The sequence below is a fragment of the Sorghum bicolor genome, chromosome 6, assembly GCF_000003195.3.
Source record: "Sorghum bicolor cultivar BTx623 chromosome 6, Sorghum_bicolor_NCBIv3, whole genome shotgun sequence".
In the NCBI taxonomy this organism is placed as follows: Eukaryota; Viridiplantae; Streptophyta; class Magnoliopsida; order Poales; family Poaceae; genus Sorghum; species Sorghum bicolor.
This window is the reverse complement of record NC_012875.2, coordinates 27,700,512-27,772,600: the sequence shown is the minus strand read 5'-3', so window position 1 is coordinate 27,772,600 and position 72,089 is coordinate 27,700,512. Positions and strand designations below refer to the sequence as shown.

Below are 72,089 nucleotides of genomic sequence, written 5' to 3'. Positions count from 1 at the left end.
GTCATCGGCATAGATCAACCATTATCCCTGGACTTGGTCATATCCTGCTGCTTTATCATCAGCATCATAACCCATCGGCAACTCCTTTGTCAACCGGTCATCACTTTTTCGCCTGCCGATCCAAGTTCTATTAACTTTCCAGATACGTGTCAAAAAATGGTGTAAACACATCCCATCAGGAGGTAAGGAAGGAAATAGTGTGCTGGGGTTAAGCATCCTCTATGGTGTCTCTTTTCCTTAGGTGCCCCCCTTAGAACAATAACATAGCTTACCATAGGTTAGAGGAAGACTAACGGAGTAATTCTCTCTATATCGCTCATATCTCACTATCTTGTCTGTAGCCTAGGGGTTAAGTATATATTTGGGTTAGTTAGATGCACGCTTTCTCCTAGTGGATAAATAAATAACGATACTCCGGAATTATCTCCTAGGTGAAGTGCTCACTGATATCCGTGCGCTTGCGGATTATTTCTCTATGTGCGTATCTAATATCAACACATACTCCTAGATCATTGGTTCACATATGTATCTTGCGAGTGCAACAAGGCCTGACATCTCATATGTTGTGTGCAAGTTGAGTCGAATTGTTTCAAAACCAAGGGATGATCACTGGCATGCTCTTGAGAGAGTGTGTTGCGCTATCTGAAAGGTACTATGACATATGGTATTCATTATACTAGGAACCCAATAGTGCTAGAAGGCTATTATGATGCCAACTAGATTTCTGATGCTAATGAGCTATATGCCATGAGCGGATATGTGTTCTTGGTTGGAGGTGGCGTTATTTCCAAGAAGTCTTGCAAGCAGACTATCATAATAAAGTCTACAATGGAAGCATAACTTGCAGCATTAGACACTGCTAGGGCTGGGCCGAGTGGCTTCATGAACTCCTGATGGATTTACTGGTGGTTGAAAAACTAATATTGGCTATCTCCATGAACTATGACAACCAGGCTATGATTACAAAGGTTAATAGTTCTAGAAATAACATGAAGTCTACAAGGCATGTGAAAAGAAGATTAAAATCTATCAGAAAGTTGAAAACCTCTGGAGTTATAACAGTAACCTGCTCTATGTGATGTCTACACGTTGAATAATCTGGTAGATTCAATTTGCTAAGGGTCTGTCACGTAATATGATAGAAAGTGCATTGAGAGAAATGGGTATGAGACCCACGTGAAATCTACTATAGTGGTAACCTACTCTATGTGATCGGAGATCCCGTGAAGTAGAGTGGTGAAACAAGCTAGGAGTAGATTGAGAGGAAAGATCCCTTTCTTGGCTCATTTCTGATGCATATCTTTCCTATCTACAAGGCAGGATGGTATTTACCTTAATGTATTCCAAGAGTCTTATAAAGGTGAGATGTTGTCCTACAGAACATCTTTTGAGGAGTACACCTATATGAGTCATATTGCTGGTCATAGTCTATGGGACTTGGGTAATCCCTACATACTCATGAAAGGCACTGAAGTGTGACTTATATGCTTCAAACAGCAGGGATGCCATGTGCGGCCTAGTATCAACTAAGTACTTGGCGGATCTCATCTCACATAAAACTGTCAATTTAAGGCTTAGTTCATTGTTTAGTTGTGAATGGGTGAAACTCCTATTCTAGATGGATGTTCAACTTAACAGTCTCCATCGAAACACGAGTATTTCAAAGAACTGTGGTTTTGATGCTTCATCATTACAAACCCTAGAGTTTGGTGGGGATTGTTGAATTTATTATGGGATAGGCTCATTTAGATTTAATAAATTAATAAACTCTATGGTGTGTAATTGTGGACAATATGAGTTGTACCGGATTGGAATTCTTAGAGTCCTAGACTTGACTTATATGGTGGGACTTATTCCACTTAAATTGATAAGTTAATAAAAGGACAAAGGTGTGGCGTGGTGTCGTAGGCAGGCAGGTAGTGAGCGGGCAAAGCGTGGTGTGGTTGTGTTAATTCTACCACCCACTAACTGCTAGAGTTTCAACTCACTTCTACAAGAGTTTCAACTCACTATCTATAGGCGTTTCAACTCACTATTGAGGGAGTTTCAACTCCAAGTTAAACCTCTTTAGATACCCATCTCCTCAACTGCCAACTAGGAGTCCCTTCCCCTCCTCTTTTCCACTCTAGTCGCAAGGATAAATATGAGACGGTAATCTCTTTGGTACAATGAGAGAGAACAACTTAGAACACAGTTTTGCAGCAAAGAAGAAATCCCATCTTGTAACTCCGCACGCATAGAGGAGCGAGGGGGTAGGTGCCTCCGAAGCCCTTGCCGTTCGAGACCTTGCATGGGGGATCGATAATTAGGTTTTTGGAAAGCATCATCACGATCACTCAAACGGGCGCTGCTGTTCGTGGTCATCTTCGAGCGCTGTCACCATCTTCCTCATGCGGAGGTGGGTAGATTTCTCCTTCCTAGTGGAGAGATCATCTACATCATGGAAGTTGGACAAGGATCAGGATCCTCAGAGCATAAAGGAGGGTATGAGTTGTTCTTCTTCCTGCTGTGTTTTGTCTTCAAGATCGTACATGTTTTAGTAGTTCATCCATGTTGTTTCATGTTTTGTCCTGAGTATGTTTAATATGTTCTATCATGTAGTTTATGTTTATATCCTATGTCTGTTACTGCTATAAGATATATACTCTATCTGCTTGTTTTGTTGGGTCAGTCATGTCGTTTCGTATACTAGTGCCTATCTGTTTCAGTAGTTTTGTTTCATCATTTCACATGTTGTCTCATGTTTCTAGCTATTATGAGATATATGTCTTGCCTTGTTGTTATGTTTCATATATTATGCTTTCATGCTTTTAATAATGACATGCTTCACATGTTAATTGATCACATGTTCCATATTGCTATGAACATGTTTGATATCATCATTTCTATGATTAATAATCTTTTTTATGTCATCATCATAATGTTAATTTGTGGAACTAAAATGACATGGAAATTGCCTATTTATCTAACACTTTCACCCTTCCTCTTCACAAATATTCTCTATCATAAATATTCATTTGAAACCACACATGCACATCTTGATCTTAGGGTATGGTATCCCTCCGAGGATCCTAGTTTGACTAGGCAAAATATGGAAGGTAAGTATGTTGTATCCTTGAATTACCTTTAGCTACACATAAGCCTTCGTTATAGGGAGAGAAGAGGGAAGGTACAATGATCAGTACCTTAGAAAGAAATCCACAAATACCACAAATGAGAAATTTGAAAGGATCATACAAAGGAATCTCTGAGCTTTATTTTGAAAACTTTGCAAAACTCCAGAGAAGGTTGATCAAAGAATTCAGTATAGTTCTTGACTATACTGGTCTGTATTCCAATTACCCAAGACCCATGTAACAGCAATACGCTCTATAGTTGAAGGAAACATGGGTAAGTTTGAAGATTGAACAGTTTATCCCTCGTTTGGTAGAAGAATTCCTTTTTGAATATTTGTGTACCTTTAAGATGTGAAAGCATTGCAGCAACTCCTGATACATCATGGTAATTTGCTAAGGACTAGCAAAAGGCAAGCTTGGGGAGCTTGTTGACGGTCCTTAATGTCAACATTATACTTTCAATTAATGCACAACATAATGGCAAAAGAGTTATTAATGCATAGTTATAGGGATTATTCTAACAAGTTCCACGAGTTGTGTTGCTCTTACCTATTTTGCAGGATTATTGACACTTCACCACATAAAAATGTTATAAATGATGAAATAGAGCACACCATTGTAAAGAGCTCATCGAGATGATCAAAATGAATATATCACTTGCTATATTTGGAGTCCGAACAAGAGAGTTCCCAATGGATATGACCAAGAATTCTCTAGAATATTCTGGAAGAATCACCAAACAAGAGTTTTACGAACTAACATGACAATTTCCACAGCTTTCGTGATTTGTGAATTTTCAGGGATAAAAACATAATAATCCAAGGAAGAGTAGGAGCCAAGGAACCAAACTAAATCACGTCGAAATTCCACAAGAATTGACAGGGAGGTTCTAGAGGACGCTAGAAGACACAGGAACAAAACGAGAGCATAGCGGCATACAAGTGGGGCTGGCTGGCTCCACCAGCCAGGCCGACCGGCCTCGGCCCCTCTAGAAGTGACTTGCGCATCACATGATGCCTTCCAACCGACCTCTACAACGCATCTCGACCCTTGTTCTATGTCGGTTTGATCCAAGGTCTACGGTTCATCCCACTGGGCTATATAAGCAAGGGTAGACCCCTGAAGAGGAAAATTAGATATCTTATTAGTAGATCTCTCATTCAGAAGGCTAGAGAGAAAAGCTAGGGTTTCCAATTAGAAGATTAGACCTCCATTTCAAGTTTAGGGTTATATCTAGTTATATACAAGTAGAGTTGAGCGCGGCTCAGGATTCTGAATCGACGTCTAGAGATTTGGTAATATTCATCATTATATCTTGTAATTATGACTTTATGCTACTTCAATATCATTATGTTCTTGTTTATTCTGTTCTTAGCTTATTCTAGTTCTATCTTTGATATAGTCTTGATTGATAATAAGTTTAGACATATGTTCATAGAGCGCTTAGTTCAACTCTAGATTGGATTAGGTGGTAGAGGTAATGTAGATGTGGTGTCTAGAATATATTTACCTGTGAATGCACCCTATTTTTTGAGCCATGTGGTAGATCGCGAAGGTGACAACTTCATTGAGTCCTATGTAGTCCACTCCCCGAATCTAGGACAAGTAGAACCTGGTTACTTGAGGAAGGATTGCTATGTTCTTGATTCTCTGAAGTAATGTTCCTTATGTTTAGATGGAAGATTGATTTTTGTTATAAATGATAAATAGTAGAATAGAAGCCCTAAGACTTACTAGATAGGATATAAACCTAGGAATTAAAATCTTTAACCGTATCACTTTATTCTACCCTACTTGATCCTATGAGTCATCTCTCATTATGGATTCCCTATCATTATCTCATTATCATTATTATTATCACCATTATCTGCCATACCCCTATTTAGATAGAAGTGGTTAATTGATTTGAATCTGGAGTATGTATTTGTAATTCTTTTAGCCATATCAATTTTCTCTTCTAGATCCCTTCTAGATCCCCTAGTGGTAAAATTATAAATAACCATATCTGGAACTTTCTTGGGTGAAATGCTACAGTAGGAGTATTTTATCTATGCACCTGTGGATAAGTTTGGTTTCATATTTTATAAGTTCCATGATTATATGTACCACCACATTTCTTACATCGTGTTACGGATGACAACCTAGTGGGTGTGGCGTAAGAGATGCTAACAATAGCCAGGAGTTCTTTCTCAATTGTGGCATAATTAAGCTGGGGTTCTGATAGAGTTTTACTAGCATAAGCAATTGCACGATGTTTCTTATCTTTACTTTGCCCTAGCACAGCACCTACTATATAATCACTTGTATCACACATGATCTCAAAAGGCAAAGACCAATTAGGGGGATGAATGATTGGTGTAGAAATGAGTGCTTTTTTCAAAGTTTCAAAAGCTTTAAGACAAACATCATCAAAATTAAAGGGAACATCCTTGGCTAACAGATTAGTAAGCGGTCTAGCAATATGTGACAAATCTTTTACAAATCAGCGAGAAAAAACCAGCATGATCAAGAAAACTGTGTATCCCTTTAATATTTATAGGTGAAGGTAGCTGTTCAACAACCTCTATCTTAGCTCTGTCCACCTTGATTCCACATTAATTAGATGCCCTAACACTATACCTTCCCTAACCATAAAATAGTATTTTTCCCAATTAAGGACTAAGTCCTTTTCCTCACATCTTTGCAAAACCTTGTCCCAATTTTCAAGACAATCATCAAAAGTTTTTCCATAGACGGTAAAATCATCAATGAAAACTTCCATGATTTCCTCAATCATGTCCAAAAATATAGACAGCATGCATCTTTGAAAAGAAGCAGGGGCATTACATAATCCAAAAGACATCCTGTGATAAGCATATGTCCCATATGGACATGTAAACATGGTTTTGTTTTGATCATTCGGATGGATTGGAATTTCATGATATCCAGAATATCCATTGAGAAAAGAAAAGGAGTGGTTTGCTAGCCGCTCTAATATCTTATCAATGAAAGACAGCGAGAAGTGATCTTTCTTTGTTGTCATGTTAAGTATTTTGTAATCAATACACATCGGTCATCCAGTGACAGTTCTTTGTGGAATACACATCCGCCATCCTAACAACTGTCATGCCTCCCTTCTTAGGCACAACTTGCACAGGGCTTACCCACTCACTGTGTGGCACAAGATAAATAATCCCGGCATGCAATAGTTTCAAAATCCTTTCTTAACCACTTCCCTCATCGCATTATTTAGCCTACGTTGGGGCTCCCTAGAAGGTAAAACATCAGGATCTTAGGAATGTGATGGGTGCAAAGGGTAGGGTTAATTCCTTTGAGATCTTGGAGTGAATAGCCAAAAGCTAACATGTGTTTCTCTAAGAAAGTGATTAAGCAAAATGTTTCTTCTGGGAAAGTTTATCGCTTATGATCACGGGAGTGTTTGGATCATCGTTAAGGAAAACATAATGAAGACCAGAAGGTAACGGCTTCAACTCAATGGGAGGTTTAGGAGGTTCTTCAAAAGGATTTAAAGGTTGTAAAAGTTGATCATTTTCTTCCTTCATGAAAAACTAGGCATCATGTAACACCCTAAAATTTGCTCATTTTGAAATAGGTGAAAAATAATTTAATTTTATATTTTTGTGCTCATGAAACATAGAGAAATAATATTTTTCATTTGAATAAAATTTATTATAGGATTTAGCAACTTGTTTGTGCATTCATTTTGGAGCATTTATTTTCATTGTATTGTGTGAATTTGACCACAGTTCAAATATATTTTAAACAGATTTTTTTAAATGGATTTGAATAGATTTTGAATTAAAATAAAAAGAAAATGAAAAGAAAAAAAAGAAACTTCTTCCACCCCCTAGATTCTGGCCTGAAGGCTTGGCTTCTTCCCCTCGGCCTAGTGGCCAGCCCAGTGCAGCGAGCCCGCGCCATCCCCCTCCCCCTCTCTATTTCAGCCCGAGTGGCCATCTCTCTCTCGGGCCCAAGTTCCCCTTCTCCTTTCTCCCCCCCCCCGCACGGCCAACCCTTTCCCTTCCCTCTCCATCGGCCCAGAACCAGCTCCCGGCCTAGTTCGCTCGCCCGCTGCCCACCCATTTCCTCCCCACCTTTTCTCTCTGCTTGGGCCAAGACACCTCATCGCCCGTAGACACGGAGGCCGGTTGGGCAGCCAGCCCCGCGCCTCCCCCATTCCCCTGGTCCTTGCAGACATGTCGGCCCCACTAGTTCTCTCACCGCCAACCGGGCCCCGTTCGCCAGTGCCCCTTTCTCCTTCCTCACGCCGTGGCCGACCTGGAGTCTCTGTTCGTGGAAACCGTGCGGTAAATCCCGGATTCCATGGGATTTGGGTTAATCCATGTAACCTATAAAGGTCTAGGACTCGTCTACGCTTTTGTTTTCCCTCCTAAGCATCGCTCGAGCCCTAGCAATTGTTGCCGCCAGGTTTGGAGCCCGCCGTCGAACTACATCACGTCGCCACCGCTGTCCACGCTCGGTGTCGTCCTGTGGTCGTCGAAATTCCTTGGCCGAACCCCTCGATGAGGTATTGAACCCACCCACACCATCTCCTTCCAACTTAACATCCATGGTGTTGCTAACTGCCTTGTCGGACTTGGACAGGATCTTGTTAACGCCATTCTGTGCCGTCGGCCATCTCCAAGTCTTCCACGACCCCAAAAATTGCCTAGGTGAGTTCGCCTTGATGTTCCCTTGCTCCCTATGCTCTCGGATTCGAGTTTGGTGCATTGTGGTGCATTTTCCATCAACTCCGGCGACCTCCGGCCATGGCTCCACCGTATTCGCCCTGTTCCGACCGCCGGTAGTCGTCTTCGCTCCGGCCAGCCAGCGGTCATCCTCCCTCCGATCTGATCTGGTCCATCCAGAGAAGATCCAACGGCCACTGTTGACTAATACCCCTTCGCCGGGACATTATGTTAAAGAGTCCCTAGGATTCCTGGGATTCAAAACCACGATCCAAAGCAGATTCCAAGATTACGCTTTCTCCTTTTAAAACGTAAAAGCTCCCGGGTTAAATACAAAATATGTTTTCAGTATTTACAAGTTTGCCACTGAGTTTGTTTTAGCCATAAAATATTCATTTTAATTCCATTTTGACCCATTCAAGTTGCACTAGATTTGTTTTTGAAAGATCTACGTGTTAGTAAACTTGGTTCACCAATTTGGAACTATTTAATTTCGTGACCCTATTTAATTAATTATTCTTCTATAGGAAATCTTAGAAAATTCATATATTCTGTGTTTTAGCTTTGATTTTCGTGATCATTACGTCTGTGAGATCGTAGCGTAGCGTAGAATCATTTTATAAAATTTTCATATTGTTTTTATGTGATTGGTGTAATGTTCTAATTGTAGCCTTGTTTGCTTCGTGTATGTTGTCTCCGATTGTTTATGTGTTGATGATCGATTATCGAGTTTAGACGGAGAGCAGTTTTTGGTGATCAAGATCAGAGCATTGGCAACAAGTAAGTCCAGCAGAACCAAAAGGATAAGCAAGAGAAATTGGATCAAGGCAAGTATAGCATTTGGGTTTTCTTTCTATAACCATGATCCTGTGACTAGATTAATGTTAAGTAATAAATGATAAAAATAACTTTTTAGCAAATTGATGATTTATCAGTAAGTGATAACCGGGACAACAGTGCAACCATGAGAGCTATAATGGCTCTAGCTTTAGTTAAGTATAAGTAATTTTTCAAGCTCGTTAGCGGTTACCCGTGTGGCGTAATTGGAGAATAGCAGACTGTGGATTCCTACGGGTGGATCACACGGACTGACTAATGAAACCAAGCGGCCCTAACTTTTTAGACGAACCTTTGAAAGACTTCATAGTGATCCCTGCCGACCTCCCTTGGTACTAGGTTAAGAGGCTGATCACCTCGGGCGAAAGGGTAAATCATGACTCATGGGTAAAGATGTACAACCTCTGCAGAGTGTTAAAAATTGGTATACTAGCAGAGCTCACGGTCAGGAGTGGACTTAGGGATTCTTGCATTAAGGGTGATGGTTCTTGTTGTGTTAATATTCTCATTATTTATTGTTTAATGCTCTACATTATTTATGTCACATTGATCATGAGATTGTGAGAACTATACAATCTAGTTGCTATACTTGTGGAGTTCGACATGGACTCACTCTTGCTATTTCCACTACAAGAAATGTGTCATCTTATGACGATTATGGCATGACATGTGATCAAAATGTCACTAAATCAATCAATTTATGACATTCTTTCGAAAGCCATCTCAATTTAGTGACATATATAATTTCATGTCACAAAAAATGTCTTCAATGTAGTTAAACTCCATATCTGACAATGTTTTCCATGATAGGGGTTGTTTAGTTCCCAAAAAATTACAATTTTTTAAGATTTTTTGTCACATAGAATCTTGCGGCACATGCATAGAGCATTAAATATAGATTAAAAATAACTAATTGTGTAGTTTGTTTGTAATTTGCTAGACGAATCTTTTGAGCCTAGTTAGTCTATGATTGAACAATAATATCAAATATAAAGAAAAGTGCTACATTAGCCATTTTACAAAAATTTCTACAACTAAACAGGACCTTAATTAACCCCTACAATCTTGAGTTATTCTCCCGTAGGAGAAGGTGAACATGTCAATTTTTTTGATAATTTAATTTTCATCTTGTGACTGTCACTACCACAGACCACTTCTCTCCTTACGGTTAAGAGCAATCCCGTCGGTCCGCAACATCCGTCGTAGGAGGTGGAGCATCCCCCGCATGTGAGGCAATACCGTTCAGGATTGTCTCTCCCGTCGGTTGGCCACCGTCAGCGGTGCGCCGTGGCCCAGGCAACTGAGAGAGACATAGGCCTTGTTTAGTTCTGAAAAGATTTCGGATTTCGGTACTGTAGCATTTTCGTTTTTATTTGACAAATATTATCCAATCATAGACTAAGTAGGCTCAAAAGATTCATCTCGTGATTTACAGATAAACTGTGCAATTAATTTTTATTTTCGTCTACATCTAATGCTTTATGCATGTGCTCCAAGATTTGATGTGACGGGGAATCTTGAAATTTTTTTGATTTTTGGGTGAACTAAGGCCTTGTTTAGTTGCCAAATATTTTTGGAAAATACTACTGTACCACTTTCGTTTATATGTGACAAACATTGTCTAATTATGAAGTAATTAAGCTGTGCAATTAGTTTTTGTTTTCATCTATATTTAATGCTTCATACATGTGCTACAAAATTCGATGTGACGGAGAATTTTGAAATTTTTTGGAAACTAAACAAGGCGCCATAGGAGGAAAGCGTGGATTCTAAAAAAAAATTCAGCCACATGCGCCATCCCATCTCTCCCCCGTGACCTCTCTCCCCTTCCCCAAATCCAATCATTTGAGTCGAGCCTTCTGCCCCTCCTCCGCCGCCAGGCACAACCAGCAGAGTTGCCGGACGTCCCCAGCCACCACAGTCCTGCCGCCACCTGCCATCACCACCGTCTCTCAGCCATTAGCCTCCGCTCCTACCCACCAGACCCGTCGTCCCTGCTGCCAGCACGAGATCCAGCGCTCGCTGCCCCCAGGCCTCGGCCACCAAAAAGGTCGCCCCAAGATCCCAAGCGCGACGTCCGCATTCTCCAGGTTCGGATTTCCAGTTTCCTCTCCCTGTGAACTCATCCCCTAAAGAATTTCTTCAGATCTGGACATCCATGATTGTGTAGGGTATTGTTGCCTAGGCTTTTGGGGTGACCACGGGAAATTTGTTGCTGCTGCCGTACATGGCTCCACAACATTGACAGCTCGAGGAAATTTATTCTTTTCTTATGTTGAAATTTTATTTTTCATTTTATTTTTGCTCTGAATCAAATTGGATTATTTAATCTACACCAGTTGGGAGAGGATTCGTTACATAAATAGAGTGCTGCAAGACAATTAAGGGAGATCACAATTCATTGCATCATTTTCAGTATATTATAGAAATTTATCATGTACATACGTCATTCAGAGAATGTGTATTATACAACTAAAATTAACAAAAAAATTACATCATAAACATTTAGCCAGGTATAAACATAATTTCTCAATTCTAAATACTGCTAAAACAGTGTGATGTATCAGCATAGAAAATTAAAAAGGATTTAGTTTTTGTGTGTGAGGCTATCTAAATTGATTTATGTGATCAGATATAAGAAATATATAGATAAACAAAAAAATGGGTATTATACAACTAAATTTAAACAAAATAATACATCAGAAACATTTAGCCAGTTTTAAAATATAAATTCTCAAACTGCCGTGTTCTCTTTTCCTTGAGCTGGTAAATCCTAGGCAATAAAAATAAAAATTTCTTACTTCTAAATTGGTATTAACATATTGGCAAATAACTTCCTTTTTGCTTTCTCTGGATCTATCATAAGATTTTAAAGTTTAATTCATAAGTGCAGAACAACTGTTAGAATCATAGTTATCAGGTTGGCTTTGTCCATTTTGTTTGCTAACACTGCTGTAGCAACAGGAGCAGCTGCAACAAGCTCTGGCAATTAGAATGTCAAAATGTAGCCAGGTAGCAAAGTCCATAGTTTCTGATGTAATTGATATATGTTCATAATAAGCATATAACCTGCTCTGGCAATTTTTGTTCTGAATACTAGAACTATAATGGACTGGACAGTTAATGCATATAACCTGCTAATATATGTCGCTTTGTTATGCATTTTGTCAACCTGCTGGTTTTGCATTAATCATTTCGCACCAAGAACTAATTGTGCTGCCATAGGAAGAGGGGGAGGCTGCATATGCATATAGTTATCCTTCTAGTATCAGCAGTGGCCTTCACAATTTTGAAGTTTATGGCATAGATTACAAAGAACCATGGCATGGACCTATTTTCCATGTGTCAAGTACTGTAATAAATCCTATTACTCTATTTGGAGAGCCTGTCAATTTCAAACCTTTCTTTTCAATCTGGTATTGATTGCTACTTCCTGCTAAGTCTTTTTTGCTTAACTTATATATATATATATATATATCTTTGTTTTGGCTGTACACTTATATATATCTTTGTTTTGGCAGTACACTTATATGCATAGAATGTGTGCTATTTTTCTCCCACTCAACCGTTACAGTCTTTACACTGGACTTTCAGGATCTGAGCTTTTTGAATGTCAGTTTGGGCTGCAATGAGGTGAGTTCTTGAGCTTTTAGATTCAGTGAATGAAGCTTTTCGTTTCACAAAAAAAGTGAAGGAAGCTTTTCACTTGCAGGTAAATAACTGTCAAACTTTGTTTCTTTATTTCCAATCACAGCAAACTGCTTGATCGCTTTCTAGTGTTTCTTTCACTGATTAGATGCCCTCCTAACAGTATACATTTAGTGTTGCACTGTATTAAATGACATGACAAATAACCAGGGCCTCTATCACCTTAAATAACTGTATACTTGATGTAATTGTTGATGCAGCTGAAAACTGAAACCTAGCTTAGTATGCTGTTTGTAAAGTTTCTTTTTTACTTTTTCATTTGTTTCAACGAGTGATGTTTGTTTCTGATGTATTTTCTACAGGACATGGAGAAATTCCAGCAACCTAAGGTATTCACTCATGCTCCTGACACCAAGAAGACCTAGCTGCCAGCACCTATTGAACTATTAGTTTGGTGACTAAGGACACTTGTTAGATAGGGATGTGAGATTTCATTTGTTTACTTTATCTGAGATATCTTTGTGACTAAAGTCACTTGTTGAACTATAGTTTTGTGTCCGTGATGAATGTAATAAATATGTTGATGAATGACTTGTGAACCTATTGATTTGGCCATGAATGGAATATATTGTTGGACCTACATATGTTAATGTGGATTGTTTGATGTATGGGTGGGGGTACGTGATGGTATGGATCGAGCCAAATTAATGAGTCATCCTACATGACAAGGCCTAAGAACCTATGACATAAAAGTAGAAGTCATAAACGCTTATGATATCCAAAACCACAGTCATAATATTATGACATGAACACTTAAACGTCACAAGTTGTTATTAAAGACGCACATCTTTTGACATTTCAGTTTTCGTCAACTTCATGTCATAAATGGTGATCTATGACTTATTTCATTTGAATTATGACATATATCAAATGTCAAAAGATGGCACATTTCTTGTAGTGTTCCCCCACACTTCAGGAGGTGTTTTAGGCTTGTGATCAACCAGTTATTTGGATCCTATAGAGTGGAGTTAATACCCGAACTTGGAGTTATCTTCCGTTGTTTGCTGCTTAAGGTTATCTCTAATTTATTATGTACGTTATATAATTTATGCATTGTCCTTTGATATTACCCCTTATTTGTAGCTATATGTGAGATTTGACTTCGAACACTCACATATGGTGCATATGTAGTTTTGTCCTTAAAATCGGGTATTACAAAGTGGTATCAAAGCAATGCTGACTGTAGGACGCAAGCCTAGTTAGAACTGGACGTTTTAAGCATATTTCTATCTTTGCTTACTTCTTGCTTTCACCTTAACCTTGATAATTGCTAAAAGTGTGTGCTTACTTCTGCCCTGTTCTTTTATAAAACCTTGTCTCTATTCTAAATCCTCCCTATTGTCTCTTTAGATGGATCATAACAAGGAGACCTTTGGCATGAAAGAACAAAAGGACCCAGAGATGCCAACCGTGAAAGCATTCGATAAGGAGAAGCTTCTAGCCATGCAAACACAAGTATTGGAAGGAATAACTCAGAATAAAAACTCTCAACAACGCATCTCAGGACCAGTGAGGAGACAAGTGGCAGAAGGTGGAAAAATATGAGAACTCATGGAAGCGCTGGGAGTAATACATCAGGATATCAGAATCAATGCCATTGTTGTGAGCATTATGGTCTTCCTTGTCTTTGGAATAGGTCATCTGAAAAGGAAGTTAAGACAAAACCAAATTGTGTGACTATTGAGGATAAGAAGGGGAAGGCAAAATCACTAGAGCCAGCATTGGGAGGTGATCAACATTCAGATCCTAAGATGTCACATGTAGCTTCGAATTCTTGTCAGAAAAATTCAAACCTTGGAGATCAACAAACTCCCGAAGCTAACCCCACAGCTCGTGGGGTATGCATAGATGGGTGGAAAATCACTTATAAAGAGTTTCAACCTTGAAGGTGAAGGGTCGAGATGGCGGACTAGAGGGGGGGTGAATAGTCCTTTCTAAAACTTATCGCACCGGCTAACCGAAACAAATGCGGAATTAAAACTATCGGTCTAGCCAAGACTACACCCCTCTATCTAAGTTCTCTAGCACCTTGAAAAGAATCCTAAACAAGCAAGCAAGGTGCTACCTTAGCAAAAGCTCACCTAACCAAATCTAGAAGCAAGGTCACACAAACCTATGCAACTAGTACTTTACAAACCGAGGGAGCTCCTACACAAACTAGTGAGGCAAAGCGCACAAAGCCTAAGCCCACTAGCAAGCTCAATAACAAGGCAACTAATGCCAAATTAGAGAGCGCAACTTACTTAGCTACACAAACTAAGCAATGTGACTAACAAGGTTACACAAACCAAATTAGTCACACAAGGGAACTACTTCTAGCTACAGAAGCAAGAAGGTAACTAGCAAGCTACACAAGCTAACTAATTACAAGAGCAACTACACAAGCACAAGTATATGAATGTAAACACAAGCTTGTGTTAGGGACATGCAAACCAACGGGAAGAACAATGTTGACACGATGATTTTCTCCCGAGGTTCACTTGGTTGCCACCAAGCTACGTCCCCGTTGAGACAAGCTCCAAGGTTGCCGACGGTCCTCTTGCTAGTGGTGACCCGCAAGTCACACTCTCCCACGTGGAGTGCTTACCAGAAGCTCTAGCACTTGACCCAGCCGGACCACTTGTCGCTCTTCATGTCTCGCTCAACTAGAGTTGCTCTTCGCGATCCCCGCGGGGTGAGTACCGTACCCCTCACAATCTCTTCTCCGGAGCACCGCACAATCTCCTTGCATGCTTCGACGGAGTCACGAGCCACCAAGCCGTCTAGGAGGTGGCAACCTCCAAGAGTAACAAGCACCACCGGCTTGCAACACGAACACCTAGTGCCACTCGATGCAATCTCTCAATGCAACGCACTAGAATCACTCACTCGCTATTGATTCGCACTCTTGCAAGCACAAGTGAGTTAGAGGCTTTCCTAGCACTCCCCAAGCATGGACACTAAGTCCCAAGGGTGCTCAGCACCGGCCAAGGCCGGCCACCACTTCTATTTATAGCCCCAAGGGCTAAACTAGCCGTTGCCCCTTCACTGGGCAAAACACGAGGGCACCGGAAGCTCACAGGGAGCCACCGGACGCTCAACTCCCAGCGTCCGGTGCTCAGGCGTCGGCCACGTGTCACTAGCCGTTTGAACTCGACCGTTGCCGCCAACGGCTACCTCGCGCTCGCGCCTGACACAGCACCTCCGGACGCTCAACAAGTCCACACCGGACTCGTGCGCAGAGAGCTTCGCAAACTCGCACGGTCACCGGATGCAAGCCACCGGACGCACCCTCAGCGTCCGGTGCTCACCGGACTCATGCGCAGAGAGGGTCGCCAAACCGCCCGCACACCGGACGCTGAGCACCGGACTCTCTCCGGTGCGTCCGGTGCACTCTGCTGCACCCGACAGCACACCGGACGCTAAAGGCCAGCGTCCGGTGCCTCCGCGCAGAGCGTCCGGTGAGTGTTTCCTACTGAGAAACACTCCCGCGACTTCTCCAAATTTCCCACCGGCGCAATAGAAAATATGCACTTAATTTTCTCAAAAGCGCCGAATCCCGCCTCGCAAGCTCGGCGGGAGGGAGAGAGGAACCCACACCCCTCTCAACCCTAGGAACTCCACCTCCTTTGAAAATGTGCCAACACCACCAAGTGTACACCACCATGTGCAAGTGTGTTAGCATTTTCACAAACTTTTTCCCAAAGGAGTTAGCCTCTCAACTTGCCACGCCACTCGATCCTAACACGTATGCAAAGTTAGATCGCTCAAGTGGCACTAGATGACCGATATGCAAACAAGTTTGCCCCTCTTGATAGTACGGCCATCTATCCTAAATCCGGTCATAAACTTCTCTACACACCTATGACCGGTGAAATGGAAAAGCCCTAGGTTATACCTTTGCCTTGCGCTTTCCATTCCATCTCCTCCAATGTTGATGCAACACATGCACCAACCAATCACCAAATGATATGATCCACTTCATATCATCACGCGATCGTATTGGTTCATTGATCTTGACCTCACTTGCTCTTCACCGTTGCCTCGGTCCATCGACACCAAGTCTTGCTCAAGCTTCACCGTCACACGCGGTCCCTCGCTTCAAAGCCTCCGACTTGCCCTTCACTCTTGCAACCGGTCCATCAAGCCAAGCCTCATCTTGATCTTCTCCACCTTGGTCACATGACTCCATGTCATGTCTCATATGCAATGAGCTCCTCCATCATCACATCATCACCTGTGGACTAATCTCTTGTGTATCTCACATAAACACTATTAGTCCACCTAAGTTGTCACTCAATTACCAAAACCAAACAAGGACCTTTCAGAAGGATCAAGCAATGTAGGAAGAAAGCTAACCAGACAAAGATAAACCATCAGAGTCAGCGAGTTAATAACACACCGAGCAACACTTCAGTGGAAAATGACATCACAAAGGATCCAGCTAAGAGAAGGTGTTATCACTGCCGACAAGAAGGACATTATGTAAGCTCTTGTCCTCAAAAGAATCAATAGATGCATCATGAAAGTAGCCACACCGAGTTTAAGATATAGGAGTCTGTGTCCCCTTATGTAATAAAAACGCTAGTGGCGAAAATTGAGTTTGTGTGCCCTGTGAACCTATAATGCTTAATTGGTTTGTTATTGTGTTTATGCTTGATTTGGATCTTTGTAATGAGTGCAATGATTTTGTGAGATTTCTCCACAATATCATTTAGTTTATAGGCTTAAGGCATAAGGAGTGATGAAATAAGTAGTTGGGTTTGGTTATATCCTGTTTCTATCCCGTGCTGTGATTTCTGGAGCAGTCTGCAAAATTCTGGTGTATCTCAAGTTCTGATCGTGCAAAGTATATCAAATTTTTCTGGGAACAACTAGACTTCAAGATCTTTATCTGACCATAAGAATCACCCTCATAACTATTATGGGTTCGAAGTTACAAAAATCACAAGATGACACAGTTGTGCTGTCAAGAATCTGGACCAGTTTTGGTTGCCTACTGCTTTAGACAAACATAACTATAGAATCTGGAAAAGTGTTCTACAGAAAAGTTATTGAAAATTTGCTAAGCTTTCCCATGGTATAAGCTGGAACTTTATTGGATAAGTAGCACCCTAGATATGATATTTACAATTGGATGTTTCTGTTCTGTTTCAAGGTCTGGACAGTTTTGGTATTTCCTATTTTCAGACAAAATAACTTCAGAATCTGGGAAAACGTTGTATACAAAAGTGGTAGACGATTTTATAAGTGTTCCAACAATATGGATCGTCTCCATATGATTTATGTAGTTCGAGATATGACCTCTATAAGATACTGCACCTTTGCTGAGACATTGTCAGGATGGATATAACATTTGGTTATTTTACCTGAGCTTAAAGACCTAACCTAAGGAAGTCTTCTATATGAAAGTGGTGGAGAATTTCATAAGGTTTCTAACAGAATAATCTATAACTCTATTGGACTAACTGAGTAAGAGTTATATCTGTTTTACTACGCTGGTGTTTTCAGATCATGAGAAAAATTCAGAATACATGTCTCTTCTCTTGCACATAAGTTCTTTGGGATGTTAGAAGTTCTCAATGTTAGTTAACTTGTCTGGAAAACATGCAAGCTACCTTTCTTGTGTCCCCTAGTTGACCTTTCCTAAGGGGGTAGCCTAAATAAAGGAGTTACATGGAGAAGAATTGGTTAAAGTTCGATCATATGTAAGGATCACAAGTGTTCGGTAAAATTGGTTTTTGATTCAAGATATCATCCCATTTAGAGAATGTTAATGGAGATATATGTCATTGCTGATACTCATGGATTGAGAGTTGTGTTTATGAGGATCAGATGACACCAAAGGTTATGAAGTTATGTGTACAATGTGAGAGTGAAGCAACTTAAATGTGATAAAGGTACTAATGGTTAGAACTTGGCGAGGAAAGTAACCTTGGATTAAAAGACTTGGTACAATCAATTTAAAAGACTTTTCATATTGTGTAGCGTCCAAAAAGGATAGGAGGACTAGTCCCTACTGTTCCCCAATCAATCTCGTCTTAAGGGGGGTAGTACCTTGATATCACGGATGATGCATTTTTAAACTATCTTGAAGTGATAATTGTCGTCTTGAGATATTCTATGGTTATGATCATCTATCCTTGCCGTGTTACTGATGTTGGTCACTTGATGACAGGGAGTTTAGTGTCCCATGGATCAGGAGCCTAATATGACGCCTCTCATGGATATGTGGGAAGAGTATAATCATCTTGCCTTTGAAGAAAGATGTTATGAGTATGACAAAGCTGAGTATTATCAAAATAATAATATTGAAGGGCAAGTTGAAATTGAATCAAATCAGAATCCACAATAACGGAAGCGTAAAAGGAAAGCTCGTAAGATTGTAAGAAGCCTGCTCTCGGAAGTAAAGTGCAGCGAAACTATATTAATGGAAGACTGAGCAATGTGGATAGGAATAACATTCAAGGAGCTACCAAAGTGGTGGGTGGATATATTCAAGTGGACTCAGTGCTAGTTTTTGCTTTGTTTGACCCGAGTGCTTCACATTCTTTTATCTCCGCTGACTTAATAAAGACGATCGAGCAGGTGAAGTGTCCAACGAGGAAGCCTTTGTTAATTCAAACCCCAATGGGAGAAATATAGGCAGATCAGGTTTGCTCGAATATCAATCTGGTCATAAGCAAGGAAAACTTCACAGTAAACCTCATTGTGTTAGAGTCACTCGATATTCCCTTGGTTATTGGCAATGGATGGTTATGTGCACACAAATGAGTGATCTATGCTACTCAGTGGAAAATTTGCTTAACCGCACCATCAGGGAAGAGAATTGAGTATCAAGGCGGTCCACTACTACCCGAGGAGGCAAATCCATGCTAAGCTATCATGTCTCGGAGTTGTAAGTCAAAAGTTAGTAGTCAAGATGGATAGTGATCAATTATGAATAATAGACATCCTAAGGAAACTTTGTTCATAAATTACGATCCCGAGACATAAGTGTTTATATTTGGAATACAAGTTGTGAAGTTGAAATAGTTCGGAGTATCTTTTTCCTGTTTCTCTTTTGGAATCCGTGCCTTTTCCAAATCTTGAGGACGAGATTCATCTTAAGGGAGTAGATTTGTAACACCCTAAAATTTGCTCATTTTGAAAGAGGTGAAAAATAATTTAATTTTGTATTTTTGTGCTCATGAAACATAGAGAAATAATATTTTTCATTTGAATAAAATTTATCATAGGATTTAGCAACTTGTTTGTGCATTCATTTTGGAGCATTTATTTTCATTGTATTTTGTGATTTTTACCAAAGTTCAAATATATTTTAAACATATTTTTTAAATGGATTTGAAATAGGTTTTGAATTAAAATAAAAAGAAAATGAAAAGAAAAAAAAAGAAACATCTTCCTCCCCCTAGATTCTGGCCCGAAGGCCTAGCTTCTTCCCCTCAGCCCAGTGGCCAGCCCAGTGCAGTGAGCCCGCGCCATCCCCCTCCCCCTCTCTGTTTCGGCCTGAGTGGCCATCTCTCTCTCTCGGGCCCAAGTTCCCCTTCTCCTTTCTTCCCCCCCCCCGCCCCGCACGGCCAGCCCTTTCCCTTCCCTCTCCGTCAGCCCAGTACCAGCTCCCAGCCTAGTTCGCTCGCCCGCAGCCAACCCATTTCCTCCCCACCTTTTCTCTCTCCTTGGGCCAAGACGCCTCGCGGCCCACAGACGCGCAGGCCGGTTGGGCAGCCAGCCCTGCGCCTCCCCCTTTCCCCTGGTCCTCGCTGACACGTCGGCCCCACCAGTTCTCTCACCGCCACCGGGCCCCATCCGCCAGTGCCCCTTTCTCCTTCCTCGCGCCGTGGCCGACCTGGAGTCTCTGTTTGTGGAAACCATGCGGTAAATCCCGGATTCTGTGGGATTTGGGTTAATCCTGTAACCTATAAAGGTCTAGGACTCGTCTATGCTTTTGATTTCCCCTCCTAAGCATCGCTTGAGCCCTAGCAATTGTTGATGCCAGGTTTGGAGCCCGTCGTCGAACTACATCACGCCGCCACTGCTGTCCATGCTCGGTGTCGTCCCGTGGTCCTCGAAATTCCATGGCCGAACCCCTCGATGAGGTATTGAACCCACCCGCACCATCTCCATCCAACTTAACCTCCACGGTGTTGCTCACTACCTTGTCGGACTTGGACAAGATCTTGTTGCCACCAATCTATGCCGCCGACCATCTCCATGTCTTCCCCGACCCCAAAAATCGCCTAGGTGAGTTCGCCTTGATGTTCCCTTGCTCCCTATGCTCTCGGATTTGAGTTTGGTGCATTGTGGCGTATTTTCCATCAACTCCGGTGACCTCCGGCCATGGCACCACCATATTCACCCTATTCCGGCCGCCGGCAGTCATCTTCGCTCCAGCCAGCCAGCCATCATCCTCCCTCCGATCTGATCTATTCCATCCAGAAAAGATCCAACGGCCACGGTTGACAAATACCCCTTCGCCTGGACATTATGTTAAAGAGTCCCTGGGATTCCTGGGATTCAAACCTGCGATGCAAAGCAGATTCCAAGATTACGCTTTCTCCTTTTAAAAACGTCAAAGCTCTCGGGGTAAATACAAAATACGTTTTCAGTATTTACAAGTTTGCCATTGAGCTTGTTTTAGCCATAAAGTATTCATTTTAATTCAATTTTGACCCATTCAAATTGCACTAGATTCGTTTTTGAAAGATCTACGTGTTAGTAAACTTGGTTCACCAGTTTGAAACTATTTAATTTTGTGACCCTATTTAATTAATTATTCTTCTATAGGAAATCTTAGAAAATTCATATCTTCTCCGTTTTAGCTTTGATTTTCGTGATCATTACGTCTGTGAGATCGTAGCACAGCGTAGAATCATTTTGTAAACTTTTTATAATGTTTTTATGTGATTGGTGTACTGTTCTAATTGTAGCCTTGTTTGCTTCGTGTATGTTGTCTCCGATTGTTTGTGTGTTGATGATCAATGATCGAGTTTAGACGGAGAGCAGTTTTTGGTGATCAAGATCAGAGCATTGGCAACAAGTAAGTCCAGCAGAACCAAAAGGATAAGCAAGAGCAATTGGATCAAGGCAAGTATAGCATTTGGGTTTTCTTTCTATGACCATGATCCTGTGACTAGATTAATGTTAAGTAATAAATGATAAAAATGACTTTTTAGCAACTTGATGATTTATCTGTAAGTGATAACTGGGACAACAGTGCAACCATGAGGGCTATAATGGCTCTGGCTTTAGTTAAGTATGAGTAATTTTTCAAGCTCGTTAGCGGTTACCCGTGTGGCGCAATTGGGGAATACCAGACCGTGGATTCCTACAGGTGGATCACACGGACTGACTAATGAAACCAAGCGGCCCTGACTTGTTAGTCGAACCTTTGAAAGACTTCATAGTGATCCCTGCCGACGTCCCTTGGTAGTGGGTTAAGAGGCTGATCAACTCGGGCGAAAGGGTAAATCATGACTCATGGGTAAAGATGTACAACCTCTGCAGAGTGTTAAAAATTAGTATACTAGCCGAGCTCACGGTCAGGAGCGGCCTTAGGGATTCTTGCATTAAGGGTGATGATTCTTGTTGTGTTAATATTCTCATTATTTATTGTTTAATGTTCTACATTATTTATGTCACATTGATCATGAGATTGTGAGAACTATACAATCTAGTTGCTATACTTGTGGAGTTCGACATGGACTCACTCTTGCTATTTCCCCCACACTTCAGAGGTGTTTTAGGCTTGTGATCAACCAATCAGTTGGATCCTGTAGAGTGGAGTTAATACCCGAAGTTGGAGTTATCTTCCGTTGTTTGCTTCTTAAGGTTATCTCTAATTTATTATGTACGTTATATAATTTATGCATTGTCCTTTGATATTACACCTTATTTGTAGCTATATGTGGGATTTGACTTCTAAGACTCACATATGGCACATATGTGGTTTTGTCCTTAAAATCGGGTATGACACATCATCTTCTAGATTGGGTTCTATAAAAGATTCTAAAGATGCTACCTTGACCTCATTCATTAGGTCTCACTCTATACAGGGTTCAATCTCAGTATTTAAAGAATGAGAGACGGATATTGGAAGAGAAAAATTCTTTCTAAGAGAAATATTTAATTTCCCTATCTGTCCTTCATGAATAAGCCTTTCAATTAGTTGGCCTATCAACAGGTCAAACTCAATGATGTCAAAGATTGTCAAAATGAACAAGATTGTCAAAACATTCCCAGACAGCAACTAGGGTTTCATTATCTTTTCGAGTAAAAGATAAGATCTGTAAATGCAGGTGGATGATCTTGTGAATAGAGAAGTCCATGCAAAAGCTAGAACAAAGGGCTTCCCAAGTCCCTTCCTTACTTGGTGTGGTTCTACTATACCAGATCTTAACTTTTCCTTCCAAAGAGAAAGGAAAAAGCTTCCATCTAAGGGTTTCATCAGACTTGCTGCTTCCATCTAAGGGTTTCATTAGACTTGCCTTTAATATGTCACACCCATATTTTAAGAACAAAATAGGATGCATAAAAGACTCATATGTGCCCCAGGAATAGTCGCACACATAAGTAGACAAATCTCAAATGTACCATTGCAGTGTTTATTACATAGCGGAATATAATATATCACATAGTCTCATACAAAATGATAGCATAAAGTAAACAACGCTCCCGACAGAAGCTCCACACAGGGACACTTTTGACTGGTTGACTCCAAACCTAGTACTCATACCGATAATCCTCATTCCAGTCATCTTCATTATCATACCCTGAGGTGTTGGGAAATTGCAAGAGTGAGCACATATCGTACTCAACAAGTATAACCAGGGGTTCATGAGGCTCAAATAGCTGACACTGGTTTGACTGCATTTAGCTTTTAATAGTGGATAGCATGTTCATAATTAAATAGCAATTGTCAAGGAAGCATAAATAATCCACTAATCACATGATCAAGTGTAAGCATAATTAATCTCATAGCATAAACGATAATCAAATGAACATAACAACTTAATAAGCTCATCGTCGTCGCAGCAAGAACCCCCAAGGCCGCTCATAACCGTGAGCACGGCTAGTATACCAGTTTTACACTCTGCAGAGGTTGTACATCTTTACCCATGAGTCATGATTTACCCTTTCGCCCGAGGTAGCTAATCTCTTAACCCCTTCCTAGGGAGGTCGGCAGGGATCACTATGAAGCCTTTCAAAAGTTCGTCTAACAAGTTAGGGCCGCAAGGTTTCCTTTGCGCGCAGATATAGAGCCCCCCTTCCGATGGCACAATGACTCGCAGCCTATACTCATACAGACAGAGGCCACACTATACCCAAAACGGTTCAGCCCCTCCGCCCTTTCGGGTAACCTCTAACAAGCTAGAAAAGGGCTTCATACTGAGCTAAAGCCAGAGCCATTATAGCCCTCATGGTTGCACTGTTGTCCCGGTGATCACTTACAGACAAGATCTCATACAGTTATATGTGTCATTCTTTTATGTTCATTGCATAGCTATTAATCATCTTACAAGATCATGGATTATATCAAGCACTAGCACATCTACAACAAATGCACATCAAGTAGGTAGGCAGGGAATACAGGTAACAATCATCTATGATTTTGCTAAGGTCGACAAGGTGATAGCATGCATATGATATATATGTATTTATAAGTGAATAGGTAGCAAGGATGATCCCAAGTTATACTTGCCTTGATTAAAGCTCTCTTGAGCCTGCTGGTCCTCAGAAGCTTGGTCTTGGTCACCAACGTGCGGCTCACCGTCTAATTCCAATCATCAATCAACAACACGCAATCCAATGTAGACAATCATACACGAAGCAACAGGATATAATTAGAACAATACACCAAACAGTGGTAAAACAAATATAAAAGTTTATGAAAATATTTTACGCAGCGCTACGATCACACAAACGTAAAGTTCACGAAAATCGGAATTGAAACGAGTAAGATATGAATTTTCTAAGATTTCCTATAGAGTAATAATTAATTAAATGCTACTGCAGAATTAAAAAGTTTCAAAACAGTAAACTAATATTTCTAACATGTAGAGATCGTAAATACGAATCCAACGGAATTTGAATGGACAAAAACGGAGTTAAAATGAGTATTTTATGAGCAAACTAAATCCAATGGCAATTCTGTAATTTCTAGAAAACGTATTTTACTCAAGCGGTTACGAAATACGCTTTCGGAGTTGAGTAACGGAATCGTCTCAGGGCGCCAAGGACTGCGGAGCAAATATGAAAAAGTTTAAGGACTCTTTATATAGTTTCGCAGCTGAAGGGGTAACTTCTATTTCTGTCCCTTGATCTTGCATCTAACGGCTGGTGTTCCATCCAGGGCCAAGCCTGGCCGGCAGACCGGAGCTCAGCACGGTGGCGCCATGGCCACCGTTAGAAAGCTCGCCGGCGTTCGCGGGTTTCTCGTTTCCGAGCACCGTTTCAAGAAAGAAAAACACTATCTGAACGAGGAGCTCACCGCGAACTCGAGGAGGTGCTTTGCTGGGGCCGAAGAACGACGGGAGGAGCTCGCGGCGCGCGGCAAGGCGCTCGGCTTGCGGCAAGATCCCGTCTGGCGGCTGCTGTAGCTAGGACACGGATTTTGCGCGGCGAAGATGGGAAACACGCGCGGGGCGATGCTAGGGATTATATAGGGGCTCGGCTAACGCGTTTGGCAACTAATCCCGAGAAATCGGGTTCGATTGGCTCCCGGCCGTGTCCGGCTCGGTTACGAACAGAGGAAGGAGATGGAAGCGCTGACATGCGGCCCCAGGGTGTCAGCGAGCAGAGAAGAGGGGGAGGAGCCAGGTCGGGGAGCTGGGCTTCGGCTGTCTTCCAAGGGCTTTCTCTTTTTTTTATTTCTAGTTTCTTTTCTGTTTTGTTTTATTTTTTTTTTCAAAGTTTTTTTTTTCAGAAAGGATTTTGAGGACAATTAAATACAAACCAAATACAATCAACACAAAATAAAATATATCTCAGCATGAATGCACAAAATCATGTTACTAAGCTTATGATAAATTTTAATTTCCACAAAAATTATTTATTTGCTACATTAAATGCTCACTAAAATTCTTAAATAATTCAAATTAAATCCTATTAATTAAAATTCAAAATTTTGGGTGTTACAAACTCTACCCCCTTAAAAGAATCTCGTCCTCGAGATTGAGCAGTGTATAAATAAAGCACTGTGGATTTGATTCTCTCCAATCCTCTTCTCTTTCCCAAGTTGTTTCTCCTTGTGAATGTCAATCCCATTGCACTAGCAAATTCAATGTCTCTAGTCAAGTAACATACCTGATAACTTATCTGAAAATTTATTCCCTACACAGTCCTGAAGATCAACACCATCATCCTCTAAATGATTCACTGTGGCTGTGGGTGGAGCTTGTACTGCTACGTCCACACTGATTCTCTCTCCCTTGGGTGTGGTCACAACTACTACTTTCTCCTTGCACTTAATTTCCGTAGCATATTTCTTCATCCAATCCAAACCCAATATCACATCTATGCCTGAGGTTCTCATAACCATGGGACTAACAGGGAAATCTACCCCCCTTAAAGAAAGACTTGCTGAGGGGCAACAATATGAAACTGGTATAGTCCCTCCCGGTGAGTTTACTAGCATATGGGTTTTCAGGGCAACTAGTGGTATGCTATGAGCTCTAACAAATGCTTGTGATATGAATGTATGCGAAGCTCCAGAATCAGATAAAACTGTAGCGGGAATAGAGTTGATACTGAACGTACCCATCATAATCTCCGGTCCCTCTTGTACTGTCTCTGCAGCCACATGGTTCACCTTTGCTCCATGAGAATTAGACTTTTGATTGTTGTTCCGCTGGTTGAATCTCTCCGGGCAATCATATGACATATGACCTTCTTTCCCACAGCGAAAACACCTAGTAGGGGTATTGGGAGCACTTCTCTTCATAGAGGTGGCATTTGAATCTCCGGAGCGGGAAGTCTGCTGTCCACTCTGTTGATGATTAGGATTACGCTGAGATTGTTGGTTGCGATCCCATCGACTAACTGGTCCCTGGAACCTCTGTTGATTGCTCTGCTGAGAATTGAAACGTTGGCGGTTGTTGCCTCCAGACCCTTGTGCTAGCATCCTCCTCTTCTTATCCTGACCTTTGCGCATGTTATCCAACACAATGGCACGGTTCACCAGAGCCTGGAATGTAGGGTAGGTATTTCCAGCCAGTTGCAATCTGAGTTCATAGTAAAGACCTTTCATGAAGAGACGTTGTTTGTCAGCATCTTCTCTGACTTCGTTTGGAGCATAGCGAGCCAACTGCTCAAACATGTCATGATACTCAGCCACAGACATAGAACCCATCCTAAGAGATCTGAATTCTTCCTGCTTGAGCTCCATCATTCTTTCATTGATGTGTCGTGCTCGGAAGTCTCTGCAAAATTCTAACCAAGTGACAGGAGGAGCATTGTTGGGACGAGCAGCTTGATATGACTCCCACCAGGTCTGAGCTGCTCCCTGAAGTTGTCCAGAAGCATACAACACCTTCTCTAAGTCATTGCACTGTGCTATGTTTAGTTGCCTCTCCACAGCACGTAACCAATCATCCGCCTCCATGGGATCCGCTGAGTGTGTAAATACCGGAGGTCTTCCCTTCATGAATTCCCCCCGCTTATCTCTCACATGAACAGGTGGTGGTGTTGGTGGAGGTTGTTGTTGTAGGTGTTGCATGAAGACGTGCATCATCTGATTCTGAGTTTGCATAAGTTCCTCCACAGTAATTGGGGCATTGTCACTATTGCCACGGCCTCTACCTCTGCCTCTTCCCCTTGCTGCCATCTGCATTCCAAGGTATATAAACACATCTTAGTAATGTCCAACATGACAATTACAAGAGTTAACCGAATCTGAAATTTTCTGGGTAACATCCAACATCAGCAGATCAGAAAATCACTAATATCTCAAGTTCCAGAATTCAAAAGGATACATGCTGTACACCGTTGGAAAGATAAAGAAATTGTCTACAACTTTCATTTAGATCATATTACCAGATTCCAACGTGAGGTTAACCAAAAACTGGGTACAACCGAAACTGTTCCAGAATTCCAGACTGCGCAGAAACCTCAACTTGAAACAGTCATAACTCTCAGCTCATAATCGATGATATGGTCATTCTTGCGGCATTAGAAAGATATGGAAGTCTACTTGTTCCCAGAAAAATTTGATGGACATTGCATGAACAGATTTTGAGATGTACCAGATTCATTGCAGACTGCTCCATAAAACAGCAAAGGACAGAAACAGAATTTTAAACAACCCCAACTATTTAGTTCATTAATCCTTATGCCTTAAGCCTATAAACTAAATGAAATTGTAGAGGAAATCCACAAGATCATTGCACTCATTACAAAGATCCAAATCAAGCATAAGCATAATAACAAACCAAACCAAGCATCAAAGGTTCACATTTCAAGCATTAACTCAACTTGCGGTACTATCGTTCTCTTCCTATTAAGGGCAAAGATTCCTAAAATTCTCTTTCAACTATGTAAGCAGGTGGTAAGAGAAGGTTCTAAAAGCATATTCAAAGCAAGGAGTGGGGATGAGAACAAGTCTTTAAGATAAGCAACAAGGTGAAGATGAATAGGATATAGTGTAGAAGAAAATATCAAGGTTTATAGAACAAGGATTTTATAGCAATTTCAAAACCTTATGACGGCCAATTTCTAACTAGGCTTGCGTCCGACAGTCAACAAAGCTCTGATACCAATTTGTCACACCCATATTTTAAGAACAAAATAGGATGCATAAAAGACTCATATGTGCCCCAGGAATAGTCGCACACATAAGTAGACAAATCTCAAATGTACCATTGCAGTGTTTATTACATAGCGGAATATATATTGAATCACATAGTCTCATACAAAAATGATAGCATAAAGTAAACAACGCTCTCGACAGAAGCTCCACACAGGGACACTGTTGACTGGTTGACTCCAAACCTAGTACTCATACCGATAATCCTCATTCCAGTCATCTTCATTATCATACCCTGAGGTGTTGGGAAATTGCAAGAGTGAGCACATATCGTACTCAACAAGTATAACCAGGGGTTCATGAGGCTCAAATAGCTGACACTGGTTTGACTGCATTTAGCTTTTAATAGTGGATAGCATGTTCATAATTAAATAGCAATTGTCAAGGAAGCATAAATAATCCACTAATCACATGATCAAGTGTAAGCATAATTAATCCATTGCATAAACGATAATCAAATTAACATAACAACTTAATAAGCTCATCGTCGGCGCAGCAAGAACCCCCAAGGCCGCTCATAACCGTGAGCACGGCTAGTATACCAGTTTTACACTCTGCAGAGGTTGTACATCTTTACCCATGAGTCATGATTTACCCTTTCGCCCGAGGTAGCTAATCTCTTAACCCCCTTCCTAGGGAGGTCGGCAGGGGTCACTATGAAGCCTTTCAAAAGTTCGTCTAACAAGTTAGGGCCGCAAGGTTTCCTTTGCGAGCAGATATAGAGCCCCCCTTCCGATGGCACAATGACGCGCAGCCTATACTCATACAGACAGAGGCCACACTATACCCAAAACGGTTCAGCCCCTCCGCCCTTTCGGGTAACCTCTAACAAGCTAGAAAAGGGCTTCATACTGAGCTAAAGCCAGAGCCATTATAGCCCTCATGGTTGCACTGTTGTCCCGGTGATCACTTACAGACAAGATCTCATACAGTTATATGTGTCATTCTTTTATGTTCATTGCATAGCTATTAATCATCTTACAAGATCATGGATTATATCAAGCACTAGCACATCTACAACAAATGCACATCAAGTAGGTAGGCAAGGAATACAGGTAACAATCATCTATGATTTTGCTAAGGTCGACAAGGTGATAGCATGCATATGATATATATGTATTTATAAGTGAATAGGTAGCAAGGATGATCCCAAGTTATACTTGCCTTGATTAAAGCTCTCTTGAGCCTGCTGGTCCTCAAAAGCTTGGTCTTGGTCACCAACGTACGGCTCACCGTCTAATTCCAATCATCAATCAACAACACGCAATCCAATGTAGACAATCATACACGAAGCAACAGGATATAATTAGAACAATACACCAAACAGTGGTAAAACAAATATAAAATTTTATGAAAATATTTTACGCAGCGCTACGATCACACAAACGTAAAGTTCACGAAAATCGGAATTGAAACGAGTAAGATATGAATTTTCTAAGATTTCCTATAGAGTAATAATTAATTAAATGCTACTGCAGAATTAAAAAGTTTCAAAACAGTAAACTAATATTTCTAACATGTAGAGATCGTAAATACGAATCCAACGGAATTTGAATGGACAAAAACGGAGTTAAAATGAGTATTTTATGAGCAAACTAAATCCAATGGCAATTCTATAATTTCTAGAAAACGTATTTTACTCAAGCGGTTACGAAATACGCTTTCGGAGTTGAGTAACGGAATCGTCTCAGGGCGCCAAGGACTGCGGAGCAAATATGAAAAAGTTCAAGGACTCTTTATATAGTTTCGCAGCTGAAGGGGTAACTTCTATTTCTGTCCCTTGATCTTGCATCTAACGGCTGGTGTTCCATCCAGGGTCAAGCCTGGCCGGCCGACCGGAGCTCAGCACGGTGGCGCCATGGCCACCGTTAGAAAGCTCGCCGGCGTTCGCGAGTTTCTCGTTTCCGAGCACCGTTTCAAGAAAGAAAAATACCATCGGAACGAGGAGCTCACCGCGAACTCGAGGAGGTGCTTTGCTGGGGCCGAAGAACGACGGGAGGAGCTCGCGGCGCGCGGCAAGGCGCTCGGCTTGCGGCAAGATCCCGTCTGGCGGCTGCTGTAGCTAGGACACGGATTTTGCGCGGCGAAGATGGGAAACACGCGCGGGGCGATGCTAGGGATTATATAGGGGCTCGGCTAACGCGTTTGGCAACTAATCCCGAGAAATCGGGTTCGATTGGCTCCCGGCCGTGTCCGGCTCGGTTACGAACAGAGGAAGGAGATGGAAGCGCTGACATGCGGCCCCAGGGTGTCAGCGAGCAGAGAAGAGGGGGAGGAGCCAGGCCGGGGAGCTGGGCTTCGGCTGTCTTCCAAAGGCTTTCTCTTTTTTTTATTTCTAATTTCTTTTCTATTTTGTTTTATTTTTTTTTTCAAAGTTTTTTTTTAGAAAGGATTTTGAGGACAATTAAATACAAACCAAATACAATCAACACAAAATAAAATATATCTCAGCATGAATGCACAAAATCATGTTACTAAGCTTATGATAAATTTTAATTTCCACAAAAATTATTTATTTGCTACATTAAATGCTCACTAAAATTCTTAAATAATTCAAATTAAATCCTATTAATTAAAATTCAAAATTTTGGGTGTTACAAACTCTACCCTCCTTAAAAGAATCTCGTCTCTCCAATCCTCTTCTCTTTCCCAAGTTGTTTCTCCTTGTGAATGCCAATCCCATTGCACTAGCAAATTCAATGTCTCTAGTCAAGTAACATACCTGATAACTTATCTGAAAATTTATTCCCTACACAGTCCTGAAGATCAACACCATCATCCTCTAAATGATTCACTGTGGCTGTGGGTGGAGCTTGTACTGCTACGTCCACACTGATTCTCTCTCCCTTGGGTGTGGTCACAACTACTACTTTCTCCTTGCACTTAATTTCCGTAGCATATTTCTTCATCCAATCCAAACCCAATATCACATCTATGCCTGAGGTTCTCATAACCATGGGACTAACAGGGAAATCTACCCCCCTTAAAGAAAGACTTGCTGAGGGGCAACAATATGAAACTGGTATAGTCCCTCCCGGTGAGTTTACTAGCATATGGGTTTTCAGGGCAACTAGTGGTATGCTATGAGCTCTAACAAATGCTTGTGATATGAATGTATGCGAAGCTCCAGAATCAAATAAAACTGTAGCGGGAATAGAGTTGATACTGAACGTACCCATTATAATCTCCGGTCCCTCTTGTACTGTCTCTGCAGCCACATGGTTCACCTTTGCTCCATGAGAATTAGACTTTTGATTGTTGTTCCGCTGGTTGAATCTCTCCGGGCAATCATATGACATATGACCTTCTTTCCCACAGCGAAAACACCTAGTAGGGGTATTGGGAGCACTTCTCTTCATAGAGGTGGCATTTGAATCTCCGGAGCGGGAAGTCTGCTGTCCACTCTGTTGATGATTAGGATTACGCTGAGATTGTTGGTTGCGATCCCATTGACTAACTGGTCCCTAGAACCTCTGTTGATTGCTCTGCTGAGAATTGAAACGCACAAGTGTGTTCAAACTCATTAAGGTGAGTATAAGGATTTTTGTCTTCCTTGCCTGAAAACGATTGGTTTTGGACCATCTAGATTAAGCATGGACGTAGCTCATAGCCATCAGAAAAGATAAGCTTAGCTAAAATTGGTGGCTCTGAACCTATGGTTTTGGGAAAATAGGAAAATCTAATAGGGGTAAAATCTGTTGAATCTTGGAGAGACTCTAAGAAATCCATGGAGAAAATAAAAGAAGATATAAAAACAAAGATAAAAGTACAATACAAGATTAAGCTAGACTCAAGATCAGCTAGCAATCGTTCCCCGACAATGGCGCCATTAATGCTTGTTGGTATTTATTAATGCACAGTAAGATCTATGTGTATCTACAAGCACACAGATAAGATACTGATGTAGCACTTCACCAGGATGACCCAGCTTTAATATTGAACCTGAAGGAACAGATGGAGGGGTCTTGATCTTGGCTTAATCCCTGAGCACAATCAAGGATGAGACACTAGAAGGTTGAGGAAGAGAACTAGGGTGGTCTAATTCTATTTTAGGGAGTTTTGTACTTACTGATCCACTGGGAAATTACTATGGAAGGCTACAAATATTGTATGAATCTACCATATACCAAAAGGTCTCCTATTGATATAACCTATAGACGGGAGGTGGACTATATAAGACTCAACAAAGCTGTCACCTTTGTGATCTACCACCAATCCAGACTATAGGGCGCATCTATGAGTAACCCAAGCCTAAGCACCACGCTTACACTATGAATTATATTCTAACCTAATGCACTAGATCAAAATACTCAAATGAAACTCATAAACTAGAAGAACAATAAGAACAATAAACTCACTGACTAATAGAAGTTGATGACCAAAGAAATCTCTAATCCAAGCTCCTAAAGAACTCAAGTCCATAGGTACAAGGTGAAGGAGTAGTCTTCTACCTCTCTCTCTCTTCTAGTTCTAGTTCTAAGGCTAGATCTAAACCTAATAGAGGTGTACTAGTCGTCTTCTTGATTGCTAGGCTCTAGAGAGGTAGTCCATTCGAGGGAACCCTCTCCTGATCTTGACTGGAGATAATGAATTGAAGTATTGAAGATGCCTCAAGGGGATGAACCATAGCCTTTGGATCAAACCGACTTAAAACAATGGTCAAGATGCATCATAGAGGTCAGTTGGAAACCATTGCATAAAGTTGGATGATAGGTGGGACCCTCCTGGGCTGCCTGGTCCCACTTGGTAGGCCAGTCGGCCTGGCTTAGGGCCAGGTCGCCCTCTCCGTTGCTCTAGTGTCTTTTTGGTGTCCTCTGGAACCTTTTCGTCAATTATTGTAGAATTTCGACGTGATTTGATTTGGTTCCTTGACTCCTACTCTTCCTCGTCTATTTCTGATTTAATCCCTAGAAAACCACAATTCACCAAAGTTGTGGAATTAGTTAGATTAATCCCTAAATCTATTGCTTGGTGATGATTTTGGTGTCTTCTAGAGTGTTCCAAAGCGTATCCAAAGTGGACTCTCACGTTGGGACTTTAATTATAATGAATGATATATCCGTTTCGATTGTCTTGATGAGTTTTCCTCAATGGTGTGCTCTAATTCATCATTTGAGATGATTTTTTGTTTAGGATATCCAATATCTACAAAACAAGTGAGAACACCAAAACTCGTGGAACTCATTAGGTTTAAATCTAATCATAGGGCACTTTAGTTCATTTTAGTTGGTTCTTCAGCATTAGTTGATGGTTATAATTGGAGTTAATTACCATCAACAATTGGCTTCACAGCATGCTTCAAGACAGGGGGTTGGGTCATCATGAACCTCCTGAGAGTATCTTCTGGACTGGGCGATGGGAGAGGTGGTGGAGCCTGGTTAGCCTAAGCCATGTGCTGCACCTGAGTCATCATATGTGCCATGGTTTGCATCATCTGGTTCTATAAGGTAGCCATCTGCATAAGATCATAGACTGGCGGTGGACGTGGTGGAGGGTTTTGGTTGCCAGACTGATCATTGCCTCCAGCTCTTCTACCACTCCTGGTGTTTGCCATCTGGTATGATCATGGACATGAGTGTGATTGGATAGAAAGAAAAACTCCCACTAACTATATAATAAAACTGGTACACAAATGATGTCATTGTAGCCTGAAGACTAGCAACACACCAATAGTCAATACAAAGATACAAATCATTCATTAGCTCTAGCACCGAATCACACAACGGTCTATTCGTTACACACATTAGGGATGCACCTTATGGACGGAGGAACCTATTTTGGACCAAAACTTTTAAACTGAGCATCAATGATTTTAGAGAAATAGAGAGCAAGCATTATTTTTATCAAAATAGTTTTATAAAACTAACATGTCTATCAAGGCTAGCGTCCTATGGTCAACAATAGCTTCGATACCACTCTATCACACCCAATTTTAAGGACAAAATCGAGTGCACATCATATGTATGCCAGGATCAATTATTCATACATATGAACATGTCATAATAGTATCATTGCAATGTTCAAAACTTAAACGTTAAACTTCATTACAAAATGACTTGTGGGTCTGGAAGAAATTTACAATAACTTTATTAAAACTCTAGTGAAAAAGGCTCCATCTTCACAGGAAGATTGACCAGGGGCAGCACCAGCCTAGTACACGTCATCAAGGTTGAAGGCGTCGTCCTCAGCATAGTGTTCCACTTCATCTCCTGCATCTAGATGGGGTAGTAGGGGACAAAGAGGAAGGGTGAGTATATCAAAATGTACTCTGCAAATGTAGGAAGAATATGACATGAGGCTTAAAGCAAGGAGAGGCTAACTTGATTTGACACCAGCACCTAAGCGACAATCCTATTATATTACCTTAAATCCTTAAGCACCTATTTAACTAGGTGAGATTTGTCTTCTCCTTAGAGAACCCCTTGAACCAACCCTCGGATCCCATCCGAGCACCACACTTGGATTCGTCCAAGCTCCTAACTGAAACACTTATTCTGTTACCAAGGGAACCACCCAACCATGAACCAAAGATCCATCTAGGCTGCTCTTGACCATGAGCACAACTGATATACTAGTTTTACACTGTACAGAGGTTGCACACTTTTTTTTGATGAAACAAGAGAGGTTTCCCCCTACTAGATTTTTATTGAAAATAAATCTTCGTACAAATAATCAATAAACAAAGAAGGAAATAAAGAAAATATGACTAATTATACAAATCTATGCAGCCATGAATGTAACAAAAGCTTGTAGTCTTCTTTAGCTCTGAGCTTAACTCAAGCCAACTCTTTTTTGAGAACAGTCTTACAGTTCTGAATGGAGTGTTGTAGATTTTTGAAGATGCAATCATTTCTCTGCGTCTAGATGGCCCAAAGCATGGAGATAACAATTTCCATGAACATTGGTGTTCGTAAATGGACTCTGAATAAGGACAAGATTGCTAGAGTGTCATTTTGAATTAAATTAGCCATTCCCAATAGATTCGAGCAACACCGAGCAAAAGGACAATGAAAAAATAGATGTTGAAGTGATTCCTCAGTACTTTGGTGACATAGCACACAACTATAGCTTTCCAAAACCATGGTTTTCCTTTTCAGAAGTTCCCTTGTAATTCGTCTATCCTTGAGAAGTAGCCAGCAAAAGACTTTCCTCCTAGGTTGGCAGGAGGATTTCCAAAGCCAAGAATAAACACGTAAAACCTGCCTAGTTCCCAAAAGTTGTGCATAGGTTAAGCTGGAAGTGAATTCAGAGGATCCCCAAATATATGACCAAATGTCTTTTCCTTGCTATAAGTAGACAGAATCCAGAGAAGAGGCTAGCTGTGTAAATTGATCAAAAGCTTCGTTGGATAGTGGAAGGTGAAAATGGTCAGACAGGTCATCAAGAGACATAAAATTCTGCACTGTGATAAATTTATCTTTAGAAAAGGAAAGTAGCTCAGGAAATTGATGGCCAAACAAGTTACCATTCCATAAGTCTGTCCAGAAGAAACAAGTGGAGCCATCTGTGATCATTGCAGATGTTATTCCTTTGTAGGAGTCTAACAATTTGAGGATGTCTCTCCACCAAAAGGAGCATTTTCTAGGCTAAATGTGCTTGAAACCATTTCCATAATGCTGCTGCCAAATCAGATTCACCCATGGAACATCAAGTTTGTTAAAAAAAAAACTTATGGAAATGCTTTAGAAGCAAACTTTCATTATGGGTTTGTAAATTTATGACACCAAGGCCACCATTCTCCTTTGAGTCACAGACCAAATCCCAAGCTACTTTAGGGGGCTTTTTACGATTAAGATTGGAGCCCCTCCATAAGTAGTGTTTTCTGAACTTGTCAATTTGCTTGATTACAATTCTGGGTAAAAGGAAAGTGCACATTGAGAAGGTTGGGAGGGCTGTTAGTACAGCATTAATTAGTTGTAAACGTCCAGCTTCACTCAGAAAAGAAGATATACTGGCCATCCCTCTCTCACATTTGGAAGGCCAAAAATCTACAACTATGGGTTTTGATAGACTCAATGGGACTCCTAAATATGTTAAAGGCAGATATCCAACGGTGCAGCCAAAGGTGTTTTCCAGAATGTTTAGGTGATTATCATCAACATTGATTGGGACCAACGTAGATTTTTCATAATTAACCTTTAGGCCAGTTGATTCAGCAAACATGTTAAGAATACCTTTGAGGAATAGGAGTTGATTGGTGCTGCCTTGGAGGAAAATTAATGTGTCATCAGCATATTGAAGAATTGGGAAGTCTTGATCATTTGGAAGATCAAGAGGCAGAGTTAAAAGACCTTGTTGCTTGGCTACATTGAGGATAGTTTGAAGAAAGTCAGTTGCCAAGACAAAGAGGAGAGGGGACAATGGGTCACCTTGTCTAACTCCTCTTCTACAGTGAAACACTTTCCCAGGTACTCCGTTTAACAAAACTGCTGAGGTCCCTGAGGTAAAAATTTGCTTCATCTAGGATATCCATTTTTTAGGGAAGCCCTTATTTTGCATAATTTGCAACATCAACTCATGCTCCACTTTGTCAAAAGCTTTTTCAAAGTCAAGCTTTAAAATAATTATTTCTTTTCAAAGAGGTGTAGATATTCTAGAGCCCAAGCTAAACAGACATGAATGGATCTAGCTTTAATGAAGCCATATTGGTTTTTGTGGATGATTGAGGGCATTTTCTTCTGTAATCTGTTGGCTAGGACCTTAGTGATAACCTTGATAGAAGTATTAAGTAGAGATACTGGCCTATAGTCTGAAACCCTTACGTTGCTTGACATAACACATAGAAATCCATGCAAATGAGAGGCCAACATTTCTTGTAAAAGTCTGTGTTAAAGCCATCTAGTCCTGGGGCTTTGTCAGATGGTAACTTCCTGACTACTGAATCAATTTCTTCTTTAGTAAAAGGGGAAACAAGTGAAGATAGATCTCATGTGGCTAGAAGAAGACTTGGTAAATCAAAATTTATAATAGTAAAAGAAGATAAACCCAATCTATCTTTAAAAGTATTCTAGATAAGAAATGCCTTGGCTTCATGGTCAGTTACCACCTGACTTGTAGAGTCTTCTAACAAGGTAATGAGGTCATTTCTGAATTTAATAGTTGCATTTGCATGGAAAAATTTGGTACTGGCATCACCAAGAGTAACCCATTTAATTGAACCTTGTTGCTTCCAATACACATGTTGCTGATGAAGGAGAGATGATAGCTTTTGCTCCAGGGTTTTCTTAAAGTTCCATTAAGGAATAGACAAGTCTCTGAACTCTTCAATGTAAAGCAACAAGGATAGAACCAGCTTCACGTTAGAGATAGTTGACTTTAAATTTGAGAGGGATCTACTCCAGGCTCTTAGAGTTTTTCTTAGATTCTTAAATTTTCCCGTAATCACCACAAGTTATGTTTCCCCATCACGCTTCACACTACCTAGGTGCTCAATGGGGTCACATTATAAGGCCTTTACAAAGCCTCTCCAAGTCTGTCTTAAACCTTCTCTAAGGTTTCACCGCTAATAGTCGGTACCAACACCACTACAGATGTCCCCTCTTGAGCCACTAAAACAGACCTGATGTAGCATAACTTGGAGAAACTAATTAATTAGCCAGGTCTTACAATATTGACCTCATGGATGTGTGGTTAAGCTGGGTTACTTGTCCATGAACCAGTCCTTAGAATCCAAGCTGGTACGTGCACCAACCCATAGAAACCCCATAATACACCAAAACCAAATAACCATCATACCAATCCGTCCATACTATTTAGACTCTCTAGTCGCCATGTTGCTAAAAAGTTTATTATCACACATTCCATAGATCATTAATCAATATTACTCCCTCCATCCCAAATTGTAAGTCATTCCAAGAATCTTGGAGAGTCAAAACATCTCAAGTTTGACCAAAATTATAGAAAAAGTTACAAGTTTTGTGGCATCAAATAGATATACTATGAAAATATAATTAATGAAGAACCTAATAATACTTAGTTGATATCATAAATGTTATTAGCCTACCATATAAATTTGGTCAAACTTGAGATGCTTTGACTTTCTATGATTCTTGGAATGACTTACAATTTAGGATGAAGGGAGTAATTTATAACATTCCCAACCTAACCATGACAGCAAGGCTAAGCATGACTTTTATCCATTCCAACCAGGTTACATGGATAATGTGACAAAAGCTAGTAAACCATAACATATGATTCAAATTAAGACTATGCATGCAACTAATGGTCTAGCTAAACTAACTCAAAAATAAAATAAATGTAGGAGCAAGTATGTTCAAGGACACTTGCCTTAAAACTGGTTAGGATCAGTAGTGTCGAACTCCTAGTCCTAGAAAATCATAGTGTCGACACCTTCTGTGCACAAACATCAAACATGGTCCACAAAAATAAATAAATACAGTACACCACTTCATATCAAAAGTTTATAAAACATGTACTAAGGGGGTGTTTGGCACTGCTCCACAAACTCTATTTCACAAACTCCACCATAGAGCAGCTCCATAAAAAACTAGAGTTTATGGAGTACCTCTTTAGGTGCTCTCACAACTCCACACGTTTTCCTCGAACTGAGTGCGTGGAGCTAAAACTGTTTGGCTAAAAAACATGAAGCGAAGCTGAAAAACATGGAGTGGAGCAATCCCAAACACCCTCTAAATAATAGTACTCGTCTCTACGATCATGTGAATGTAAAAACCACTAAAAACAGAGTTAAAACGAAGAAGTTATGACCGTCAGAGAACTAGGGACCAATCTATAATTTCAGAAAAATATTTTTATTGTGAAACAGTCCTTCTTCTTCCTTGGGATGGCTGACCGTGCTATCCATTGAAGGTATTGTAGCTCATGCGGGGAGAGAGGAAACCAGAGAGGAGGGCGCGGCCGGGGCCTGGGCGGCCGACGGTTCCACCCGGCGGCACATCCCATGCGCGGGGGAGGGGTGGCAGGGGCAGCCCATGAGAAGGGGACAGGGGCGGCCAGCCCGTGTAGCACATGCTGGCAGCCGCACCATGTAGGGCTGGCGAGGCTAGGAGAAGGAGGGGCGCGACACGCAGGGGGAAAAGCAGAGGCGGCACGTGCTGCAGGAGCAAGGGAGGAGGGTGGGGCGCAGCCATGGGAGAGGGAGAGAGGAGAAGAAACATGGATGGCCATGGAACTCTCGTCGGAGTAGAGGAAGAAGGGTTTTGGAACGAACCAAATGGCCGTGGATTTGAGAAAATAAGTATACCACGGCGTAGAGAACGACGAGAGCTACCTTTTGGTGGTGGTGGTTGACATCGGAATGCGATGATTTGACCAAAAAAGCTCGTCGGAAACCTAGCCCTTTCGGAACTTCGGTGTCAGATCTAGGAGCCTACAAGTGGTGGCTGCAAAAAAGAGTTGTGCTTTTAGAAAGACGGCGTCGTGGAGAATACCAACATGTATTTATATATAGGGTTTGGAAATGTTTCAAAAATTATTAATTTTGGGATTTATTTTCTATTTAAAAATAATTCTAGGAAATACCTAAAATCATATTTAAGCCACGAAAAATCACAGAAAATTCCGAGAAAATTTCTAGTGGCAGATATGAACTTGATGATCAAAATAAAGTGTTTGGAGTTCATGAAAATATGACAGGAAGGTTGCAATAAAAAGATTAAGCCACGAGACAAGGGAATTTTAATTCTCAAAAAGCAAGAAAAATTCCCGGGAGACTAGGCGATGGTTCCTAAACGTGTTTTGCAAGCTATCACAACATAAAACCAAGATGCAAATGGCATGAATGCAATAAATAAATTAAAGCCTATGCCAATTTTTTCAAATTGCAAATCATTTTTCATCCTTCTACGAATTTAGCCTTTATCTATAATTATATCTAATAAATTTTAGAAACTTGCAAAATTCAAAAGTTCGGGTGTTACAATATAGCTGATGGATTTGCATGTTATGGGTTCGCTATAGAGTGCGAAAAATTGATACTTACACCAAGTTAATTAGTGGCAACGATGAACGATTGCTTATTCCATTGTTGGTGAAGTAGACTTCATTGGAGTCCTTCTGTTGTCTTCTGGACTTCATCATCTATGGAATGGTCTCTGTCTCTCCCTTTCAAGTGAGTGCGGATAGAGCGAAAGCAGTGCTAATAAACATGTTAACATATGAATTGTAGATGTAATAATATCAAGGAAGACCTTGTCTTTTGTATTGACCCGAGGACCAAATATATATACAAGGTGAAGTAGTGCGGTGAAAGGGTGTCTTATCATAAAAGAATAAGGCAGCAATCCCCACTCTCTGTGCCAAAGATATGCCCCTTCGGTGGCCATTTTTAACTAATGCCTACTCTAATCTTGATAAGATCACTCCTAGAGAGGGGTCTATTTCGAAAGGCTTCTAACAAGGTTGGAGGTAATGAAAATGATTCTAAGATGTCAGGGGGTAAGATATCCATTTTTTTTAGTTGAGTGACGAAAATTGGTAAAATGGTATTCTTTTCGTTTTGTTTGTTCATGTAGTTTTGGGCAGTGGCATAGTAACAGTAACAAATAAAAATGGTAGCCAATAATTAACACGGTATCTCCTACAACTAAAAAGACTAAAAGATGGATACCATTTTGGTGCGACATTTAACCCTATCGTTTTTCGTCCCGCCTCCTGCGACGACGGAAACCTCCCTCCAGCATCCCGCCCGACTCTCCCTCTTCCGCCAAAAAAAGAAACAAAACTGCTCCTGTCCCAGATCCCTGCCTCCGCCTCTGCCGCTGCCACCGCCGGCTGCGATGCCAGGCGAGGAAACCCTAGCACCGAGCCCGTCCCCTCCCCGTGACCCAACCCGCGCCTGCGGACGCCACCAGATGCCAATGCTCCAACCTGGCTACTGCATTCCTCTCTCACCCCGTGTCCTCGCCGCTGCCGCCGACCGACACCCCCAACGACGATTGCGATTTGCGACGAGGAGGATGACGGCCTCGACCTGCTGTTCTCGGAGACCGTCGCCACCGCGGGGTGGGAGCTGCTGGGTGCGCCGGCCGAAGGGGATGGTGACGACGACAACGACTGGCTCGGCTACGGTGGCCTCATGGAGGAGTTGTGGAGGAAGCAAATGTCAGCGAAGAAGCGGCTCGAAATGGATGAAGCTAACGTGGAGGTGGCCTCAAGGGCGGGGGCGAGGGCGGAGGCCAAGGGGAAGAGGAACAAGAGGAAGAGGAAGGCTGAGGCGCCGCCTAAGGAGTCAGTCCGTCTAGGATAAGAAGCAGATTGAGAAGGTAACAAGCCGTTCTCTCCCACATGCTGGATCATGCCGTGTTGATTCATTGAATTGTTGGCCGATTTTTGCTGATGTGTGGTGTTGTGGGTTCGTGTCCGTAGGAGAGGAGGGCGCAGCTTGATTCGATCCATGCTGAGTCACAAAGGCTACTGCAAGGTATACATACATGTCAACTGCACATGGGAGTAGAATTTAGATTGTGAGATTTTGCGGGCATGGGAAGTGTGAAATTTCCTTTTCACCTTCCTATGTATTTTATTAATGGAAAATGATTATGCGGGCATGGTTATAGATGTCGAAGGCCTAATGATTTTATGGTCTGTGTTTTGAAGATGCGGAGTTCTGAGCTAATTGAAGTCAGATTCCTAAGTTTTATGCTCCCTTCAGCTTTCATTTTTCTGTATGAGAATAATCAAGGTTCATCAGGAAGTAACACATGAGTTCCTGGTTCAATAAGGCGAGTTGGTTGGGTTAGTTTGCTTCCAGTGAAAGTGCTAAGAGCTAATTTCTCGAATTTCTTGACTCCAAAGTCCCCGTGATGAGGCTTAAACTGACTAAATAGCAGGTTTGGACTCAGTATTAGTCCATCATAATTTGTTTTTTTTGCTTGCTATATGTTCCGTCTTGGTCCGAGTGTTTTGGAATTGAATTTGTTTTCTTGCAGGATGATGGACAACCAACCACAAGCCGGTGTTATTTTGCTACTTCAATTTGATTATTGTCCAGCCCGCTATTGGCGTAGTCGGTGTCTGATCAAGCGTAATGGGAGAAGATCTAAATAATTAAAAGAATTTCTTCTTGTCAAGTTCAGACGGTGGAATGATCCATATATATAGAAGATTTACTCTTTTGTGTTTTTCTAAAAATAGTTCATCCAGATGATGTCCTTATTTTTCTCGTTTTTCTATGTACTGCTAGACATATTATTTGTAGATGATGCACAATTTGGAAGCTGGATGCATGAAAAAAATCAAACCTGTTTGCGAGGGGGAACAAATAAGCAGCTCTTCCTTTCGGTTGGAACAAATGAAAGTAACTTTCTAAAATTACAGTCTTCATTAGTAGTATTGCAAGAAGTTGATTGCTTTTCTGGATTCTTGTTCTAAACTATATTTGCCTATTTCAGTGGCAAGGCATGTTAAGTGATACATCAAATGTTGAATCAGGATCTGATGTTGATGATTTGGTCCATTATTTGTTCAAAAAGTTTCAGACTATTGTTGCTTGACTCCAGTTCATGAGAAAGTAAGTTTGTCCATTTGCCTTTGTTCTTACAGCTGGATCTGATTTTCCCTATGCTATAGTTGGATCTATAGGCACCTTTGTCCAGGTATCCCTAAATTGTGGGTTGGCACCGTATGACAAGTGGAACCTGCTGCTGAGATATAAATATGCAGGAATGGAATATGACCAATGTGTTTTTGTCATTTCAATTTTCAGTTTCTATTATAATTTTATATATTTATCGTATGTTGATTAAATTGTGCTGCCATCTGCAAGTTCGTATATGGCGTGAGCTGTTGATATCCTAAGAAAGGCAAAAGTTATTGTTGCTCTAGCAAAGGCAACTGTTGCTGGTGGGGTAATGCACTGCTTGACTGCTCTTACAAATCCATTCACATTTCCTTGGAGTGAGATGATAGTAGAAGTGTAGAACAATTTTGTAGCTTCTTCTAGCATTAAAAAAGATCAAGAGCACACCATTTTTCAAGTCTGTCATCACTGCACTTTTCAACAGCGGCTGCTAGCTTTATAAACATTGTTTTATTTATTTCTAACATAATACAAACCTACACAGATAGATGATTGTCAAACCTAATCCTTAATCTTGTCCTTTTTTGCTTTTCTTCAGTTGGTATGCTATGTGGACTAGATGATCTGTATGTACGTGCATTGCAGTGACTGTCATCTATATGCTTATTATGTGTCATTGAGATGAATGGCTTTTAACTATGTATTTTATTTATTTAGATGGACAAGAGGGCAAAGATTTAAATTTATATACTTGTAGCACAGATGTTGCTTTCAACGATGGCTACCATTATTCAAACTAGAAAAAGAAAAAGATGTGAACAAAGGCATGCTCTGTGGGACACTCGTGCAGGTTGCCCTGATTTGCCTTTGTTTGCGATTGAGGTCAGTGACTTTAGAATCTGAACAGTGACAAGGTGCTACTCCGATATAGACATGCATGACAACTTTAGACAGTGACAAGTAGCACAGATGTTTGCTTTTAATCCATTGTCAAACAATTCCGACTCCTAAGCATGTTTCCTCAAAGTTTTTTTTTTAATATTTGGGATCATTGTCTTGGTTTCCCAAGCTATATAGATGAGTCTATGAAAAAAAAGATGTTGTTTAAATCCTCTATGAAACATGCCTGTAAACGAATTTGTCCAAGCTTGGCATCTCGAGCTTCTGCCAAGTCTGTCTAAGGCAATCTCTGTTTCATTTTTCGAATCATAAGTGAATCTCATTTCATGTTTGAGTAGCAATATATATATATGTATAGCTCTTTTTTGTTCTTTGTAGAGACGAGGAGGGCATCGTTCAAGCCAATTGTGCAGCCAGTTCACAAGCCCATCTCATCTATCCTGGAGAAGATCCGCCTTCGTAAGATGGAGGTTCAGAAGCTAAAACTAGGCATTTTCTTTTCGATTTGGCATTCACAATTTATTATTATTACTTTTAAACCGGTATATATGGTGAAAATCCCATTTCTTCCTTGCTTTCTATTCTATTCCTATGCTGCATGTGAGTAGGATGTTAATAGCTGCTCAAGCATGCTCTATGATCTTTGATGAGAAACTGTGGGGTTTTAATCCATTGTGAGTTTAGCAATCCCAGCCCTAAAAACATGTGTGCTTATACTCTATGGTTCACCTGAATTTCAGTTATTGCTGCTGCCATGGTTTGGTGTGTTTAATCACAAGAGAGCAACACAACTACTTTCAATTCATCCATAGTTTAATTAATGCATGGAGATCTCTCTGTCAAAGATATAGTAAATCATAAATTGAAATGACATGTTCAGTTTAGCAACGCACGAACATCATCAAATTTTCCGCTTCCTGTTGTTTAGCTCTCTTGTGTACCTCCTTAGCATTTAAGTACTAATTCTTTAGTCCTAGGTATTGCAATATTATATTTTAGATGCTATGTAATGCTTTATAAGTAATTCTTGCATGCATGTTTGGTGACTTTACCTTTCTGCCAATTTCAGTTCAGTTGAGTTGTGCCAATTTTAACATATGCAAGACATTTAGATGCTTAGGCAAAAAAATTATATATGCAAGAACTACTCCTCAGGTACATCAGCTCTTAATTCTGAAAATGACAAACTGCATGGTAAGTTTGAGGAAGCTGCTACTGATCTAAAGATAATAGAAAAAAATATTGTAGCAACTACTATATAGTACGTGTGTGACTTAATTTCAGGTGTGGAATTAAATGTCACTTAGTGTTGATATTTAATTTCAAGTGTGGAGTATTATCTTATCATGCGATCCATGTGTTTTTAGTATAAAATATTAATTATCCCGTAGCAACGCACGGACACGCTACCTAGTCTTTTAATAGGGTTAATCAACATAGATTAACCATCCTTTTACATGTCGCCATCCTGATAGCATACTTAAATTTACGAGCTTTTGAAGTTATCTATCTGTGATCAATGTTTTTGAGGCGTTGTGGCGAGGCGCGGCGCCCGCCCCCTTCACAACGCCTAGGCGTTTATGGCGGACGCATAGGCGACGCCATACACCCATTTTAGGCGGCATGAAAGAGTTATGCAGGCTAGAACTTTAGATACTAGAGCAGCAATTCTTGAGCTCATACATACTACTATAGCTAAAAGCAGAGTATACACACTAGTCTAGCTAAGAGCAGAGTACATGCACCAGTCCATGGCCAAAGGCAGAGCCAAGAAATACAAAAGGCAGCATGTGGCTGGGAGATTTGGGAGACTAAAACAGAGGTGCTGCCAGGAGCTGGGAGATTTGGGGGACCAGAGAGGAACAGAGAGGACCTGGAGCACCTGGGAAGAGAGGATCGCAGGAGCGTACCAGGCCAGGCGGACGGGCGACGGAGGCAGGTGAGCTGGTGCGGACCGTTGACTGCAGGTACGGCCGGTCGATGGAGACGGGTAAGTAGGTGCGAAGCGGACGTCCACGAGCTGCAGCCTGCAGGTGCGGACCGTGGACTGCAAGAGATGTGGGCGTGGAGTCGAACAGAGGAGCAGAAAGCGGAGCTGTAGGGCCGCCACTGACGTCGCTAAGAGTTCCCACCTCCACCTTATGTTTTCCTCTCCCTCTCCTATCTCTTCCGTGAAGTTATCCGCACCCACGGTAAATAGCTCCGAGCGGGGACTTTGCCATGCAAGAGATCGATGACTTTGCCATGCAAGAGATCGATTTCCGTTGTTTTCCTTTTGACGCAAGCGCGCGGTCAATTTCCCGCCCAGGTGCCCTCACTTGTGCTCGATTTCCTGCCCTCCCCCCACGAAATCGCATCTGGCGTCCGCTGGAGGGCGGTAGGCGTCCATCCGACGCAATTCACGCCTAGGCGGCCTTATCCTATGAGGCGGACGCCATACACGCTGAGGTTGTGGCGACCCCATACACGCTGAGGTCGTGGCGACCCCGACACCCAGGACCTCGAGCACGCCTTGTTGCCTAGGCGACGCCTCAAAAACATTGCCCATGATTGTCTAAAGATGAAGATCCATAAATTCCACGGACCAAGGACTAAAAGATGACAGTGACAGCGTACTGACAAAAAAAAGAAAAATACTTTCACAACAAAGAACAAGTCCACTAAAAATTGCTATAACACATATTCTAATCCGAGATCCGAACATTTTACTATCACTACGCGAAGTGCAAGTCCAATACAAAAAGTGGAAACATTTTTGGCCATCAAAACTTGGAAGTGCAATCAGCTAGGTTCCCTCTTCATGGGCATTCCCCGAAGTACAGAAAAAAAAAGAATAATACAACATCTCGATGTTTTCTAACACTATGGTTTCAGTGACATAGCACCTGGATAAAATCATCTTATCTCTGTCAGTGCGCAGTGCGCAGTTCTCCAAAAGGCCGTATAGCTAGGGATCCTCCTTGTCAAGTTTACCTAGTGCTCGTTGGGCAAACAACTTCTCCTCTCGAGCTTTTTTCTTAGCCAAGGCTTCCTCATCCAACACTTGGATAGGTGACCACTCAGGTAGCGTAAACCAGTCTTTCTTTCCAGACAAATGTTCTTTCAGGGCATGCCATTCTGGGGCATACTTCAGTGCAGCGTAGTCCAATGCGGTACCGGCAGCTGCAAAAGTGACTGCATATTTCACTGCTCCAAAGTGTCCACCTATAATCAGAGCAGTCCACGTCAAATAATGGGGCGGCATCACATTTCAAAAATTCAATTCAAATGAGCTAGTGTATTTCTTCATCAGCAATTCAAGATAGCAGTTTCCTTTTTTTTCCCCTCTGGTGGAACATTGAAAATCTAACACTCAGAAGTCAGAAGACACAGATTCCAAAAACGAACGTAATTCTAAGCACATACACACCGAGCTCCATAGAGATCCAATCATCTGACACTGAAGACGATTACCATTGACTAAATACCAACACACAAGCGCATATTCAGTTACATAGCTACATCCAGTACAGAGATGAAAACAGGCAAGAACATTAAAGTTCAGCTGATTTTCAAAAGTCAGCAGATTAAGGGGCCATTTGGTATGGCTCCCACGCCAGCTCCCGAAGCTGTTTTCCAGCTCCGGTTACTAAAGGGGTCCAAAAAAGTGCTCCTCGTGCGGAGCGGCCAGAAGAAATCGCGCTCACAGCGCGGTTTTGGCAGGTGGAGCCAAAAAATGCAGCTCTCACCGGTTCCATGTCAGGTGCACACAGGCCCATGGTGTATTTGGCCATGGATGCCCCTGTCTTCTTGTGAATGGGCACGGAGCGACGGCTGCATGGGCATGGACCAGACAGGTGCTCGAGCAAGCGGCATGGGGCTGGGCAAGGCTGATCCCTGGCGCGGCCACCAACGGCGAGGCAGCCCCTTTGGAGGACGTGACAGTGAGGTGCCGTCGGAGCACGAGCGCGGGCTGCACCAGCGCGGGCGCGAGCCTCCTCTGTGGATCCTCCATGCGCACGCCAAGACGAATCAAAGGTGAGGGAGATGAAGAGTCAGAGAAACGCAGCGAGGAAGCCGAACAGAGGAGGCATGCGTCCGTTGGCTGGTGGAGAAGACAAGGATGAGGGGGGAGAGAGAGAGGGAAAGTAAAGTGTGAAAGAAAATAAAGAAAAATAAATAAATAAAAGGAGGGCGTTATATACATTTCTCACTCTTCAACAGCACAGAGAAACTGTTTTGCCAAAAGGTCCATGAAAACTGCTTTAGCTCCTCGAGTGAATCTGCTCCACTGGCCAGGAGCCAGTGTTTTGGGGGCTCCAGCGGCTCCACTATAGTAGCGATACATTACTGCTACATACCAGAGCCGCACAGAGCCCCTCCCACAAAGAGGCCCTAATTTTTGGCAAGTTCAGAACAAGGACAGTAACAAGTACTCCTATTCGAAATTGTAAGTTGTTCTGGCTTTTCTAGATACATAGCTTTTACTATGTATCTAGAAATAATATATATCTAGGTGCCTAGCAAAAGCTATGTACCTAGAAAAGCTAGAACAGGGAGTAACAAGTACTAATTTAAAGCAAAAAGATTCACACTGACTAATAAAGGTGAGCCACATAGTAGCAGTGTTGTCATAAATTAACATTTAACTAAAACCAGCGAATTCACACTGGCTCCATCTAGCAAAACAAATACTGATTGATCTCAAAGTCCAACCCATACAAAACCATGCCTACACTAGAATTTGAATCACATTAGAGCCCAGCAACATTCTAATCAATCTGAAAGTTTAAACATGAGAAATAAATATAAAATCTGGAAATCAACTATAATCTACATGCAGCGTATGCCAACTACTAAATTAGTTATTTGTGTGTGCATTTGACGACGCTTAAATTTGGTAATAGCAGCCTTAATAGTACACATGCAACACACCTCACTTTTACAAATAGTGAAATAGGTAATCAGTGACAACCTAATAGTCATAAGTCTAATGAAACCGGTCTATGTTATTGACCATGATGATTGATATGAGCATACATCGTATTTCTACAATGTCACTTAGACTAGAGAGATCATTGCTAGAAGTTTGTTTTGGATATTTCTGAAGTATGCACAATCAAGCTTTGAATTATGTTTAGTTAACCCACATGAACGAACATGACCACAATCTTCATGATAATGATAAGTGGTTTAGACTGTACAGTTTCTTCTAGTACACAAACAAACCACACAACAATGACAATGGGTTGAGACCACATTTTGAACATGAACCGAGCAATGCTATAAATACTACTCACTGTATAAATTGGCCTACCAAACTTTCAAGTATGAAGGATGGTGATCAATCTAGTAACCAACCTTGTATTCGACCAAGGACAGCTCCACTTGCTAGCCCACCAACAACAGAATTCATGGGATCATTAGGTGTTGTGGCTCGAGCATCTCTTGCAAGTTCACGTGCACCTGTATAGCAGAAATAATATATATCACATCTAGACATAAAAATACAACTGCACAATGCTCTGTTATCTTGATCACATCGAATTAGACAACAGACATTCCAAAACTGAGTTGACTGTTAACTACATGTCCACATCCATTTCCTGATAGTGAACCCACAATATAAATGTGTCTAGGCCTTAAATAGCTTGTTCTTTTTTTCTACCACGGACTTTCACTCTCTTCTTCAATAAGATAAAGAAAAAGTTTAGTTATGAGGGACTTAAACGCATTTTCCATGCCATTGTAACAAAACACGATGATAGATGAAAGGTTGTTCTTCACTGGAACCATCTTGACAGTGTCAAAATCTCAATGAAACTTCCTTATCACATTATCAAATTACAGTTGCCAAATGCAATATAAATGATAGCTTAAACATTCCAATTTTAACCACAAAAAAAAACACATAGATAGAGATAAGCCTGTGAATGCACCATTGACTATCTATCGCTAATATTAAGTCAAAGTGGATTCCTCCATTTGTCATATGTATTTCCCACAATGCCCTCGCGCACCTCTCTTTCCCATCCATGAGGCAGACTCACGATCCATGCTCGTACGAGTTAGAAAAACATGCGTCTAGCCACGTTACGGAGTTCGATTTCCAAGATGTATTGGAACGGATGATGCGATTGTTGCTTAAATCCCCGAGTCACAAGTCTTCCAAGTGACGGCCAACAAGTCGTATGTTCCGATGCAACCCAAGGACATGTTTGCTAGTTAAATAGTAAATATAAAACTAGGGCTTAGCTATACCACACCTAGGTATGCTTCCCCCAACCCCCAACACACCACCAAAATTTTGGACTGGACTGTACTGAACCTAGCAGATTCAGTCCCCCGACAAAATGAACTGAGCTTTGCTGACTGGTGGCGTATGACAATTAGGAGAGTTAGCAAGGAGCACAGGAAAGGAGTGAAAACTTTAATTATTTAGGGGCCTGGATTATTTGAAAGCAAAGGAATGCATGTGTTTTTGAGGGGGCTTCCCCTTTTCTTAACATGATTTGGAGTGAGCTGAAAAATGAGCACAGCCTCTGGTGCATGGCTAGGGCAAGAAATTTACAGGGGTTAGGTCTCGCGCTTGTAGACTAGGTCTTTTGAGTAAGGTCAAGTTGTTTTGTCCACTATGTGTTTAAACCTTAAGGCTGGGTAATTGCCTCACTGATATTTGGTCCCCATATGAGTGAGGAATCTGTTGGGGACCCCCCCACCCCCCTTTTCATCTCTATAATACAATGAAACACAGCTCTCCTACGTATTCAAAAAGGCAAAATTGGCTACATTGCCTCACTCATATTTGGTCCCCATATGAGTGAGGATCCTGTTGGAGACACCACCCCCCCCCCCTTCTTTTCATCTCTATAATACAATGAAACACAGCTCTCCTGCGTTTTCAAAAAGGCAAAATTGGCTACAGGACACTCAAAATGACCCCTCTTTGCTAGCAGACATGATAAATGGAGCAATTTGCTGGTGGACACTGTCGTTGTTGTCAAATTTGCTCCTGGATACCACAGCCCATAAAATATTCATTTCTTGCTTTTGAGGAGAACTGAGGGGAAATGTCCTTTTTGCCCCTGGCTCCTTCCTCTCTCCCTTTCTTTTTTTTCCTCAGCTCGCCTAGCTGCACCGTGGGCACGGCGACCGTCGCAAACTCCAAGAGCAGAGCACAAGGCACAGCTGGTGGGCAAATCTGGCCGGCGTGGACTCCATCGGCAGCGAGGTGGGGCTCTACGAGCCTGTCCGCATGGCCACGCACCCGAAAGGTGCTCGCGGCGCGTCCAAGGGCGGCCTGTAGGGCGAGGTCGGCAGGCAGCACACATGTACAGCAGCCAGCGCAACAGCAGCACCGACACATGGACAAGTTGGATGCATGCGTCCAGCCGGAGGTATGGCGTCGCGCAGGCACATGGGACAAGGTGGATGCGCGCGTCTAGCCGGAGGTATGATGACACGCGGCTGTCCACGCGGAGCACGCACGCGCCTCGGGGCTCCATGCGCACCGCAAACGCGCGGTCGCCCACCCACGGCTTGCCTCGGCGTTGGAGCGCCACGTCCGTGCCAAGCCCGCGACACATGCCGTCCCTGCGCGCTAGTCCCTGCACAGAAGCTGTTGCTGGCCATGGGCTCGAGGCCACAGCGACCAGAAGCCGTCGCCAGCCGCAAGCCGCGTGGGGCCGCCAGCTCGGGCAGGCCGCGAGCCATGGCGCACGGCTTGGCCGGCGTTTGCCCCGTTGTGCAGCACGCTCACGCACAGGAGCACAGGCGCGAATGTGGGGCCAAGGCCCGCGCAGCTCGGCTATACCATCATAGAGGGCGGAGGCCACTAGGGCTAGGCGATGGCGCATGGTCGTCCCAGCCATGGGGAAAGCCCCAATTTGAACCCAACGAACGTGATGGAGGGTCAGAGGGGGTTGTGGAGTGGTGGGGGTGCTCACCGCATGCACAGGAAGCCCAGCGGAGCAGCGGAGGTTGCTGGCCACGACGCTCAGGATAGGAAGGGAGGAAGGAAGAAGAAAGGAGAGGGAAGGGAGAGAGGAAGAAGGAGCCAAGGTGAAAAAAGACATTTTCCCTCTGTTCTCTCCCCTAGAAAGCAATAAATGGATATTTTATTGGCCGCGGTGACCAGGAGCAAATTTGACAACAACGACAGTGTCCACCAGCAAACTGCTCCATTTTGCATGTCAGCAAAGAGGGGTCACTTTGAGTGTCCTGTAGCCAATTTTGCCTTTCAAAAAAAAATGGACTGTTGATGAATCTTCATCAAGAATTCATCTGGCGGCTCTCCATTCTAGTTCCTCTAAATTCTGATCGTCTTCTTCCTCCAGCAGCTCAGCCTGTCTTCCAGACCACCACCTCCTAAACAACACGTGGTCGGCCCCGCCACACCATCCTCCCATTATCCCTGGTATCTCCTACTGTTCCCCATTGACATGGTAACCCATCCAAGTGAGTTTCCATTTCCAACATCTCAATGCTTCTCACTAGCCATACTCCACCACCCAAGTGGATTCCACAGATCTCCTTCTAAATCCTGATAACCACCACCCTTCACCTCCAAAATCTCCAAATTTTGAAACCCTAGCCTGCCCGGAGGTCTTGCCGGGGATGATCTTGTGAGAAATGCAAAAGAGAAAAATTCAGGTGTCATATGGGCAGAGAAATACTCAAACAGCATTTAGCAATCCCGAAGAACAATAGCTACCTCATAGATTTAACAAGTCACCAGCAACTTCATGGCTTCTTTGGTCATTTGACTAAACGAACACCAATCAATTTAACTTTCACAAATCTAGCTCTGACAATGTACCCACAAATAACATCTAGCAGCCAGCAGGATTTCTCTAACAAAAGAATGAAGTACAACAGCAAAAACTTCGGGGTTTTAACAACAGAACCAATTAAACAACAAAGTGGTTCGGTCCATCGCAAAGCCAAACTTTACAACCCATCAATCGGATGTCCATGGAACAGAGACCTCACCTCCGTAGCACCCGGCGACGATGGCGAGGTTCGCGGCGTAGGTGACGGCGGCGCGGGCGGCGCCAAGGCGCGCCCGGTGCCGCGACAGCAGCCCGAACGCGGCTCCAACCACACCTGCACAGCAACCGAATCGACAAAACCCAAGGGATCAGGAACGCCTGCCCAGGGCAGGACCTGACCCGAGAAACGAAAACGAGGCATGGGAATGGGGGACGGCTCACCAGCCGCGACGGCCGGAATGATGATCCGTTCCCTCCAGTCGGCGAGCAACGGATCGGTAGTTCCCGGCGTCCCTGAGCCGGCGGCCTCATCGGTAGGAGCAGCCATCCTCGTGACGGCGGCGCCGGCGCCGGTGGTTTACGACTTGCGGTGACGGAGCACGGCTTGAGTATTAGAGATTCGGGCTTCTTGCGTGATTCGGCCCGCTGATCTTTCTTTTTCTTTTTTTTTTCTTTTTTTTTTAGGAATTCGGCCGCTGCTGTGAACTGCAAGAAAATGGGGATTTTGCCGGAGTGGGTTTATGAAAGGAATGTCCTAGCAATTTTTTTTTTTGCCACATCATATTTTCTTTCCCATTTTGCCCCTTAGCCTTATCCCTTCCTGCCTTCTCTTCATTGACGGTGTTTCATGGTCACGACGAGGCGAGCGAAGCAGAAAGACGCGAGGAGTCTGTGCTAGGGTTCCGTCGCCGCCGATCTGCACGTCCGTGCCAGTCTATTAGCATCGCTGCCCCGCCTGTGCACGCCAACTATAGATTTCCATATGGCCCGCGATCTGTTGGCACGGCCCATGGCACGGGGTTTCGGCCCGGCCCGGTGATCGACGGGCCGCCAGCATGGCCTGAGACACCAGGAAATGCCTAGGGTGCCACCTCGGCCCATGGCACGGCATGGGCACGGTGCGGTGAAAGTTGTGGCCCGGTAGGCGGCCCGATGCCCCGATGCATATATATGCAGCACTGCCGCCGGTGCCCACCCCCTAAACCCTAAAATCATTCCCCCCACCTGACCGCCACTCTCGATCTCGTCTCTCACTCTCTCGCCCAAACCCTAGAGTTTTCTCCCGATCCGCCGCTCGCCTGTCGCGTGTCGCCTCGGAGGCTCGGACTCGAACGTTGACCATCCGTCTGTACGTCCCCTGCTCCGGTGAACTTGTCGCATCTCCACCTCGCTGATCGCCGTCTGACGACGTGAGACCCTAAGTTCCCTAACCCTAACCCTCTCCTCCCTCCTTTCCCCCTCCACTCCTCTCTCTACTAATCTGGTGAAGCATGTGAGTTTGTGTTCATCTTCCTCGCTACGCCACCGCTCGCCGTTGTATCTAATGGATGCCTATCTGTCTCGTGTCTCATCTTGACTCATGGGTCGCTTATACTCCGGCACCGAGCTCCGGTAACGCAGGTACGTTGTTGATATTTGGTAACGCAATAAGGAATTGATCCGCAAGCGCACAGATACCGGTGAGCATTTCACCCGGGAGGTTATCCAGAGTATCGTATTTATATTTTTACCACTGGGAGAAAAGGGTGCATCTGACTAACCAAATCTATTACTACTACCCTTTAGGCTACAAAGAATGTTTCTCAATGTGAGCGATGTATAGAGAAGACTGCAACCGTAGTCTCGTTCTAACCTTGGTAAGGATGATATACTGTTCTATTGGGGAAGCTTACGGAATCTAGACACCACAGAGGATGTTCGACCCGCACCTATAAACCCTACCCTTCCTGCTAACGAGATATGATCTGCAAAGGTAACTCGAAAATGTCACGTTCCTCGCTACTACCACGGTCCAGCTAGTCAGGGGATATCTATGAGTACCCTAGCCCAAACACCACATTTACGCTAGCAATGATTACTCTAAACTCAACCGGAAGATATTAAAGTAAACTCATAAACCAAAGAACAATAAAACAAGAACTTACTAGAATTAGAAGTCGAATTACTGAAGAATCCTAAGAGTAAGCCTCGGGTTAGGAGAACTTGATCCCGCAGGTACAACCTCGGAGTAGACACCGACAGGCCGGGCTTCCTCCGATCTACACCTCCACTCTATCTCTCTCAATCTAGTAGAACTTAGAAGAACTAATTCTACTCTCACATTGGATGCTAAGCCCTAAGTGTATTTAGAGGAGAGGTATTCCTTCGAGGGCTCCTCACAACTCTATGATGAACTTGTTCTCCTCCAGGGCCAGGGGGTCTGCTTATATAGTCCCCTCAAGTGAATCTGGGCCGTCGGATCAAATCGACATTGATTGAACGGTTATCCTTGATCCTTTAGGTTGATGGAGCGTAATCTCCGAAGAGAGTCCTGATTGGACTCTGGGACAGGGCGGGCGCCCAAGGGGGGAGGGCGGGCGCCCAACCCCCGGGCCCGATCACCTTCTCGTTCGTTCTCGTGGCTTCTGGAGTCTTCTAGATGATAAAAAATTGTGCGGCACGTTAATATCTCTATGTAAACCCGATATGTGGGCCTTTCTTCCGTATTTCCTGATAACCCCCTGCAGAAATAGACAAACACCAAAACTCGTGGTATTCTGTCAGATAAAATCCTAAGTCTGGGTGTTGGTTGCATTTAGATCCTTTTCTTTATTTATTTGATGATTATTTTTGGTACTTAAGGACCATCAACAACTCCCCCAAGCATACCTCTTGCTCATCCCTGAGCAAGGATGGACTCAAGAGTTTATGCAGTGGTTTCATGCCTTAAAAGATCTCATCTCTGAGTTAAGTAAACTGTTAAGACTTAAAACTTACTCATTTTACCTTTCACCATGGGGCTTGCAACCGTTACTTGTGTCTTGAGCAGCTAAAAGATAGAACGGTCAAGTTAAGCGTCATGTCTCTTGTTCTTTGATTAACTATAGCTCTGGAGTTTTTGCAGATTTTCAAATAAAACTCAGAGATTCCTTGTATGACTCTCTCAGATCTCTCTTTTGTGGTATTTCTGGATCCTTAGTAAGGCAGTAATGGTATATGTCTTCTCTCAAAGTATGTGGTATTTTTGGTATAAGGCATAGTGATATTGCCTTCTCTCTCACACTACTCTAATAAGGTTTTGATATCTGGAGCTCATAAGTGGGAGACAGCTAATACATACTTACAAGACATTTATTGCATAGTCAAACCATGGATCTAGAAGAGCAAGTCAATAAGTCAAATCAAGATGTGCATGTGTGGCAAATGAATGGTGTATGATGATGACGGTGATAACATTGGTGAAAGTCTAATTCTACTTTTGCTCTTTTTAGGGGATACATACCTTTCTTGCACTTTGAAGCTTTTTGAGGAGAAGAAGATGCTCTATATTTTCTTTTTCTTTCCTCTCAGGTGGGTATCTTGTACCCTTAATTCTACTGTCGGACATTTGTCCATTTTTACCTCTCGTCTCACTTTTTCGTTTCTTCGAGGTTCCGGACACTTGCCCCTTTTTATTTTCTCGTATTCTCTTTCTTTTTTAGAGCACTCATCTCCTGAGATAATATAGCAAGTGGTAGTAACCAAGATAACTCGAGCATTTATTTCATAGGGAAAAACAGAAATGTTTTTGACTATTCTCTCCCGGATTAGGAGTAGAATACTTTTGGGTGGCTCTCGAGATGGAAGTGAGTGGATATATGTGGATGCGTACTTCCGAAGTAGAAGTAGCATATATGAGTGAACGTGCAAGTGGATCTTGATTTTAACCGCATGACAAGCTCCTAAGGGTCTACACAGCTTGACCACACTCAATGCTCATAAGCAGTAAAAAGTAAATGTGTGGCTCAAAGTCTAGCAAGCATGTATATATGGCTGTGGTAGGAATTTAAACTCTCATCATACAGGAACTCATCATGTGTTATTTTAAAGATTTTCAAAGATAAAATTCTCTAGAATTCTAGCATCTCGAGGAACAGATAAACAGCAGCTCAACCTTCCCATATCATATCCGTTAACAACTTAGACTTTAGATCAAGTACTCTTCCCACAAGTTCAGGTTTAGAGCAGGTTTAAATTATAACAGACTTGAGAGAGATTTCAATTTTAGGAACTAGTCATGGTAGAGCAACTATTCATCATTTCCATGTGAGAGCTTATCATGAGGGTTCATAGCAAACTTTATTTATTTATTTATTTAGCAAACTAAGCAAAGATATATATAAAAGCACAAAATCTTTATTTGGGTTTTTATGATTATGCATCTTTTTATTATTTGAGTAAAGTATAAACGCGAGTAGAAACACTTAGCTGGATAAATGGGGGTGCTCTCCTTCAAGCTGGATTTTGACGTAATTTCTTCTGATGTAGCTAGCAGGTGGCGCAGGTGTATTTGAATGTCGGCAGCACCCTGACAGCGATTAGGATGTCCTTCGTCTGCTAGTCTTCTTTGATCCTTAAATTCTGTGGAGCTCAAATAGACAACAAAGCTTTGTGGAACTAGTTAAGTATTAGCATAAATATCTAGCCTTTATCATGTTGAGCTTCCTCAAGAAATGTTATTTATTTAGCAAGATCATGCACTTATTATTTTTATATTTTTATTGTAAGATGAAAACCCACGAAAAAATTGCGGGCTATCAAAAATAGCGCTAGCTGATTCTGGCCGCTATTTTCCGCTATAGCGCCGCTATACGACGTAGCGGTCGCGCTATGGCGCCGCTATAGCTCCGCTATAGCCCGCTATTTAAATACAGCACACACCAGATGAAAAGTTTAAAACTAAAATTTCACAAGTGACAAGTAACTCATAAGTCACAACCCATGATCTAATAGTCTATTTATTACAATCCAAATTCAAAAGCAAAAGGCATAAAGCCACAAGTGCCATAGTTCGATAAGCAACTGAAAGTCTGAAACATAAATGAAATGACAAGCACTAGGCACACTTCAGGCTTAGCGGAAAAATAGCGGCGCTATGCCGATATAGCGGTTTAGCGGCGCTATAGCAGAAAATAGCGGAGATAGCGCTGATAGCGGGAAAATGACTGATATCGTCGCGGCGTTTTAAATATCCTGCTATAGCGGAAAAATAGCCCGCTATTTTTTTCAGTGATGAAAACATATTTATTTTATGCCACCACAGTGAATGTACTTATGGGTTTTATGCCATGAGCATACTCACATGGCGCTTACTATTTCTAACATTTTTATTTGCTTTTCGAGATGATATGAACCTGATTAACTAAGCAAACTATTTTAAATAGTTGAGTTTACCTCTTGGCAAGGCGTTTGGTGTTTTTAAGTCCTCCGAACGGGACTCTCTGTTTTCTCAGTCGTCTTGGGATTCGCTGGATGGCGTAGTCGGTGATTCTGGTGGTGTCTCCTCTTCGTGTATAACTATCTTCTCTCTCCATGCCTGACTCGGTGCAACGGTCTCCTCTGGACAATCCTGTTCAAGATATATATCTTTGGACCTTATTACTTATCCTTCATAGTCTGCCCATCCGTCCTTGATGATTTGCCTCCTTTGGTTGCAGTTGCGTTGTCTTCTTCAGAGGGAAGTGCATGTGGACTTCTCCGGTTCCAATATAGATGATGGCTTTGATAGTGTTGAGGAACGGTCTTCCAAGGATGGTGGGTGGATCGTACTTGTCTTCTCCCATATTAATAACCTGAAAATCATCTGGAGCTGAATGTATATTGGTTGTAGGGGCATGGTTCCATGCAGGAGCTGATAAGTGATTGCGGCCATTATATTGACATCAGATCCGGTGTTGTAGAGTGTCTTCTGAAAAGAGTATCCATTGATTGTGCACTCGATGCTTGGAACACCAGGGTCGTCCTTCTTGATCAGGAAAGGCGACTTGAGTCGACGATCTTGACCTCCTCCGACAAGGATCCAATATTTTAAGTCTTCTGGACAAGACTTCTCACCGTCTTCATCCTTTAGGTGCATCATTTGATTAGATGTGGACCTTGACGTCTGCACCTCTTGATACGGAGTCATCCATGTTCTTCGTTTGCCCAGCAGTTTGAAGTGCAGTGATGGCAATATCCTGCTCAGTGTGTTTGTGCTTGTAGATCCAGGTCCTTCACTTGGTGGAGTCTGGGAGTTGTAAAACTCCTCCATGTTTTGCTTGAAGTGTACCTGTTCATAGAGACAAGGCAGAGATCAAGTGCATGAGCCCTGTTGGTGGAAAACACCAACAGAACCAAAAGTGTATTTGTTCTTCTCTAACCTTGAGCATAGTGAGCAAGACAAAGTTGATGGATCATGAGATCATGAGTGTAGCATTAAAACATTTGTCAGATCAGATCGATCGACCTAATGGAAAGATAATCTATCTATATTTATGTTCTGCTTATATCTTCCAAAGATTGAATGTGCAATATTTTAGCTTATATGATTAGGAGTGTGGGATCACGAAGGTAGTACTTCAGAACAAAAATTAAAGGACTAAACATGTTGAATTAATTGGGTTGGTTAATTTGGAACTACAAATCATACATGTTTGTCTCTTTTATTCATGTGTATGCCAGAACCAAGGAGAAGCTTATAAAAGTGATAGTCAAGTACCTTAAGGTGTTACCTTACTTGAAGAGTGATGGTATAGTATCACCTTGTGGAAGCCTTCCTTTCTTAGCGGTTGTGCATCGTGTTTGTGGCACCCTCCATGGATCATCTCTTTATGATGAATGAGCTATGTCTTCCTTGTGCAAATCGTTAAACTTCATGTGTCCCCTTTGTCTCCAATGTGAGTTTGTATCTCAGAACTTCCCAGGTTGATATTGAAAGTTTTCCTGCAGGGGTTAGTCCAACAAAAATATCCAATATCTACTATAGCATACTATCGGCTCAAAAATCAACCTAGACACCATGTCTAATTTGATTTAGGAGGGCATTTTAACCTAAGCACCATGCTTAATTTTAAAAAAATACTTTGGAAGTAAGATCATCATTCCTAAACTAAGCACCATGCTTAATTAAGAGATAAATGAAACTACTCCAAACCTAGACATATACTAAAGCACATAAAGGTAGCATGAGAGCATTTATAGAGATCTACTCAAGTGGAGATGAAGTAGTGTGATTAGTATTTAACAAATCAAGCATGTCTCAAAGGTAGGGACAACCAACACAGCAACTTGGCAAAGGATGTTTTCATGTGAAGTACTCCGCCAAGCTTGAATTTTGCAAAACTCAAGATTGGATGAATTTTAATTCAATGTTGCATGATGATTGGTTGGGCATATCTTATGCTTGTCATTCCTCAGATCTTCTTGCTCTAATCCCAGAAAGGTTAGTGACAAGAATACCCGAAGGAATATTTCTACAATTATCTTTATATGCTCAATACATAAGATAATGTTGCAAATAATTAAAAGCTCATATTATGATCTGATCAGTGCTTGTTTTAGGACACTAAGCTTGTCCTGGAGAAACCATCAATTTATGTCGGCGAAGTGGTTTCTCCTCCGACACTGACCTATATCAAGATCAACTCAACGAGATCTGCAATATTTATTATAGACATATGCATCGACAACCGCCCTTTTAAAGTTTTTATAAATAGAAAGGAAGAGGGGGTTGGAGATCTCAAATGCGGTGATGTTGGAGAGATCAATTGATTGGGGAGATGTTTTATATGAGCAAGGACTTGGTGAGGTATTTATGAAATAACTTCCATGCTCACTGTTGTTTCTCTCATTCTCAAACTCCAAGGATGATTCTTCATGAATGCTAAAAATTTCTCTAGGATTGTCTCTCAAGTTTGTTTTATCTATCCATTCAATGGTCATGGCACATGGATTTTTAATGCCCTCTAGCCATTGATGCTGCTCTTCTCGATCCTCCTTGTGGTCTTGGTGACTCTTATGCATGGGATGTCTAGAGAGATTCATAGGATTATCGGGAGGTTCAAGAGAAAGAGCGTAGTAGAAATTATTAAGCTCAAGGATGGGTTGGATAGCCGAATCATGGGATTGGAATGTTTGGAAATCGGCTATTGAAACTTCCTTTCCTTGTCTAGAAGATGATTCCTTCTCTATCTCTAAGATTTTTCTATGAAGACTAGTACAAGAAGGATGTCCACAAATGAAGACATACCTTCCTTTACTAATAGATAAAGAAAGAAAGACTCTACCAAAGGTTATATGATTAAGACCAATGTGAAAATATTGAGAAAAAACATGGTCTTGTAGGGCTAGGTCTAAACCACAATTTATAGAAAGATTAAAAGATTCCCTAGGTGTAGCTAAAAGTTCATTATCTTCTTGATTAAAAGATAGGACCTCGGCAATCAACTCCGGACATAGATCATAATTAGGGGCAAAGAAAGGACTTGTTGACTCCCATGGTCTATGGCTGGTCTCCGAAGGTGCAAAAAATTCAATAATATGTGTGGAATTTGAATTATCCATAAAGATGGAAAAAATAATAAGATAAAAGTATAAAAGTATAATACAAGATAATAGCAAGACTTAAAGTTATCTCAGCCAACCGTCTTTCTCCCCGGCAACGGCGCCAGAAATGCTTGTTGATATTTGGTAACGCAATAAGGAATTGATCCGCAAGCGCACGGATATCGGTGAGCATTTCACCCGGGAGGTTATCCAGAGTATCGTATTTATATTTTTACCACTGGGAGAAAGGGTGCATCTGACTAACCAAATCTAGTACTACTACCCTTTAGGCTACAAAGAATGTTTCTCGATGTGAGCGATGTATAGAGAAGACTACAACCATAGTCTCGTTCTAACCTTGGTAAGGATGATCTACTGTTCTATTGGGGAAGCTTATGGAATCTAGACACCACAGAGGATGTTTGACCCGCACCTATAAACCCTACCCTTCCTGCTAACGAGATATGGTCTGCAAAGGTAACTCGAAAATGTCACGTTCCTCGCTACTACCACGGTCCAGCTAGTCAGGGGATATCTATGAGTACCCTAGCCCAAACACCATGTTTACGCTAGCAATGATTACTCTAAACTCAACCGGAAGAGATTAAAGTAAACTCATAAACCAAAGAACAATAAAACAAGAACTTACTAGCATTAGAAGTCGAATTACTGAATAATCCTAAGAGTAAGCCTCGGGTTAGGAGAACTTGATCCCGCAGGTACAACTTCGGAGTAGACACCGACAGTCCGGGCTTCCTCCGATCTACACCTCCACTCTATCTCTCTCAATCTAGTAGAACTTAGAAGAACTAATTCTACTCTCATATTGGATGCTAAGCCCTAAGTCTATTTAGAGGAGAGGTATTCCTTCGAGGGCTCCTCTCAACTCTATGATGAACTTGTTCTCCTCCAGGGCCCAGGGGTTCTGCTTATATAGTCCCCTCAAGTGAATCTGGGCCGTCGGATCAAACCGACATTGATTGAACGGTTATCCTTGATCCTTTAGGTCGGTGGAGCGTAATCCCTGAAGAGAGTCCTAATTGGACTCTGGGACAGGGCGGGCACCCAAGGGGGAGGGCGGGCGCCCTGCCCCCGAGCCCGATCACCTTCCCGTTCGTTCCCGTGGCTTCTAGAGTCTTCTAGATGACAGAAAGTTTTGTGGCACATTAATATCTCTATGTAAACCCGACATGTGGGCCTTTCTTCCGTATTTCCTGATAACCCCCTACAGAAATAGGCAAACACCAAAACTCGTGGTATTCTGTCAGATAAAACCCTAATTCTGGGTGTTGGTTGCATTTGGATCCTTTTCTTTATTTATTTGATGATTATTTTTGGTACTTAAGGACCGTCAACATACGTAACCCTAGATCACTAGATCTACTCTGTCTCTCACTCTCTCAGTCTCTGTTCTCATCTTTTCCTTTCATCTTTCAATGATTGTAGGTTCGTGCCTGACGCCGCTTCCTCCTCCTTTGGAGTGGACATGGCCAAGCCAAAAAAGCGCCTATCGAGGGGCGGTGCAAGAGGTTTGGTGGCTTGGGTCGTCCTCAGCCGGTCACGTCCAGTGGTGCTGGTGCTGGGCTCGCAACACGGGGGGCAGATCTGCATCCCCTCCTCGGTGATGGCGAGGACCTTGCGCCGCACCCAAATGAGCTCGAGGATTTGGAACGCGAGGATTATGATGACTTGCGTGATGACATGAGAGCTTTCTTCGGCATCGACCTCGGTGACGAACCTGTTGGCACCGAGTAGCAGCAGCCCATCGACCTTGATGGCGAGGATGAGGGAGTGGCTGCCTCTACTAACACTTATGGTACCTCAACCATCGGCACTGGTAAGCGAGTTTTTGTTGTTTGGTAGTACTTTGATGAGATCAATGATGAGACTGTGTTGAGAACTGGTGCCATATGCAAACATTGTCGTTCATGGTATACTGCTAGATCATCTGGTGGCACTTGGCATTTGAGGTGGTGTTGACGGTCCTTAAGTATCAAATTTAATTATCAAATAAATAAAGAAAAGGATCCAAATGAAATCAAGATCTAGACTTAGGGTTTTATCTGACAGAATTCCACGAGTTTTGGTGTTTGTCTATTTCTGTAGGGTGTTATGAGGAAATATGGAAGAAAGGCCCACATGTCGGGATTACGTAAAGATATTAACGTGCTGCGCAATTATCTTACATCTAGAAGACTCTAGAAGCCACGAGACCGAAGCGGAGGCGAAACGGGGCCAGAGACAGGGCGCCCGCCCTGTCCTACTGGGCGCCGGCCCTGCCCCCAAGTCCAATCAGGACTCTGCTTTGCGGGAGATCTCCACCGACCTAAAGGATGAATCTAAACCATACAATCTATGTCGGTTTGATCCAAGGGCCCATATTCACTTGGAGGGACTATAAAACCAGACCCCCTGGGCCCTGGAGGAGGGAGCCTCTCAACCCTAATTCATTGTTCCATCAAGGGAGAAGAAGCCTCTGATCAAGATTAGAGCCACCACATCAATTAGACATCTAGATTAGCATAGCTACATAGGATTAGAACTAGAAGGAGTCAATCTTCGATTGGTTTCCGGATCTGTCAGGAGGATTCTTGGTAATTCTCTAATTGTGCTTCTAATTGCTTTCTAATTATCTTTGTTCTTAAATATTATGAATATGACTTTGTTCTACTTCAATATATTGCTTATGACTTTGCTCTACTTGCTTATATTCAAGATTATATTGTTCTTAGTTTATCATAGTTATGTACTTGGCTTAGTTAGATTCGATCTATATACATGCTTAGGATCGTATAGCGTTTATCCATCGGATCCATGGGTAAATGATAGATATTGTGTAGGCGTGGTGCTTATACCTTATTTATCTACGATTGTACCCAATATGCCAGATCGTGGGGTGGTTCGTGATAGTGACAGCTTCATTGATTCTTATATAGTCCCCCTCTCGTGTATTGGGCTGGCAGAGCAACATTATTACAGGGGAGTGATTGCTATGTTTCTCATATTCCTTGCTAATATCACTATGCATGGGCGTAGTCTTATCTCACAATGATTGCTAAGTATGCTTGCACTAACTATGATAATGCTAGACTATATAGTTGAGAATAACCTAGGGAATATTCTTGTAGTTCGTTCTAATACCATGCTAATGACTTTCTAGAGTATCTAATTGAGGTGCTTATCATATTTATTATGTGGCTAGATCAGATTAGTTATCCTTGTCACTATTATTATTTCATATATCTTTTATGTGACACTTATCTTTGTGTGAAGAGTTAGATAAATGTTCTCAATTATACATGCAATGATAGATGCTCAATCTCATATTCTATTCTGTAATCAATATTGATGATTGCTAATCCCTTCCCAGTGGTAAAAATATAAATAACGATACCTGGAATACTTCCCGGTTAAAATGCTGCATCGGTATTAATCTGTGCGCTTGCAGATCCCATTCATTATTTATTTAGAAGAGCAATTGCATATTTCAATACCGCGTCTCTCATGTCATGCTGGGGATGACAACTTGGCTTAAGTGGTGTGAGGGATAGGTTTGGCATTTTTGGCACCGTTGCTAGATTTAGAACTTAGTCTACTTTTGGTAATGATGTTAAGAATACCCAACAAGCATTTTTGGCACCGTTGCCGGGGAAGGTTGATTACCAATCAGGAATGGAATAAAAGATTTTGAGTTATCATTCGCATCACTAATATGATTGAGCTTATCTATTCTCTCATACAGTTTTACCCCGATATTTTTCTATTTTATCTTATGCAGGGGAATGTATGAATAGAAGACATCTTCCAAGAAATTTTGTTGACAATCCCGAAGCATTATTCAAGAAGACGAGAGCCAAGCTAAAGAAATCATCAACACTTCAGCAAGAAGCTTCATCCAATCAAGAAGATCACCGAAACTTGTCTTCAGAGTTTGAAGCCATGGCGAACAAATCAATCCGCGAGTTCTCAGCTCCCACTACGGACAACATCCGCACTGGACCTGCTGCAGAGATCGATGGCAACTTTGAGCTCAAGCCTGGACTTATCAACATGGTGCAATCCAACCAGTTCTGTGGGAAGGCACATGAAGATGCTAGTGCTCATTTACAACACTTCCTGGAGATTTGCAACACATTCACCATATCAGGAGTTTCCAAAGACGCTATACTATTTCGCCTCTTCCCATTCTCACTGTTAGGAAGAGCGAAGCAGTGGTTCTACGCTACAAAGGAGAAGAATACTACGTGGGCACTCTGCTCAACAAACTTCCTGGCAAAGTTCTTTCCCATGGGCAAGACCAATGCTCTCCGTGGGAAGATTACGAGTTTTCAACAACAAAATGATGAATCTGTTCCAGAAGCATGGGAGCGCTTTCAAGACTACATCCTAGAATGTCCCCATCATGGAATGGAGAGTTGGCTATTGATGCAGACGTTCTATCATGGGCTCAGTAACAGTGCCCGAGAGACCATGGATGCTGCAGCTGGAGGAGCATTCTTATCACTTACTATACCACAAGCCACAGCTCTTGTGGAGAAGATGGCGTGCAATCAAAGCTGGAATGAAGAGAGGACCCAGACACGCAAGAGAGGTGGAGGTATGCATCAGCTGAAGGAGGTAGACATGCTGTCTGCAAAGCTAGACCTGCTCATGAAGAAGCTCGATGATAGAGCTGGAGACAAGAAAGAAGTTATGCACATCTACGACTCTCACATGACTTGTGAGGAGTGTGGAGACACTGGACACTCAGGCAACCACTGTCCTAAGATGCTTGAGGATGTGAACTACATCAACAACAACAACAACTACTACAACCGTCCTCAACAAACTCAAGGTTGGAATCAATAGAGGCCTAACTACTCAGGTAATTATCAAGGTAACAATTCTTACAACAATAATAATAATTTTCCACCTTTGAGAGAGTTAGTGTCTAATCAAGGAAAGCTAATGGATAATCTATCTAAGAAATTGACATCTAATGATAAAATGCTAGAAAATATAAGTAATAGAATGGATAATTTTTCTACTGCCATCAAGAATCAAATTAGCTTTAATAAAATGATTGAATCCCAGTTAAATCAAATAGCTGCTGCTGTTCCTACTACTAACCCCGGTATACCATCACAACCGGAAGGATTAGAATCTGCAAATCTTGTAGACATGTTTGATGCAGGTAATTGGAGTAACCCCGTCACTGAATTTTCTACTGACCGTCTGCCGGTCAAGAGAGGCGATCCAGGACGCCCCGTCATCCCGATCTCCATCGGCATGGTGGACTTCCCAGAAGCACTCTGCGACTTTGGCTCCAGTGTCAACATTATACCCAGGGTACTCTATGAAAAATTCTTTACATATCCTTTATTAGAAACAACCATGTGTTTGCAGTTTGCAGATCAGACAATAACTTTTCCAAAAGGAATATTGAGGAACCTTTATGTCCGAGTTGGTACCTTATATGCCCCAGCAGACTTCGTAGTGGTAGAGACCGGAAATGATGAGAGAGCACCTATCATCTTAGGGAGGCCATTCTTGAATACCACGGGAGCTATCATCTACACCAGTGCTGCCAAGATCAGTTTCTACGTCAAAGGAAAGAAGGAGACATTTTTCTTCAAGAACAAGACTACACAAATTCCAGATCAATCCAGATGTGAATCAAGGAAGAGGACCAACAGGAGAAACAGGAACAAGCAAGTGTGGACCGAGTCAGCTAAGATGGTCACTGTAGTTCATGGAGGCCAAGATCACCAACTTAAGTCACCGTTTTTGACTAAGAAGGACGACCCAGGAATGCCAAGCATCTACTGCTCCATAAATGGATACAACTTCTACAAGACGATTTGCGACACCGGATCAGGCGTCAACATAATGGCCGCAGTCACCTATCGGCTCTTGTTCGGAACCATGCCACTAAGACCAACATACATTCAGCTCCAGATGGCAGATCAGACATTTCAAGAAGTTCAATGAATAGTATCTGATGTCCCAGTCAAAATAGACGATCACTTTGTCTACACAGACTTTCAAGTTGTTGACATGGGAGAAGACGAGTACGATCCACCCATCATCCTTGGAAGACCGTTCCTCAGCACCGTTAAAGCAATTATCTACATTGGAACCGGAGAAGTCCATATGCACTTCCCCTCAGAGAAGGTACGCCGTTATTTTACTGACCCTAACTATATTGTTGAAGAATCTAAGCAGGTCAGAAAGAGACGCAACCGCAACCCGAGGAGGCAGATCATCAAGGATGGATGGGCAGACTATGAAGGAGAAGTTGTAAGGTCAGAAGACATAGAGTTTAAACAGAATTATCCAGAGGAGATTGAAGCACCGAGTCAGGTGTGGAAAATGAAGATAACTATACATGAAGAGGAGGCGCTGCCGGAAGTACCGACTACGCCACCCAACGAACCTCAGGACGATTAAGAAATTGGAGAGTCCCGTTCGGAGGACTTAAAAACACCGAACGCCTTGCCAAGAGGTAAACTTGGAAGTTATCCTTTCCCTTTTAATCATTTCAATTATTTCAAATAGTTTACTTAGTTAATTATGTTCGTGCTATCCTAAAAAGAAAATAAAAATGTGAAAAACAGTAAGCCCCATGTGAGTAGACGAGTGGCATAAAACCCATAAGTACATTCACTGTGGTGGCATAAAAATAAAATAATTATTTTTTTGCTTTATAAAATAAAAATATAAAAACAGGGAGTAACAATTATTAAGGAGTCTCAACATGATAAAGGCTAGATATTTATGCTAACACTTAATCAGTTCCACAAGCTTTGTTGTCTATTTGAGCTCCACAAAATTTAAGAATCAAGAAGACTAGCAGACGGAGGACATTCTAATCGCTGTCAGAATGCTGCTGACTTTCAAATACACCTCTGCCACCTGCTAACTACATCAAGAGAAATTACGTCAAAATTCAGCTTGGGGGAGAGGACCCCCATTTATCTCGATAAGTATTTCTATCTATCTTTATACTTATATTATTAAACTATGGAAAACCAAATAAAGATTTTATGCTTATATATATATATCTTTTGCTTAGTGTGTTTAATAGATAAATAAAGTGGCTATGCTAATCTGTATTTTAATAAAACTTAAGCATGGATATGATAAATAGTTGCTCTGCCTAATTTGCACATTTTAAGTTCTCTCTCAAGTTTAGATATAACTGTTATAATTTAAAGCTTGCTCTAGACCTAAACTTGTGGGATGAAAACTTAATCTGAAGTCTAAGTTGTTAACGGATACGATATGGGAAGGTTGAGCTGCTGTTTATCTGTTCCTAGAGATGCTAGAATTCTGGAGAATTTTATCTTTGAAAATCTTTAAAATGTTGCATGATGAGTTCCTGTATGATGAGAGTTTAAATTCCTACCACAGCCATATATACATGCTTGCTAGACTTTGAGCCACACATTTACTATTTACTGCTTATGAGCATTGAGTGTGGTCAAGCTGTGTAGACCCTTAGGAGCTTGTCATGTGGTTAAATCATGATTTCACTTTCACGTTCACTCACATATGCTACTTCTACTCCGGAAGTACCATCCACGTATATCCACCCATTCCATCTCTAGAACCAACCAAAAATATTCTACTCTTAATCCGGGAGAGAATAACCAAAAATATTTCTGTTTTCCCTTGTGAAATAAATGCTCAAGTTATCTTGTTACTACCAGTTGCTATATTATCTCAAGAGATGAATGCTCTAAAAAAAAGATACGAGGAAATAAAAAGGAGCAAGTGCTCGGAACCTCAAAAGAAAAGAAAAGTGAGACGAGAGGTAAAAATGGACAAGTGTCCGACAGTAGAATTAGGGGTGCAAGATACCCACCTGAGAGAAAAGAAAAAGAAGAGCATCTCATTCTCCTCATAAAGTTTCAAAAAGCAAGGAAGGTATGTATCCCCTCAAAGAGCAAAGTAGAATTAGACTTCCACCACCATTGTTTTCACCATTGTTATCACCATCATCACCATACACCATTCATTCGCCACACATGCACATCTTGATTTGGCTTATTGACTTGTTACTTTGGATCCATGGTTTGACTATGCAATAAATGTCTTATAAGTATGTATACTTTATCTCCCACCTATGAGCTCTAGATATTAAAGCCTTATTAGAGTAGGGTGAGAGAGAAGGCAATGTCACTATGCCTCAAACCACAAATACTACATATTTTGAGAGAAGGCATATACCATCACTGCCTTGGTAAGGATCCAAAAATACCACAAAAGAGAGACCCGAGAGAATCATACAAGGAATTTCTGAGTTTTATTTGAAAATCTGCAAAAACCCTAGAGCTATAGCTGATCAAGAATAAGAGACATGGCACTTGACTAGACTGTTCTATCTTTTAACTACTCAAGATAGAAGTGACGGTTACAAGTCCCATGGTAAAGGTAAAGTAAGTAAGTTTTAAGTCTTGACAGTTTACTCTAACTCAGAGATGAGATCTTATTTAAAAAGCATGTGTACCGTCAAAATTTTAAAGATATTGCAACAACTTATGATCCATAGCTAAGTCTATCCTTGCTCAGGGACGAGCAAGAGGTAAGCTTGGGGGAGTTTGTTGACGGTCCTTAAGTATCAAATTTAATTATCAAATAAATAAAGAAAAGGATCCAAATGAAATCAAGATCTAGACTTAGGGTTTTATCTGACAGAATTCCACGAGTTTTGGTGTTTGTCTATTTCTGCAGGGGGTTATGAGGAAATATGGAAGAAAGGCCCATATGTCGGGATTACGTAAAGATATTAACGTGCTGCGCAATTATCTTACATCTAGAAGACTCTAGAAGCCACGAGACCGAAGCGGAGGCGAAACGGGGCCAGAGACAGGGCGCCCGCCCTGTCCTACTGGGCGCCGGCCCTGCCCCCAGGTCCAATCAGGACTCTGCTTTGCGGGAGATCTCCACCGACCTAAAGGATGAATCTAAACCATACAATCTATGTCGGTTTGATCCAAGGGCCCATATTCACTTGGAGGGACTATAAAACCAGACCCCCTGGCCCCTGGAGGAGGGAGCCTCTCAACCCTAATTCATTGTTCCATCAAGGGAGAAGAAGCCTCTGATCAAGATTAGAGCCACCACATCAATTAGACATCTAGATTAGCATAGCTACATAGGATTAGAACTAGAAGGAGTCAATCTTCGATTGGTTTCCGGATCTGTCAGGAGGATTCTTGGTAATTCTCTAATTGTGCTTCTAATTGCTTTCTAATTATCTTTGTTCTTCAATATTATGAATATGACTTTGTTCTACTTCAATATATTGCTTATGACTTTGCTCTACTTGCTTATATTCAAGATTATATTGTTCTTAGTTTATCATAGTTATGTACTTGGCTTAGTTAGATTCGATCTATATACATGCTTAGGATCGTATAGCGTTTATCCATCGGATCCATGGGTAAATGATAGATATTGTGTAGGCGTGGTGCTTATACCGTATTTATCTGCGATTGTACCCAATATGCCAGATCGTGGGGTGGTTCGTGATAGTGACAGCTTCATTGATTCTTATATAGTCCCCCTCTCGTGTATTGGGCTGGCAGAGCAACATTATTACAGGGGAGTGATTGCTATGTTTCTCATATTCCTTGCTAATATCACTATGCATGGGCGTAGTCTTATCTCACAATGATTGCTAAGTATGCTTGCACTAACTATGATAATGCTAGACTATATAGTTGAGAATAACCTAGGGAATATTCTTGTAGTTCGTTCTAATACCATGCTAATGACTTTCTAGAGTATCTAATTGAGGTGCTTATCATATTTATTATGTGGCTAGATCAGATTAGTTATCCTTGTCACTATTATTATTTCATATATCTTTTATGTGACACTTATCTCTGTGTGAAGAGTTAGATAAATGTTCTCAATTATACATGCAATGATAGATGCTCAATCTCATATTCTATTCTGTAATCAATATTGATGATTGCTAATCCCTTCCCAGTGGTAAAAATATAAATAACGATACCTGGAATACTTCCCGGTTAAAATGCTGCATCGGTATTAATCTGTGCGCTTGCAGATCCCATTCATTATTTATTTAGAAGAGCAATTGCATATTTCAATACCGCGTCTCTCATGTCATGCTAGGGATGACAACTTGGCTTAAGTGGTGTGAGGGATAGGTTTGGCATTTTTGGCACCGTTGCTAGATTTAGAACTTAGTCTACTTTTGGTAATGATGTTAAGAATACCCAACAGGTGGCACAGGAAAAGTTGTATGAAAAAACAAAAACATGCAACTATGGTTCAGTATAAACTTGCTCTTAATCCTAATGGCTTGAAAAATTAGGTGTATGATCTTGCTGTTGCTTGCAGTGAGTTATGCAGGCTGATAGCTAAACTAGACCTTCCCCTAGGCATTGGTGATACATAGGCTTGGGAAGATTACATTAAACGTGCTCATAACCCTTTGTTTGGTAAGGTTTCTAGGCAGACCACTACTAGAGATCTTGGTAGATTGTTTGCTGATGAACGTTCTATGCTTATGAAGTCTGTGTTGCCTGCTTGTTCATTTGTGTCTTTGACATATGACATTTGGTCTAGTAATGCTAAAGAAGATTACATATATGTTGTTGCTCATTATGTTACTGCTAATTGGGAGTTGCAGAAGAAGGTTGTTGGTTTTAGGTTGATTGAAGTGTCACATTCTGGTGAAAACATAGCTGCTAAAATTGCTTTTGTGGTTGAGGAGTTTAATTTAATTGATAAGATCTTTGCTATAACTCTAGATAATACTTCTGCTAATACTAGGGCTTTCGAAACAACCTTACTTCTTTGGTTACATGGGTTCTTATCCTGCACCTACACATGATGATCCTCATAAAGTTAAATATTTGCCCCTGCACCTACACGTGACGATCCTCAGAAAGTTAAATATTTGCTTGTGCATCAACGTTGTGCTTGTTATATGAAAGGATCAAGTTGCCCAAGAGGGGGGTGAATTGGGCTTCTCTAAAAATTTAAGCAACCTATAAGCTCGAATTCAACCCCTTGTGCCTAGTGTGACTAGAGAGCTACCGGATAAAAGTTTTGCAACCTAGTTCCAATCCTATTCTGGAATGGTAATTCTAAGAAAGTAAGAACAGAAAGTAAATGCTAGAAAGTAAAGGAGTAGTGGAAGAAAGTGCTCGGCAATGTTTTGCCGAGGCATCGGAGAGTCGCCACTCTCCACTAGTCCTCGTTGGAGCACCCGCGCAAGGGTCTTGCTACCCCTTGGTCCGCGCAAGGACC

General features: G+C 41.9%; 1 protein-coding gene across 1 annotated transcript; it reads right to left on the bottom strand.

Annotated features, from left to right (window-relative positions):
* On the bottom strand, nucleotides 46,168-52,996 carry LOC8069465. Its single transcript, XM_002446203.2, has 4 exons — nucleotides 52,722-52,996; nucleotides 52,501-52,614; nucleotides 48,871-48,975; nucleotides 46,168-46,734 (listed from the first exon to the last, which is right to left on the bottom strand). The coding sequence occupies exons 1-4, from the start codon at nucleotides 52,825-52,827 to the stop codon at nucleotides 46,478-46,480; spliced, it is 582 nt and encodes a 193-aa protein (XP_002446248.1). The 5' UTR covers nucleotides 52,828-52,996; the 3' UTR covers nucleotides 46,168-46,477.

Excerpts from the sequence above, each read along its gene's own strand:
- LOC8069465 (XM_002446203.2), bottom strand. The coding sequence starts at position 52,827 with ATGGCTGCTCCTACCGATGAGGCCGCCGGCTCAGGGACGCCGGGAACT. Across the intron at positions 52,615-52,721 it reads CATTCCGGCCGTCGCGGCTG|GTGTGGTTGGAGCCGCGTTC; the intron begins GTGAGCCGTCCC and ends GTTGCTGTGCAG. Across the intron at positions 46,735-48,870 it reads TGTCCTTGGTCGAATACAAG|GTGGACACTTTGGAGCAGTG; the intron begins GTTGGTTACTAG and ends CTCTGATTATAG.